This window comes from Marmota marmota, unplaced genomic scaffold (genome assembly GCF_001458135.2).
Source record: "Marmota marmota marmota unplaced genomic scaffold, marMar, whole genome shotgun sequence".
Lineage (NCBI taxonomy): Eukaryota > Metazoa > Chordata > Mammalia > Rodentia > Sciuridae > Marmota > Marmota marmota.
The window spans coordinates 13,756,114-13,828,202 of NW_025999869.1; the positions used below are offsets into that span (position 1 = coordinate 13,756,114).

Below are 72,089 nucleotides of genomic sequence, written 5' to 3' on the forward strand. Positions count from 1 at the left end.
TTCAGACTCAAGGAGCAGCAGAAACAACCACAGGCCAGACAACATTTCCTAAAGCAGTTCCCCTACCTTTATCGATACCAGATGTAGTAAGGACAGCTTTGCATTGTGCCTATTGACTATCCGAGCAATTCTGCAGGGACAGCATGTGAAATCTGGCATTTTGCAGAATCTCAGATACAGGCCCAGTGGTGATGTGGCTAAGGTCATTAGCCAAGGAGGCTCAGCCACTCCCTAGCCTCTGCATCCGGACATGGTGTAGAGTTCTTCACTTAAAACTACAGTTACCTGTTAAGTGAGAAGATGTAGCATTGTAGGGGGAGAGGGATAAGGAGCAAAAGGTTAAAAACAAATACAACTGATCAAGCCAGCTGTGCTTGTGAGAGAAGGGAAGCACATGTGGCATGTTACAAAAGAGACTGGAATTTTTGTTTGTTCTGGGGATGAACCTAGGGGCACTTTACCACTGAGGCTGGGCTTGAACTTGAGATCCTCCTGCCTCAGCTTTCTCAATTCTGGGATTACAGGTTTGTGCCACTGTATCTGGCGCAAAAAAACATTTTTCAAAACAGGCACTGAATAAAGCACAAGAATCTGAAGAATTCTGCATATTGATGGTTGCCACATTGAGACCATGTCTTGTTCCAGTTCCAATAGACCAAGTTTCCAGTGGAATGTAGGTGCTGGTGCTAAGAGTATGGCCATTCCCTTCTAGGAACTCACTGTCTACTTAGCATGGCAGTAGACAGGGAAACAACAGATCATAGTATTTATTTTATTTATTTTTTTAAAGAGAGAGAGAGAGAGAATTTTTTAATATTTTATTTTTTAGTTTTCGGTGGACACAACATCTTTGTATGTGGTGCTGAGGATTGAACCCAGCCGCACGCATGCCAGGTGAGCGCGCTACTGCTCGAGCCACATCCCCAGCCCCAGATCATAGTATTTTAAAGAATGTTTTATAGAGTCCTCAAAGCAATTCTAAAGGAGATCCAAAGTTATTTTGATTTATTGCAATACTGTATGAATAAGAATATATACCATGCTACAGTGTGATGACCTTAGGAGTAAACTCTGGAGGCTGAGGGTACAGCTCTGCGATAGAGCATGTGCTTAAGCACGTGTGAGGCCCTGGGTTCAGTCCCCAGCACCAGAAAAAGTGAACTCTGCTCTACCTTTTTTGGTTGGGCATCACAGAATGTTAAAATCATACATTTTAGCAGAATAGGCAAATATAGGCACCTTCTTCCCTATTTTTGCATTCTTTCACAACTTTTTTATGGTCAAGCATTTTCTTCTAGATTTCGGAAGCGGGTAGGTGCTGGACAAAAACCGCCTTGGCTTGAGCAAACTCACACCTATTGAGATCCCTTCCTTTTCTTTCCAGATGCACTGCCTGGCCCACTCCCTGGAAGCCTACAAGGTTGGCTTGGCCTGGCACTCTGTTAAGATTTCAGTGTGGTGGTGGAGGGAGCTTGCCTAAGAGCAAGGCCTCCACACCCTGAGGCAATGGCAGGCCCTGGCATCTCTTAACTAAGCAAACTGTCCATTTCCTGCTCATTGGAGGTAGGGATGGTCTTTCAGTAGTCTCCACCATCTAGCTCCAAAGTCCTAGTAATCACAAAGCAATTCTCAAAATGCAGTTCAAGGTTCCCGAGGCATTCCTGAGACCCTCTCAGGTGCCCGTGGGGTCAAAACTATCTTTGTAATGTTGGGGGTTATGTGCTGTCTTCACTGTCAATCTGTCATGAGCATGAGGTAGACTTTTCCCACATGACATGTGATAGTATGACACACTGAGCACAGAAGCAGACGAGAGAATCCTGCTGGCTGTCAGTCAAGAGGCTTGCACAAGTGCAAGATGTCATTACTTCTCACTAAAACATGCTTCGGAAGATATTTTTAATATTTTTCATGTTAACACAAAATGTTATTTTTCGAGGAATTAACTAAATATTTTAAAATTATTTTAATTTGTAGTTGTAGAATTCAGAACACATTAAAATAGATAGAATTCACAAAATGGAAAGTACTGTTTAAATGTTTTCCCTTTCTTTTGCTGTCCTGGGAACTGAATCCAGGACCTAGTGCATGCTAGAAACACACTCTACCACTGAACTACCACCTTAGCCCTTCAATTTTTCAAGATTGTGAAGGAGTCTACATCCCCTCCTGCCCTGTCTACAGCATCCTGTACTGGGGCTTCTGCAGCCAGCAGGATCCACCTGCACAGTCCTTGGTGCATGCCACTTACAGAGTCCCCACATGAACCTATACGTCCCTCCTGTGCACTCAAATAAGAGTGTGAAAACTTTTCCCCAGCACCAACAGATGACTAGGAAAATCATCTCTCCTGCAAACCTTTGGTGTCACATGTCTGAAAGAATATGGTTTAGTTCTGGGATCTGCACACGGCCATTCCTGAATGAAGCTATTTTAAATTGAAATTACAATGAAGGCTTGGTCAAAACCACTGATTTCATAATCATCTGCACAAACCTGAAGGGGCCCAAGACAGCTCCTGAGGTGGAACTTCTGAATTCTAGTTCATAGGATGGTCATCTCTTCAAGATAAATCTTCAAGGCAGCAACTATAACTTTGGCAGATTTGTGGAATTTGGAATCAGCCATGCTGCCTGAAACCAACACTACTGCCCAAAGCCAGTGGACTTTAGCTGTTGAGAAGGGGACAAAATCACAACCCAGTCCAGACCACCAAAGAAAGCTTTTTATTATTACAGAGGAAACCAGGGAATCCTGGAGACCCTGCACAGCAGCCAGGAGCTGTGTGATCAGGGAGGGGCAGCAGACTCCAGGGACCCCGAGGAGGCTGTCAATCACATCCAGGCAGTCTCCCAGACCACAGGTCTGCTAGGCTAGTGGGTTTGTGTGGCTCAGGGAAGTCAGCCTTGCCAAGCAGACTTCCTCCTGGACAAAGGACAGTCAGAACCAGGGACAACAGCTGCACAGACACCACCTTAAAATGAAATTAAATGAGGCTCATTGCATTAGAAGTACCTTCCACTCTGACCATGAAACAAGAGTGAAGAGGTGGCTCTAGGCTCTACTGGTAGCCTTTTGGACTAGCTTAGATTAAGATGCTTTTGAAAATTAAATATTGGCAGGGCCTTGCCCCTTGCGAACAGCAAGCAGCACACAATTTCCAAGTCAGGTTTTAAAGCTATTGTTATCTTTGTTATCTATTATTATTTGGATTCTGAACAAAATTGATGGAGTAGGAGCCAGTAGAGGAATCTTGTTTGATCTGGAAATTTTCTGTGGAGAGCCCAAAAGGTCGGAGAACCAAGTTCCCAAGATCTTTTAGTTTACCTGCAATGGAAAAGCAAAAACACAAATAAATACAGGAGCCAAGAGAAGTGGGACGATACCAACAGATCTTGCCTTCCTGACTGATCATAAAATACATAGTACCTCTGTGCAGTTAAAGAAATGCCTGCTTTTAAATAATATGAGAACTTCTAGGCCAGTTCTACTTTGAAGGCTGTGGTGCCCATCTGAGTGAGGCAGTCTTGCTGGTTTCCTCCTGGGAGATCAGAGGTTCGTGTCACACTGGCCAGAACTACCCAAGGACACAGGCTTCCAGGATGCATGCTGGGAAATCAGCTGCTGCTCCCAGTGCAGTGGGGTGAAGGCACCCCAAGCCTTGCCTGCTGGTGGTGTGCCCAGAGGTCCCTCCACATGTGGCCTCTCCAAGCAGAAGCAGACAGTAAATTTCATTTAACTCAACAGATTTCTACTGAGCCTGCATTTGAACTCAAAACCCCCATTTTTCTAAGCACATCTTTAGCTTCTGCACAAGTACGGCATTTCTTGGGAAATGAGACCTTGTTCATCTGCCCAGTGCTCCAGGGTCTTCTTCCCACCTGGGTGATCTTGGGTCATGAAACCAAAACCGAGACACGTGATTCAACCAAGGATTCTTATGCTGTCTTATGATATAAAAAAAGGACCATGAGAAAAAGAAGAAAGGGGGCTATGTAGTTTGTATATCAGGACATTCCAGAGATGGATGGGGATCTGTGGGGCAGTGGGAGGATTATTTAAAATTAGGAGTGTTCTTAGAAAGTCCTGGTTGGGATGGTGAATAAAAAGTTGCAATTCTTCCTAAACTGTTATAAATTTTTTTGCAGATCTGTTTTCAAAGGAGGTTAGAATAGGGGTAGATGAGGAGAGACGCCTCTAACCTTTAGAGGCACAGGCTCCTTGCCACTCTCCGGTTAGCAGCTTTTGTCACTCTTTGCGTACACCCCCCCATCCTTAGAGTAAAGCCCAGGAAAATATTTAAAGACGCAGGACCTTTATTTTTATTCTCACTCCCCGGCCCCCGCACTGGGGGCTGAACCTCATGTGCATACTAGGCAACACTCTACCACTGAGCTAAATCTCATTTCTGGTCTTTAAATCTGAAAAGTCTTCCTAGTAACTCATCACAGAAGCGAACTGAGTTCGGAGAAAGATCAGCCATTATTGTAGAAAACTTCTGGAGCCTAGGAAGGCCATTTTCTACCAGGCAGGCTTCCCAAACTTAATCCTGTGGCACACATGGGCTGCTGGTTTAAGAGAATCCTCAGCAAAAGCCTGGGGTGGCCTATAGACAGGAGCAGCACAGAGGCCAGGAGCACAGCCTCAGGTAACGGGCAAGGGATCACAACAAGCAAAGACAAGCCTGGCATCCTGAAGGAAACCTGTTAGCAATGCAATCCCAGAATTTGCCAGTTTGGCTGGGCCTGGTGGTGCACATCAGTAATCCCAGTGGTTCAGGAGGCTGAGGCAGGAGGACTGCAAGTTCAAAGCCAGCCTCAGTAACTTAGTGAGGTTCTAAGCAACTTAGCAAGAGGCTGGGGATGTGGCTCTATGGTTAAGCACCACTGGGTTCAATGCTTAGTTTAAAAAAAAAAAAAAAAAAGTCCACCCCAAAACCATTTAAAGAAACCCAGTAAACTGGGTGTGATGGCACACACTTTATTTCCAGCTACTCAGTAGGCAGAGGCAGGAGGATCAAAAATTTAAGGCCAGGTTGGGCAATGTGGTGAGACTCTGTCTGAAAGTGCTTGGGTACAGCACTTGCTTAACATGTGTGAGGCCCTGGGTTCAATTCCTAGTGCCACGAAAAACAAAAAACCCAACAACAGTAAAATATCCCCTCTGCAACAGCAACCACCCTTGGCTCTGTGACATGGAGCAAATGACGTGAGAGTGTCAAGAGTTACAATAGACTTCCCAGGAGGGGAAGCTCCATCTTGGAGAAGCCTGTTCAAAGTCCACCTTGGACTGTCTGGACATGGGCCATTCCCTCGATGGAGGGACCACTGCAAGCTCATCTCCCATTCCAGAAAAACAATTTACATTATAAGCTGTGTATCTTTTTTGGTGTCTACTGTGTAAGGCACAAGTGTCTAAAGAAAAAAAGTAATTCCTGGCTTCTGAGATGCCCAAAGTCTAGTGGGGAGAGACACAAAAAACTGAGGGGTGCCCAAAGGAGGCACTCACACAACCTGCTGCAAAGTGAGGAAGCCCTGCCAGGAGAGGCCACGAGCCACCGGGCTCTGAAGGCTGGCGACCAAGTCCAGGATAAAGGCTTGCTTCTAGGTCCACAGTGCAGTGTCCCCTGGAAGCAGTGGCTTGGCTCAGGCTGGTCTACACTAAAGAAATGTTCCCTTTGAGTACACAGAGACTGTTCCTAGCTAAGAGTCCACGTGTTCAAACAGCAGGTGGAGGGCAAATCTTCTTTCCTAGTTCCTCACTTTGCCCGCTAGCTGAAGGGCCTGTCTGCACAAGGAACCTTTCAACTTTCAGTATGGTTGATTCTATAGCCATGAAAACATGCTCCTCCAAATGCAGGGGACACAGCGGCTACTCTAAAATCCATCAGCACCTCATGCTAAGGTTGTCCTCCCACAGGCTGCCCAGGCCTGGTAGGGACCAGGGACTCCTCCGACGGACACAACGCTGGCTCCCTGATGGCCTTGCTGAAACTGAGGTGCAGACTCTGCCCTTCCCCCTCCACGGGGTCTGGGGGCTCTCCCAGCCTCCTCCCACTGCAGCCCCATCTCCCTCACAGGTGTGTCACCAACAAGCTCCTGTCCTTCTGATTTTATCTCGACTTCTGTTTTTTCGGAGGAGCTAGCCTAACACACAGCATCAGTCTTTCCCTTCTAGTCCAGTATGGCCGCCTCTTCACATCCCACAATTAGTCTCACCTACTCTCACTCCCAGAACAGAACGTGAAATGGGACATTCCGCTTGCTAAATGACACAAGGTATGCAAAGTGCCTGGCAGACAGAGACACTTAAGAGACACAGGATGACACAGTCTCCACAGGAGAAAAGACCTGAGTTCACCTGACTTGAATTAATCCATCCAATGACACCATGTGTGCACGTGGCTCTGTGCTGCGTGTCGTGGGGAGATAAAGATGCCTGAGATGGCCTGCGCAGCCCAGCTTGATGGGGAGAAGACACAGACATACACATAACGCAAGTTCGTCCATGGTTCAGCTATTAAGTGCTAGGAGACTTGAGAAGAGGAAGATGCCTTCCAGCTTAGGCAGGGAAAGAATGAGACAATGGAAGTCTTATCCCATCTTTGTGTGAGAGTTTGATGGTAACCAGGCGCCAAAGGGCAGGCGAGATGCAACCACCTGAGATGGGCAGGCAGGAGGGAGGCCCATCCTGCCGGGCTCTCCTGAGCCAGGCCAGGTGGCCTAGGGTTCTCACACCCCAGGAGGCCAATGACAGCTTGAAAATGGAGTTTTCAAAGTTAATAATCCTATGGTGAAATGAAGAATGGCCCAGAAAGGGAGGGCCTGGGGTGGTTCTAGCCGTCACAAAGTTAGGGCAGCATCATGGAAAAGAAGGCATTTATTTACAGACAAACATTTCTAGCATGCTGGATGGGAAGATTCTGAAACCAGAGTGTGGCCAGTGGAACAAATGGACAGAGCAAAACTGTACAGCAGAATCAACAAAGTGCTGATGTCTGAAAAACTCACGGATGCCTTGATGAAAGAAGGGAAGCAGCAGCCGTGAAAGCCACGCTCATACCATCATGCACAAAATTTCCTGCCTGCTGTTCAGAAACAGGCTAAGTGCTCAGAGACAAGAGCAGTTGCCATGTACCCCCAATAGGATCATTTATGACAGCAGCCTGTCTGCATAAGTCTCACTGGCTATCAAATTCTGTGCCTCCCCTCTGGACAGCAATGAGTTAGGTGTCTTTGTTACTACTTGTAGCAATTCTGACACCTTTACTCAGCCACAGTATGTCAGCATGTGCCTATTAGGGTCAGACTTCTGCTCACGGCAAAGTGAAGAGTCCATAACTGTTTGTGCTCACAAGATTGTTTAGGACCAGAGACCACTGCTTGCCACTGGTTCTGATCAGTACGAAATTTCTCTCCCTCCAAACACCATTATATGATAACTGATTCATTATGTATCATTTCTTTTTGGAGATACTGACTGTGCAAGAGGCAGTTTATCCTGAGGATATGCCATTTATTTTCATCTCCTTAAGACTACTGGGTTTGGGTATAATGGAATAGTTCCTGTGCAACTTTCTCCTTTTCTGAAGAACATACCTGCATACAAATGAATGCTCACACTGCACTTCCTTTGATAAGGCAGGAAACCATGGCATGCAGCTAACTCCTGCTTTCCTCGAGCCAAAGGCAAATCAGGAGAACACAGCACAAAGATAGAACTCCCACCCAATTCAAATTCTTTTATTAGCTTGGCTCTAGGGTATAAGTGGAGGCTGACATCAGCCTTACCAAGAACTGTCAAGGAAGCAGGAGCTTCTCTCTTGAGAAGAGAAACCCACAGCAACTAGGAAATGGAAAACAAAAAAACAAACAAACAAAAAAAACCAGGGCACTGAAAATCGACTGATTATTTCCTACTGGGGGAACAAAGACAGCAACTACAAGAAACTGGGAGAGATTCACGTGGCCACAGTGCAAAATACTTACAGTAGATATAGAGTCTGTAACGAAGAACACTAAGCAGAGTACCCTGAGGAGAAACAGGAAAGGGGAAAAAAAGCCCAGCCTTCCATCCCCACACCTACGGCTCTAGCAGCTTCAAGATGGACGTAACAATTTAGTTTGCTTTGTGATCCTTAGGGAGCTGACTCTAGGACCTTCTACTACTTGAGGAGAGACATGTAAAGCACTAGGATACCCAGAAAAAGGTCTTGTATCCTTGCAATGATAACGAACAATTATTTCAATCTCTATATGTAGTTCTCAAGTGTGGCACTCATACAAGATGGTATTTTTCCCAGTGCTGGGGACTGAATTCAGGTACTCACACATGCCGGGCAAGAGCTCAACTAAGGGGCTATATCCCCAGATCAAGAGGGTATTCTCAATTCAGTTTGTACATATGCTCTCATTAGGTTGCTAGTGGCCAGGACCAAACAACTGGACAAGTTCAGCAATCAGGACACCAGAAATATGATCCAAGAAGGTGGAAGGAGGTGATGGCATGAGTGGAAAACGTGGGCTGGAATATGAACTAGGCCCAAGAGTGTGCCAGACTGGACAGGGCTTGGAAGCAGTAACATGTGTTAGTGAAAGGAAGGTGGGCTTACCAGCAATGCCCTCCTTGCCTTTGTGTCTTTGAGGGTGTAAATGAGTTTCATGTAGCTGCTTCAAGTGTTCAAGCTGGGGAGAGGTACCTGATAGCCCTTGGTTAAGGAAGGAGGGGCAGCATCATGAAATGGCTAAATACAAGCTGTCCATGCTATTGGGAAATATCCCAATGTCAGGCCCAGCATCAAAGGAAGCTTCGTATCCCCTGCACGCTCAGCAAATGGCAATGACCTTCAGCGAGCTGGCTCTTTTCCTTCAATGGTAACTGGTCCAAACAGACACCAAAACTGACACCTGGCAAGCAATAGCTTGCAGAGAAAGTTGTCTGAGTTCTTAAGTCTAGTGAACAGAAGAGCACACTTTCTAAAATGTCTGCTTTCTATTTTTTCTCTTCTGCTGCTGCAGCACGAGGAAGGGAAGATAAAAAGCAGTGACTGACCTGTTTCTGCTCAGGGGGTGACTCTGAGCTGAGCTGGACCACCTCCTGACCTCAACACTGTGTGGCCATGCCTTACTCTGGCCTTCATCCCTCAACGGAACTGCCTCTACACCATCCTCCCTTACCCTGAAACTTGAGTGTGCATCAGAACATGTGAAGGGTTGCCAAAACAGACTGCTAGGCCCCGTCCCTCATTTCTGATTTAACAGGTCTATGGTAGGCCCCAAATTGTGCTGATCATTATTATTTATATCTCCAATACTGGGGATTGGAACTAGTCCTCTACCACTGAGCCATACACTAGCCTTTTTTTCTTGAGACAGAGTCTTGCTAATTTGCAGAAGTTGGCTTTAAAATTTTGATTTTTCTGCCATTACAGGTATGCCCTCTGCCCCTGACAAAATTGTGCATTTGGGGGGGCGGGGTGTAGTACTGGGGATTGAATTCAGGGGCACTTGACCACTGAGCCACATCCCCAGCCCTATTTTGTATTTTATTTTGGGACAGGGCCTCACTGAGTTGCTTAGAGCCTCGTTTTTGCTGAGGTGGTGAACTCACGATCCTCTTGCCTTAACCTCCCGAGCTGCTGGAATTACAGGTGTACACCACCGCACCTGGCAAAAACTGTGCATTTTTGACCACTTGAGTGATAATGATCTGGGTACATTTTGGGAACCAGCTCCAAAAGATAACCTGCTTTTATAGTTAGTGACTAGAATATTGATGAGAAGCCTGATTGAAAGACTGACCTATCCATCTCCAACTGTAACACCTATTTTTAGTGATTAGAGAGAAAATCACTTTAGCAGAGATTTCCTCTTACACTGTGTAAAAAGCTAAGCCCATGGATCCTATGTGACTTTTGCGAGAAGGTAGACGACTTGATGACTCAGAATAAAGGAAATCAAGAAGAATCACAAACATATACATATAGTACTTCACAATTCCACTTGCTTGACAGATTTCTAGGCTGGGTTGGCATACAGGACAAACAAATCTGCAATGTCAATGACAATGTCTCTGCCCCACACTCTTTTCTACTTGTGATCAAAGCTAACCACAGACCCATGTTAGCATCGTCATTTGGTCTCCAAGCACACACCACTTACACTCCCAGTGTAACTGCCAACAAGGCTGCTGTCCCTGCGTGTGGAAGTGGCCCTGAGGCGCTCCCCCTGCGGGTCACCCAGGTATGTGTGAAGTACTCCCAAATGCCGAGTAGCAGTGCTAGGAGCTCGGCCTTCGTGTCCTACAGTTGAGCCTTAAGGACCGGGAAAGTATCTGGTCACTCACTTACATTTTAATTTTATTTTTATTTATTAATTAATTTTTTTTTTTAGTTATAGATGGGCACAATACCTTTATGTGGTGCTGAGGATTGATCCCAGTGCTTCATGTGTGTGAGGTGAGTGCTCTACCACTGAGCTCCAGCCCCTCACTTACATTTTTAAGTGTTTACTATTTATACATATATGTGAGCAATTTTTTTAACATTGTAAAATTAAAACAAAAAAATGAAGACATAGATACTCATAAAGGCTCTGCCTTCAAATCCTTTTGTTTTTCAAATTCACCTAATTGTAAATGCTACACAGGATCCCCCCTTATCTGCAGGGGATACTTTTAAGACCCTCAGTGGATGCCTGAAATCTCAGATTCCTACATGTATTTCTTGTACATATATACCTGCGATAAAGTTTAATTTACAAATTATACATAGTAAGAAATTAAAAGCATAAAACAATCCTAATAATACACTGTAATAAACGTTATATGAAAGTAGTCTCTATTTCTGAAATTATCAATTAATATTTTTAGACCAGGGAAACAAAAACTGAGGAAAGCAAAACCTTGGATAAGACAGGACTACTGCACATTTGGATCTAAACATTCATGCAAATAAAATGCCATCTTTCTATATTGTACTTTCACATAAGCTTTTCTTTCTCTCTCTTTTTTTATTTTTATTTTTTGGTGCTGTGACTGAACCCAGGGGCACTTTACAACTGAGCCACTTCCCCAGGTCTTGCTAAATTGCCCAGCACAACTTTGAACTGGGGATCTTCCTGCCTTATCCTCCTTGGCAGCTGAGATTACATGTGTGCACCTATGGGCCCAGCCTTGCTCACAATGTCTCAGAATGTCTAAGCAAGAGATATTAATCTGTGCTCAGACAGTCTAACCTCCAGGGATTTCACAGCACATGATTCAGTCATCTCTTCTATCACAAGGAGAAAGAACACCAAAAAGATTCTGTGGGTTGAAATTCCACAATGAAATAATTTCTCTCTTCCAGGTTATCTTTGGTGGGTTAACAAAGTGGAAGCAACACTTTATCCACAATCCTTACATTTACTAACAAGAGAGTCTAGTCATTCAAACTACTGATGTGTAACACATTATTTATCAACCAAGTTATGCTGCTTAAGTCTTCATTATAGAAGAAACGAGTACAGAATTAAATTTGAGCACCTGTTTTATTTGCAGAACTGGGGATTGAACCCAGGGCTACACATGCTAGGCAAGCAGTTTATCACTGAAGAACACCTCCTAACCCAATTAGAGTACTTCACAGAGGTAATGATACAAGAAAAAGCCAAAGTCATGAGGATAGGAAACTTTTGCTAATTAGAATTTATAGTGACCATGACAGATGGGAGTTTTGATTCCATCTGGGACTAACAATGGGCAGGAAGATTCAGTTTGTATAGTCCCTTTATGGTTTTGGATTGGCTCAGAAAAATGGACCTAAGGCATTTCTGTTTTGCTTAACAGAAATGTCTATTCCAAGTCCACTACTGCCATTTAAAAAGTCATCTTTCAGCCCAAGATTCAGTTCAGCTAAACACATTTTTTTCTGATTAAAATAGAGCATCATTGTTAAGTAGACTAGGCGAGAAAATATTTTTTTCCTCCTTTGAAAAAAGTACCTCTAAAGTAATTTTTTATGCTCAAAGACGGTGTCAAGTTTAATAAAATATGTAAATTAGGTAAATAGCCTTTTTTGGAAAACCTGGGGATGGTTCCAGAAATACCCTAAATCTGAAGGAGCTTTCCTTGGAGTCTTGAATCTACCTGGCAGGGGCCAGAAGGCTCTGGGTGGACTAGGTTAAAAGCTTTCTCTAAATCAATTCTGCTGTTAGAGTGATCCTTTGGGAAATCTGTGCTCATTCTCTGGATATTGATGCCAAGTCATTAATGGCCAGGCTCAGTGTATTTTAAATTATTTTTCCTCTAGCCCATGTGACTGCAATATATTAAATGCAATTCATGAAAGAGATTTAGAATATATTTATATAAGAACAAACAGCAGATCTTGCACAGGGAAATATCAGATAGGTTTAACAAATGTAAGGTCTTGGTTTAGGAAGCCCCAATCCTCTTAGTCAAGCCGGAGAGGTTCTCTGATTCCAACTGTAAATGCTTTGACAAATAAGGGAAGTAACTAAATAACGGGTCAAATGTGTCCATTTATCCGACTCTCAACACCACTCTTTTTTCCTTTACTATTTACGCACAATTCCTGCCCTCTCATGTCTTCTCAAACATTAAAGCTGTCTTTTTTTTTTTTTTTTTTGGCACTGCTGGGGATTGAACTCACGGCCTCACACATGTTAAGCAAGCCACTTCCCCAGCCCCTTCACTGCTGTTTTTGAAACAAAAATTCCCTTGATTCTGACATTATTGACTGTATTCCAATGAAGGGGTGATTACTCAATGAAGAAACTTAATTGTTTTTATGAAATTAATATGGGAAACAGAGGCTGGTGGTGTTCCATGTTGGGAGCTAGATTATGTTTGCATTCTTGAGGGAAGAAAATTTTTCAAGAAAAACAAAATGGAAATTTGGTTTCTGAAAATGCTGGTATCCTTTCTAAACCATGATGCTCTTTTTGGAGTCAAAAATGGCTAAGAAGTCAAGAGAGAGTAAGAGTAAGAAAGCAAACTTACCTAACATTTCTTCTTTTAGTCTTTCATTACGTTCTTCAATTTGCTTAGGTAATCTCTGAGGAAAAAAAAAGAAACAAGAGTTGGTGAAAAATCCTTTGGCTTCAATGCAATTCCTATCAAAATCCCAATGACATTCCTTGCAGAAATAGAAAAAGCAATCATGAAATTCATATGGAAAAATAAGAGACCCAGAATAGCTAAAGTAATTCTAAGCAGGAAGAGTGAAATTGGTGGTATCGTGATTCCAGATTTTAAACTATACTATAGAGCAATAGTAACAAAAACAGCATGGTACTGGCACCAAAATAGGCTGGTAGACCAATGGTACAAAATAGAGGACACAGAGACAAATCCACAAAATTACAACTATCTTATATTAGACAAAGGTGCTAAAACCATGCAATGGAGAAAGGATAGCATCTTCAACAAGTGGTGCTGGGAAAACTGGAAATCCATATGCAACAAAATGAAATTGAATCCCTTTCTCTCACCATGCACAAAAGTCAACTCAAAATGGATCAAGGAGCTAGGAATCAGACCAGAGACTCTGCGTCTAATAGAAGATAAAGTTGGCCCTAATCTTCATCACGTGGGGGCAGGCCCCAAATTTCTTAATAAGACACCTATCGCACAAGAGTTAAAACCAAGAATCAACAAATGGGACGAATTCAAACTAAAAAGTTTTTTCTCAGCAAGAGAAATAATATATGAGGTGAATAGGGAGCCTACATCCTGGGAACAAATTTTTACCCCCCAAACATCAGATAGAGCTCTAATCTCTAGAGTATACAAAGAACTCAAAAAGTTAAACAACAAAAAAGCAAATAACCCAATCAACAAATGGGCCAAGGACTTGAACAGAAACTTCTCAGAAGAGGATATACAATCAATCAACAAATACATGAAAAAATGCTCACCATCTCTAGCTGTCAGAGAAATGCAAATTAAAACTATTCTAAGATACCATCTCACTCCAATAAGAATGGCAGCCATTATGAAGTCAAATAACAATAAGTGCTGGCGAGGATGTGGGGAAAAGGGTACACTTGTACATTGCTGGTGGGACTGCAAATTGGTGCAGCCAATTTGGAAAGCAGTATGGAGATTCCTTGGAAAGCTGGGAATGGAACCACCATTTGACCCAGCTATTCCCCTTCTTGGACTATACCCAAAAGACCTAAAAAGAGCATGCTACAGGGACACAGCCACATCAATGTTTATAGCAGCACAATTCCCAATAGCTAGAGTGTGGAACCAACCTAGATGCCCTTCAATAGATGAATGGATTAAAAAATGTGGCATTTATACACAATGGAATATTACTCAGCACTAAAAGATAACAAGATCATGGCATTTGCAGGCAAATGGATGGCGTTGGAGCAGATTATGCTGAGTGAAGTTAGCCAATCCCTAAAAAACAAATGCTGAATGTCTTCTCTGGTATAAGAAGACTACCTCTAAATAGGGAAGAGAGGTGGGAGGGAAAAAGAGGGAGAAGGGGAGTTACATGGAAGATGGAAGGAGAACCTCATTATTATACAGAATACATATATGATGTTGTAATGACAAAAAGAAAAAAAAGTGTGTCACATTAGATTGGATAGAGAGAAAGGATGGGACAGGAGGGGGGGAGTAAGGAGAATAGGAAGGGCAGCAGAATAGAATTGACAATTTGATTGATGTATGTTCATTCCATATATGTATTATATGTCAAAATTCATTCTGCTGCATTGTATGACTAAAAATAAATAAATAAATACAATTTTTAAAAAAAGAAAAATCCTTTGGCTTTATTTTGAATTTGGAAACACTTAAAATCCTAATATGAAAATGAGATCAGGTTAAATACATATATATGATCCTATTAAGTAAAGGAAAAAAAAAAACAAAACCTAAATGTTTGTTTGTGGGTGAGCTATACACAGTTTTATCTGTTTCACTGTTATATTCCTTAACAGAGTGCCTAGACCAAAGAAGGACTGCAATTACAATTTGGTGATTAAATATATATAGCAAATAACTTACTGAAACACATTAGATGTCTATGGTGGTATAATCAGTGATGGGATTATGGTTGATAGCTATATCCTCTTTACCCAGTATTGGGGACTGCTTGATCATTCCCTAATCCCTTTTTATTTTGAGACAGAGTCTTGCTAAGTTGCCCAGCACAGCTAGAAACCTGTGATCCTCCTGCCTTAGTCTCCCAAATAGCTAGGATTATAGGTGTGTACTACACTTGGTTTGTAACTTTCAAATTTTATTTTTTTTCTGATTTGTATCTTCTAATTTGGAGTTCCTTTTTTATACAATCACAACCTGATTTCTTAAAAAAGGATTAAATCAATCTTAAATGTCCTTAAATCATCACTTAGCTCAGGGTTTCTCAATCCTGGCACTATTAATATTTTAGACTGAACAATTCTTCATTATGGAGGAACATTCTGATCATTGTGGGATGTTTAACAGCATCTGGGCCTCTTCCCACTAGATGCCTCCAAGTCATGAAATCAGAATGTCTCCAGAGTAGTCAAATATCCCCTGAAACCAAAACTGCCCTAGCTGAGGACCACTGATCTGGATTAGAATTTTTTTTTTTTTTTGGTGGAGGTACTGGGACTGAACCCAGGGTACTTTACCACTAAGCCACATCCTTATCCCTTTATGTTTTTTATTTTGAGACAGAGTCTCCCTCCCTAAGTTGTTTAGGGCATTGCTAAGTTGCTGAAGTTGGCCTTGAATTTGAAATCCTCCTGCCACCCTGATCTGCTAGATTAGAATCTTTCATTGCCACATTTAGTCCTGTAATTGGTCCCAAGTATTTTGCGGGCTATAACTCATTTACAAAAAATTCAGAATAAATTCTTTCCACATATAAAACTACCATAAGACTTAAAACTAACTTGACAAATAAAAAGGCTACCAAGAACTTAGCTAAGATTTTAAGAACTTTTTTCCTTTTCATTTCACATTTAAATTAATCCTGTCGTCATTCAGAGATTTATTAACAAGTCTGAGAAAGTTAGATTAAAATTAGTTCCAAACTGCTTATGTATCCAAACCAGTCTATCTCCTGACAGCCACCTTTACACAAATATTTGTTATTATAGAAATAATTCACCTCAAATTTTAAAAAACGAAAAATCACCTAACAGATCAATGCAGGGTTATTAGTGAACATTTCTCAGGTTTGCTCTGTGGAAGAAAGTGGGAAATACTGTGCAGCAAGGGTTCAAATGCCCTTGAGGGAGAGGGGCAGAGAGAAAATGTAAATGAGACGAGAGGCAGTTCACAGTAAGAGGGAGGTGGGAGGCCAGCAGGGGAACCGGAAAGCTCCAGTGGAGCGTCAGTGTGTAGGAGTTCAGGAGTCCAGATATCCACATCTTCCAATTTTTAAGGAGTCAGACCTAGATTTTTATATAGTAAAATCTGTCCAAGTTTACATGTTGGCAAGTGGCTTCAATTGAAAAAGTTTTGTGGGTTGTTTTAAATAAAACACACCTTGGGGGCTGGGACTGTAGCTCAGTGATAGAGAGCTTGCCTAGCATGCGTGAGACACTGAGTTTGATACTCAGCACCACATAAAAATAAATAAATAAAATAAAGATACTGCATCCATTTACAACTAAAAAAAATTAAACAAACAAACAACCCCCCCTCCCCCGTCCACTATCTTCAATTTCTACTGCATAGTGTCGACTCAGGATTCATCCAAATGGTTCTCTGAAAAGCCTGGCACTGATGATATTGTTTAATTTCTTAAAGTCAGTGTTTCTCAAACTTATTTGAACATCCATTATTTCTTGAGTAATGACACAAACATCTAAGTCTGTGGCACATACTCTGAAATTTAAGAATTAGAAGCAGAAGGATGGTCAGTGCCAAGGACAGAAATAACAGCCATTTCAAGAAAGATTAGGAGGTTTGTTTAGAATATATTCACCTGGGCGTATGATGACAGAACAGAAACTTGGTGACTGAATTAAGAAAAGTACTTAAGAATCACTTTGGCCTACTCTGTATAAATACAGTGGACAAGAAGAGTTCCCTAGTGCAACAATGAAATGCATTTCTTGTCAACCCTAGAGATTAAAGGTTTACATGTGCCACTGTTATAATGGAGATTAAATGGCACAGGGTCACAGTGGGTAAATGGCCGTTACTTCACAGATCTATGTCTCATATATTTTAATAAGCACAGAAATGGAATTTAGTCATGTCAGAAAGGATTAAGACTCGCTGAGTGCCAAACAAAAGGACTAGAAGAAAAAGCGTATTTAAAAATTTAGGTTTTACCATACAAGCTTCTCTTGCTTGATGTATTGATGGATCTTTTTCCAATATAGATTTATAGTCTTCCAGGGCTTCATCTAGCTTGTCTGTCTTCTCATACAACTCCGCTCTCCTCAAAATTGCCCTGATGTAGCTGGGGTTCAGCTTAATTGCTATAAAACAAGACAAAACAAAAAACTTAGTTGTTATCACAAAGAAAAAAGGGCTACATGAAATTCATTTACCAGGCATCCTCTAAGTAATTAAAGTCATTTGTTAAAGTCCATACATACTTAAGGTTTGTAAATTTGTTCTATAAAGGACAAAATCGTAAAAATTTTAGGTTCTGTGGACCAGACAATTGTAGTTGCAACTACTTAACTGTGCTAGTGTAACACAAAAGTATAGGCAATACGTAAACAGATAAAGGTGGCTGTGTTCCAATAAAACTTTACTTACAGACACTGAAATCTGAGTTTCACATATAAAATAATATTTTTTTATTTAATTAGCAATTATTTTAAAATGTAGAAATCTTTCTTAACTTGTGGGCTGTACAGGCTGGACTGACTTATGGCTTTAGTTTGCCAAACCTAGGTCTATAATCCAAGTCCTGTTATGTGCCTACGTCTGGTGGCAGACTATCCTTTTATTTTTTCTAGTCCTTGACTATTAAATCCTCACTGTTCTTTCATACTACTTTTCCAGTACCTTTGGGTCATGAGTGCACAATCTTGTCCTCTATGCAGGAACAACTGCCCTAATAACCCTTTGCTGTTTTGGTTCAAGTACACTGCATTTCTCCTATTCCCTTCTGAGTTGTTTCTTCTTTCAGAAAGCAATGTCTTATCTCTAAAACTTTTCCTCTTCATAAAATGTGGACTTCATTTTCATTCATTTGTGCTTTTAGCAAATATTTATACAGTACCTAAATCTTTGTGTCTAATTTAGTAAAACTTGGGCTACCACAGTAAACAAGAAAAAGGCCTTGTTCTTATGAGGCTTTATGCTGTCCTTGTACAGCAAGAGCAGGCCGTCACACACGGGAATGACTTCATGCAGTCATAGTGCTTTAATGAAGGAAAAACAAGGTAACAGAGACACAAGTGAAGAGGTAACTTCAGAGAGTGGTCAGAGAATGCAAAGAGGGACTTTCTGAGGAAGGCCAACTACCTGAAAGAAGAGGAGGAATGTACCATAGAGGAAGTAACATGAATGAAATTCCTTAAACAAGAATAATACTGGCATGTCAGTGAACAGTGTGGAGGTTGGAGGAGAGATAAGAGTGAACACACAGGCCAGGTCCATACCTTGGAAGGCCTCTGGGCCAGGGAAGAGTTTGGACTTTTTTCTCTAGGTGTGATAAGAAGTCACTAGAAGGGTTTCTAATAAGTGTAAACCATAATCTAATTAATATATATATATATTATTTTATTTCATTTTTTGGTGACACAGGGAATTGAACCCAGGGAGCACTTTACCAATGAGCCACGCCTCCAGCCATTTTTAATTAATTTATTTTTGAGACAGTGTCTCAGTAAATTGCCTGGCCTGGTCTCAAACTTGTGATCCCATTGCCTCAGCCTCCTGAGTGGCCTGAATTTCAGGTGTGCACCCCCATGCCTAGGCTGATATACATTTTTTTCAAGGACTGCTTCAGCTGTAGACTGGGGGACAGGGGTGAAAGCAGTGTAACTAGATGGGAGGCTACTATAGTGACCCAGATGAGACACGTTGTTGGCTTGGTCTAAGGCGGAACAGTGGAGCTTGAAAGAGGTGGCCAGATTAAGTATATGCTTTTGAATTTCAGCCCACAGGACTCATGGAATGGAATGAAAGAGAACATTCAGGGATGACTCCACAAAAGTTTCAGCTTAAGTAAATAAATGTATGGCAATGTCATTTATTAGAATAGAAAACAACTAACTGAAAATCTTGAAGAGTAAGGGTGAATGGGCATCTTCAATCTGAAATGCCTACCAGACATCCAGGAAGAAACAATAGCTTTGCAATGGGACACAGGTCTCCAGATCACAGAGAAGAGTCAGAGCTAAAGATGTAAACTTTAGCATACAGAGAGTAGGTATTCATTAGTTTCATAGTTTTAATTTATTAATTCTGCTTTTATCTTTATTAAGACATTCCTTTTGGTTCCCTTAATTCTACTTTTTTGCTCTAATTTCTTGAGTTGAATAATTTATATATTTTAACCATTTTAATTTTATTTTTAAGTTGACAAAATTACATACATTTAGGTGTGCATGATGTTTTGAAGTACGTATACATTATGGAATGGAATCATTGAGTTAATTTATACAGACCATCTAAAGCTTCAGAATTAGATAAGTTCAAATAGGGAAAAAATATATGCAGAAAAAGCTAAATAAGGCTTCCAAAATGTTGAGGTAACAGAGAAGGCAGCGCGCAGAGAAGAGTAAGAATGAAGAACCAAAGAAGCAGAAGAAAAAAAAAAAGGACAGAGAATGAATACAGTGTGTGTGGTATCATTGGATTTAGGGGGAAATTTCCTAAAAAAAAGACAGGAAGGTATGAAAAATGGTACTAAATGCTTCTGGGATGGAGTAATACTGGAGAGGATAGAGAAGTGATCACTGGAGTGAGCGAGATGCAACTGTTGCTGACCTTCACAGGAGCCATGTCTTCAGGGGCATGGACAAAGAAGAAGCCCTGTGGAAGTGAGAGGAGGGGAGAACAAACAGGAGGAGACATGTGGAGCCAGGGAGTACAGACGGTTCTTTTAATGAGGAAGATCAGAGAAATATACAGAAGCTAGAGAGGGAGATGGGATCAGCAAAAGGTTTTCAGGAAGAACCCAAATCTCTTAACATTTCAACTCTACAGGCTGTCCTGCCAGCCTCCTCTTAGTCTGGTACACTATACCCTTTTATAATATTCCTAGTCACGATTATCACACTATCCACAGGAAAAACACTCCAATGGTCCTCTACTCCACCTTTCATAGAATGGAATTCCTCAATTTACACATTAGGTCAGATACCTCAACCTATGCAACTGCTAGACTGCTTCTGATTATGTATACGTGCAATGAAGAGAAGGAATTTTTCCTATTGCCACTGTATATCTCTAAAACTAGTATCAGTATAATGTGATTTTCCTTGTTAATCTATACAGAGAATAACCTTAAACCTCATTTATGTCAACACTGAAAACCTTAGGGTGACTAGTACTAGAAACTGTTCCTTATGTAGTACAGAGCTCTAAGACGACCTCAGAAATAAGCTGTTAATGGGCTGGAGATGTGGCTCGAGCTANTTTTTTTTTTTTTTTTTTTTTTTTTTTGGACTACCTGGTTTCAGAGAAAGGAGCTCTGAAGATCAACAGCTTGTTCCTGAACTTTTCAAATTCAAACACCTCATACAGAGGAAATACATTAAATACCGTTTTTTCCCCAACAAAATAGTATATTCAGAGTTAGTTCCAGTTCAAGACAGTAATAGATCAGAAGTAGCTTGCTAGATTTTACTGTAGTAATAATTTCATTTAGATACTACAAAACAATCGAAAAGTTAAGAAGTGAATAGAGATTGCTTAATTAAAAACAAACAAACAAAAACCAGATAAGGGAATTCATGCTTTGTGTGGAAGGGGAACCAGATAACATAAAAGCTTCTTTTCAACTGTAATTCTCTCAGAAAATATTTTTTTAAAAATTAGTAGAAAAGCTGAAAAATATATATTTGGAAAAATAAAAAAACCAACCTAACAAACCCCATATACACAAACAAAACACCCCCCAAAATAGCAGTGATCCTATATCTAAAGGTTTCTTTATAAAAGTTGGTGGGAAGTAAAGACCTTAATGGAACTCAGATATATAGCAAAGGCTTGATTCATTTTATAGACTCTAAAAGAACAATTGGCAAATTCTCCTGATCTGTGATCCCTGTGGGGTTTTTAAGGACCCCACACATACTAGATAAGTGCTCTAAGATTGAGTTCCATCCACAGCCCTGGAGAAGTCGGTTTGGAAGGATGATTATATCAAAAGTCACTGTCTGCTACAATCAGAAAATGCCCCTCATGGGGTTGCACACCTGTAATCCCAGTGGCTCAGGAGGTTGAGACAGATTTCAAGTTCAAGGCTAGCTTCAACAACTTACTGAGGCTCTAAGCAACTTAGTGAGACCCATCTCAGTTCTCAAACTAAAAAATAAAAAGGACTGGGGCTGGGGGCTGGGGTTGTGGCTCAGAGGTAGAGTGCTTGCCTAGCAGTGCGAGGCCCTGGGTTCGATCCTCAGCACCACATAAAAATAAATAAAATAAAGGTATTGTGTCCAACTACAACTTAAAAAAAAAAAGGACTGGGGATGTAGCTCAATGGTTAATCCTTGGTATTAGGGTTGAAGGGGGTAGTGGGGAGAAAGCACCCTCACTGTGCTTTGCGCTCCCTCCATAAACACACAGATCCAAATGCCCTAATAACAGCTAAGACCTTCAGTTTGAACTTCTAAGGAAAACAATTCAGAGATCACACAAAGTAAATTGTTTCACAAATGAGTTCCATTGCCAAGGTAGCTTTTAATTTTTCATCATATAGTTTCTAACACAGAAGAAATGGACTAAATTATCTACTTGAAAGTGTGCTTACCCTATGATGACTACTATTACGTAAACTATAAAGCTGCTTCTTTAAAAGCCCCAGCAGCAGAGTACATAAGGTACAAGTGTACAACTGCCCCAAAGCCCCTTTATTTGTGGGTCTAGCTGAGGTAACACTCTTGTGTACTAGTAGGTAGTAAGACAAAAGATGTACCTTTGCTGCAGTCATTGATGGCCATGTCCTTCTTGTCCTAAAAGGAAACACAACATTAATATGCATTACTCTAGTTTTATCTTAACGGTTCAAAGTCCTTTGGTATGATCCGATCATAATAACTGCTATGGAGAAACGGAATGTTTTTCAAAGCAATCACGTGAAAACAGCTATGCTACCTTCACTGGGATTACAGGGGTCTGCCACTGTGCCCAGGTTCCAGCTATGTTTAAAAACTGTTAGATGTAGGTTTTGACACATGGCAGTATATGTTAATGAACACTGTTTTAAACTTTAAATAATTTTTTTGGCTGGGGATGTAGTTCTGTAGTAGAGCACTTCCCTAATATTTGTGAGGCCCTGGTTTAATCCCCAATACTGCACCCCCCCAAAAAAGTCTTATTTTTTGTTTTCTTAATACAAATTGTTGGTGTATATTCTATAAAATGTCTTCTCCCATGCCACATAAGCCACATGAAACACTTCAAAAGTACTTCACCTTGGAGATGGAATTCATCTATATACATGTGCAGGCTTAAAAAACAAACAACTTTCTGCAGGTCTAAGCATTTAAGTGTACTCTCTTCCCTACCCCAAGGCCTTTCAAAACAAAATACCAAAAAACCTGGTTAATCAAATTGACTTTGGTGGAGACACTAGAAAATTTCAGGCCATATCAAAGAGAAAGTGACAGTAAATACCTGATCTAAAGGAAAAAACAAACAAAAAGCCACTTTACCCAATCCTGAGCCAGCTTCATGAGTTGTATAAAGTATGTTAAATAGCCTATCCAATCCACTGTGGATATAAGTAGCCACAGTTAAACAAGCAGAATTTTTAAAAAATTCTCACCATTTTCAACCTAGCCATACTAATTATGTTGACTAAATAGGAAAACTAGACAAAATCAGCAATAAATCTCATTATTTGTACCAACACAATATAAAACAAATATATTTTCACTCTCATTTATTCCACACTCACCCTATTATACCAGGTTCTCAATTCTTTTGAAATAAAAAAACTTTATGAAACTTTCTCTGACACATACTTTGGATTTTTTAAAAATATTTTTTAGTTATAGATGGACACAATATCTTTATTTTGTTTATTTATTTTTATGTGGTGCTGAGGATCGAACTCAGTGCCTCACATGTACGAGGCAGGCGTTCTGCCACTGAGCCACAACCCTAGCCCCATACTTTGGATTTAAGGGTAACTTTCATCCCAACTGTTGGACACTTCTCCCAGTGTCCATTATTTGAATAGAAAAATCAGTCTCGGGAATAAGCATCTTTATATCTAGAGGTTTAACCAGTGTTCCCCTGTGCCTTTAAATCTTTATCTAGAATTCCAGAGGCCTAAAATAAGTAGCTGTAGCTATTCTGAGAAATGCACTACTTGGCTCCTTGCTTCATTAACCTGCCCTAGTTTAGTGGAAACTTCGTCAGCCTTTCTTCCATGAAAGTATTCACTCAGCTACTTTAATATGGAATGTTAATGGTAGTGTGACTCAAGTTCTCCCAAAATATTTTTCTATCTTCCCCGTGCCCTTTACATAAGGGAAATACATGGGCAGGATGGGCAGGAAAAGAGAAATAGCAACTTTAAGCCCTTATGTTTTTTTTTTTTTAGATAAACTGCCTTTCAAAATACTGTAAGACCATGTGCTTCTTTAAAAGAAAAGGTCAAAGATCCATACCTGCTTCATCCTTGCAGCAGCTCTATTTGAAAACAGAATTGATCTGTCTTTCTGGAAGCAGGATGGGCACATCTGAAGGGCTCGACTATAAGAACTTTCAGCTTCTATATAATCTGAGAATAATAAGAGAGGTCATTATGATTTTATTCATGATACTATTGCATTCTGTAGGACCTCAAAATGTATAGCTTCCCATTTATAAGACAAAGGTTTTAAATAAAAAGATAGTCTATTAAGTTTTGGGCAGTAAATTTCATTCCCCCCTTTCTTCTCTCTGTAAAGAAACAGTGCTTCTTTGTGCCAATCTCACAAGGCATAAGCTTGGTGAACTGACAGCTGAACATGCTGTCAGTGAAGAGCACTCAATGCTCAAGAGTAGTAGCATACCTTAGATGTTCACTTTCATTTGGTTCAGCAATTTAGAAAGGAATGTTCAAAGGCGGTTAAGGAACTGGACAGATCAAAGAGATTAAAGTCTGGGATCCATGATTTGGGATGAAAAAAAAGTTTTACAGCTAGGGTACAGCTCAGTGGTAGAATGCTTGTCTGGCATGTGCAAGGGCCTGAGTTTCATCCCCAGCCCAGCACCACACCCCTACCCCTCCACAACCAAAAGTATATAATTTTTTCAAGAAAGCTATTGTGCTTTCATGAAGATAATTTGGCTAAAACTATATGCATGAAATGTTGGGGTTTTTTTTGTTGTTGTTTGTTTGTTTGTTTTGATACTGGGGATTGAACCTGGAGTGCTTAATCACTGAGCCACTTCCCCAGACTTTTTTACTTTGAGCCTCAGTCTCTCTAAGTTGCTTAGGGCCTTGCTAAGTTGCTGAGGCTGGCTTTAAACTTGCTATCCTCCTGCCACAGCCTCCTGAGTTTCTGCTCTATCACACTCTGCTGCATAAAATGTTTGGAGAGTTTTTTTTTTTTTTTTTTGCAGTGCTGGGGACCTAACTCAGCCTTGCACATGCGAGATAAGCACTCTCCCACTGAGCTACATCCTCAGCCTGTGAAGAGACATTTTATAAAGACCTAAAACTGTAAAAAAACATTATTTAACTTTAAAAGAGAAATTTTAATTAAATGTATGTGTTCATTGTTACATGCAGAATTATGGTAAAGATACTAAGAACAAGTTGTCTATTCATTCCTGTCCCAGGTTTGAAATATTTAATACTAACATACAACCCAGGAGTGATGGTACACGCCTGTAATTGCGGCTACTTGGCAAGGTGAGGCAGGAGGATCACGGATTTGAGGCCAGTCTCTATAAGGTAGCAAGATCCTGTCTCAAAATAAAATAAAAAGGGCTGGGGATATAGCTCAGTGGTAGAGAACTTGTCTGGTATGCACTAGGGCCTCTTTTCAAGCCCCAGGACTGCTCCCCCACCAAAAGAAACCACACAAAAAGCTATGTTTTCAAAATTAGAACCATTACTTCTATTAGAAAAAAAAAAAAAAAGTCATGACTGCTAAAACCAAGATATAAGAAAATAATTAAACCTAAAAATAACTAGGGGAAAATTATGTTAACACTCCTAGACTTCTAAAGCATATATACTTTGACATGGTACAGAAAGTTATTATAAGATTGAATTCACCAAATTATCAGAATGTACCCTAACTTTATTCCTAAGCAAATGGAGAAAATGCATAAGGACATGAAGAACCTCTCTCTACTTAAGGCATCTATTAAGGTTTGAATATAGTTTGTTCCTTAACAGTTTCATGTGTTGGGAGCTCAGTTTTCAATGTGGTGAAGTTGGGGACCTTTAAGAGGCAGGGTTTACTGCAAGGTCCTCAGATCACTGGAGGCACTGCCCTGGGAGGGGAATACTGGTCATCTGGATAGTGTGCTCAAGACAGCCAATTGTTATAACAGTCTGAGATTTTCCTCAGTCTCTCTCTGGCTTCCTTTTGAGATGTAATCCTTTCCTCTTGCATGTGTTCCTACCATTTGCAATAGGGCCTTTAACTAAGCAGGCAATACATTTGTTGGGCTTTGTAGTGAGTGAGAATTGGGGACTCTGATTTTACACAATGCATTAAGGTAGTGAGGTAGTGTTCTCTAAAGCAGTAGCTGAGCTTCACCCTTGACTTTAGAATTAATAGATTATATTAGACTACAGAAAAGAAAAACTGCTCATGCCAAAAGATACACAGTAACTGATCACTGCCAAATGAGAATGACTTGGAGCTGGTTAAAAAAAAAAAAAAAAATCTAGGTGCTGGGAAATGACACCACATCGTGAGCAACTAAGACTTGCTAGTTGTTTCCAAATGTTCTTTGGTTTATCTTCATGAACTCTGAAACAGGATGAGTCAAGATGGCCAGACATCAGTGTTAGAACAGTTATCTTACCTCCTTTCTTAAACTGCTCATTTCCCTCCTCCTTTAGTCTAGTGCTCTCCTCTCTCCTTTTCTGGAAAAGATCATAGAATTATTACACAATTTCTTAACAATATTATAATGAATAAAAAGGGTTTCTATATACACAAGTATATTTAATGGGTAGCAAGTTGACTTTTGAGAACTGGGTCAGTTTTACCCAAATCCCAAACAGTGACAAGAGAAAAACACATGACTAATCATCAACTGCATTTTCATGTTTGAAATAAAAGGTAGGTGTTGTTGGCCTGTCCTTTGCTTTCTATGCTTCTGTCTTTTGCATGGAATGGCAGTTCAAGTATCAGCTAATTTTTATTCACTCAAAAATGAAACTAAACAACCTGCACCCTGATTTGCATACTAGTATAAATTCAAATTCTGGCTCTATACTTAAATTGCACAACCAGTTTCAGAATCTTTCTGAGCTTTAGTTTCTTCATTTAAAACAATAAAACTTTAATAGTGTTGACTTAATGTTTAGTGGGTTTAAGTGATTATGTATGGAAAGCTTCCAACACAGTGGCAATAAGTATAAATTACTATTTTTCTGTAAAATAAGCAATTTATTACTCATTTAGCAAGAATTGTGGGTTATGTCATGAAGGAAACAGAGTATCCTGAAAGAGTACATTACAGAGGACAAGTCATACCCACAGGGTTGGGCATTATGCTGTTAGCAGCTGATACAGGAAAATTTAAAGAAACCTAGATAAGTAACTCTCTCTTTTCTTAGCTTGTTTTAACAACTCAGAAACTCATACAGACGGCCAACCACACATCAAACATAAAGCAGAGCCAATGTCACCCTGTGGAGCAAAGTAACACATCTGAGCTGGTATGTACTTCTTCCAGGATCACCTTAATGTGGCTGGCACAAGCCAAACTGGCAGAAGCACCTGTAGGCCTGCTGCCCACCTTGGACAATGCCTTTTCTTTTTCTATATATATATATTAGTTGTAGGTGAACACAATACCTTTATTTTATTTTTATGCAGTGCCGAGAACCAAACCTAGTAACTCATGCATGCTAGGCAAGCACTCTACCACTGAGCCACAACCCCAGCCCCTTTTCTTTCATTTTAAAAAGAAAGTCCCGTAAAATCTCTTCCTTCATTCCTAAAGCTTCTGATTAAATAAAAACTCTAAAGGGAAGAAATATAGTTAGCAGGCTACTTAACACCCAGAAGCCTAAAACCTAAATAATGGTACTCAAGATTAGAAACCAAATGAAAAATATTTCTTCTCTGGAGACCTTGTTAATGCTTTTGTGTGTGTGTGTTTTGGAATTGGAGATTAAGCCCAAGGGCACATTACCACTGAGCTACATTGCTCATCCTGTTTTATGTTGAGACAGGGTATTGCTAAATTGCTGAGACTGGCCTTGACCTTGTGATTCTCCTGCCTCAGTCTCCCGAGTCACAGGAATATAGACCTGTGTCACCATGCCTGGTTTGTTAATAGATTATTGATGAGACCAGGGTGCTTCTCAAATTTCTTATTATAACCTGGGTAAAACAGAAGACTTATGAATCTAGTAAAGAAACTAAAACGTAGGTATAACTGAATCTACTTCTTTTGGTATCTACCATATGTCTCACACAGCAAATATAATGATAATCTATTTTAAGAAATATATAAAGGGCTATTCTAAGGGAATATAGAAAAAATAAAATGGGTGGTAGTAGTGATAAAAAATACAACAGTATGGCCATATTTACCTAGTACTAACTATAAGAGAGGTACCTGGACTAAAATGTTCTCTATTGCATTGGTTAGGGGTTTTGCATGCACGTAAAAGATAATTTTAAACAAAAAAATTTAGAGGCAATTTTACTGGAAAGTTATGTGGGGCTCACAGAATCAATGGGAAGCTTAAAGAATAGGCTTAAGAAGGCAGGGAGAACTCAAGGAAGCTCTGCTCAGATAAGAAAAAGAAAGCATGTCCTTTTGTGAGTCTGGACAGGTCAGTGCTGTCATAGTAGCAAATAAATTATGTCTATTCCCTTTACTTTGCCTCATTTGATCCAGATTTAAGATTTCAGTCAGAAGCATCCAATAAACCTCACTCAGGTACATGGCTTGGCTGTCAGAAGATGGAGCAACTGCCCTGGGCTATGCCACCCCACAAGATTACACAGAAGTATTCCTCCAAATTGGAAGTAGGGGGTTGAATGCTAAAGAACCAAGAAAACCCCATAAGAAATGAATTAAAAGTTATTTTAAAGCAGAAATTCTTTAGAGAAGGGCAATTCACCAAGTTACTATAGCTTAATGTACATTGTTAAAAATTTTCAATTTCCTATGCTTTAATTCTAATCTCAAACTCTTCTCTGTTCTACTATGTTCTTCAAAGCTCATCAAGATCCTGTCTCTCAATAAAAATGGGCTAGGGAAGTAGCTCAGTGGTAGAGTAGTTGCCTAGCATATGTGAGCCGCTGGGTTTATCCCCAGCACCACACAAACACAGAGAGACAGACTGATCATTTGGTAAATTTATAACATTAGGTTTCTAATTGACAAAGATGAAATGAAGGTACACCCAGAAAGGGCCGGCCTGAGCAAAGCTCACATTTCCTTATAATTTTAGGAGAACTAAAAGTTGGAAAACCAAAGAGAAGGGTTTTAGAACATAATTTTGAGGTCAATTATTCTAAGGAAGGCATCTTATTGTTTTGACTGATAAATCACAACCCAAAGGCCTAGTAAGCAGTACACAAAGGAAAAGTTTCTGCTTCCCCCTCCACAGACTGTGTAAACTGAGGATTAATGCAATTATCAATAACATGCTGAGTATCTCCTTGGAAACAGCTAAAAATAGCACTTTGGAGGAGAAGGAACTATCTCCCAGCTGTGCCAAGAGACTGACTTGATCCCAATACAAAGACGGAGGTTTACTCTGCTGCCTGAACACACATTCTCCAACGGATAGCACGTACATTGTGTAATGTTACTGAAATCCAATGACAGATTTTATAGTGTACACAGGTCTTAGCAGGCTAAGTGCCAGAATCTTCACTCACATGTTAGCTGGTAGTGCTGATATTCTGCAGCCCTAGGAGGTACAAATCTTTCTAGATTCTGTTCAATGAACAGAAGCTTCTAATGTGGTTAGGAGTCCTCTCACACGCCTCCATAATGCCTTTTAACGTGCTTCAAAGAGGCCTCATGGGAAACATCTGCTCTTGAATTATATTTCCATAGAAATGGGAACCAAAGAAAATGTACAAGGCTCTTTACTCAGTATTCCTCCCCTTCCCTGAAAACTTGGTGGGAAACAGTGACATTATTCTATATTGTAATATCATCACAAGAACTGCCAAGGAAAACCAGATACATACAGTGTCCTCAATGAAGGAAGTTTATTTCAACAGTTCAAACTACAAACTTTCCACCTTGGTAGTAGAAATTCAGCACAATCTACACCACTAGATACTTAACCACTTATAATCTGCTGTCACATACTTTAGCTCATTTGCTTTTTCAAGACAATTCTGAGAGGTAAACACTGAGATCCTTTTATAATGAGAAAAATAAAGATTCAAAAATCTCTTGTTCTTCATACATCAAACTTCTATTTTCTCCTTCCACATCTCCAAACCAAATTTTACTAGTTTTCAAAGTCTAGCACAAATCATATCTGCTCCTCAGAGTTACTTTCCCCACATGATCTTTCTTTAAATGAAGAATGCACATATGATCTCTGAATCTGGAATTTAATTCTGCTTAATAGGTTATTTAAAATGCTTCCCCCCCCCCAAAAGTCTCAAATGTTAACTTGAATGCATAAATTATTTCATAAAGTATAGGATGTTGTACAGGACTTTGATGGGGGTGAAGGAGGCTTTTGTGATGGCCCTCTTTCTACCCCACCCATTTCCTATGGGCCCTTTTAGATAACACTCCAAGTACTCAATCCCTCATGGTTTCCTGTCCAAGCTTCTCCCAATCCACTTTTAGGCCCTCCATGGGCCTTTTACTTGGTCTGTCCCACTAAAAGTGAATTTTGCTGCAGGTGAATGTACTATTCCAGGTGTCATGTTCTCTTACGACACCTGCCTTAGAGAGTAGGAACTGGCCATCACTCCAAGGAATCTTGGATTCTTTTAGTATGAAATGGTATTTAGAAACTGAGATGTGGGTACAAGGGTGCTGTTACTAGCACTTACTGTTACTACTTTTAGGCCTTAACAGTAAAGAAACCTGGCGGTGTGTGTGTGTGTGTGTGTGGGGGGGGTGTAATAGAGCTACACACACACACACACACACACACAAATTTTACTAGTACAACATCCTATACTTTATGAAAATACACACACACACACATTTTAAATTTTTTAAGTTGTAGATGGACACAATACCTTTATTTTATTTATTTTTTTATGTGGTGCTAAGGATTAAACCCAGTGCGTCACACATGCTAGGTAAGCACTCTACCACTGAGTCACTTCCCCAGCCCCGGAAACACATCTTAAAAAAAGAAAAAGAAGAAGAAAAAAACAAAAACAAAAACCATGACTCCAAATAATATATATATATAAAAGTGAAATCCAATAATAAAGGATTTTTCTTCATCTTCCCAACAGCGAAAATTCTGTTCTCCAGACTAACAATACACATGCTCTCCAACTTATAAAGAGGTTGTGTTTGGATAAATCCATTGTAAACTGAAAATACCCTAACTGAAAATGCATTTAATACACCTAACCTACCAGATATAACAGCCTAGCAGCACAGTGTTCTGTACTGTTGGTTTACTACAGTAATGGTGGTGCTCACTGGGAGCTGCAATTGGCTGCCACTGTCCAGCATCAAACTGCATATTTCTAGCCCAGGAAAAGGTCAAAATTCAAAATTTGAACTACTATATGGTTTCTACTGAATGTATATCACTTTTACATCATTGTAAACTACAAAAACAGTAGCTGGAACATAAGTTGGAGACTGTACATTTACTCATCTGCTCTGTCCTAAATTACTATACAAATACCAGTACCAACAATAAACCTACAATGAAGAGTGCAAAATTTCTCTACATTTTTCTACTACTAAGGGTGCATGGTCAAAAGGGTATACTATGTCCCCTTACTGAGTTTGTTATCGTTGTGCTAATTTGTTTTGACTGATTTTGTATGTGTGTGGGGGTACTAGGGTTTGAATCCAGGGACTTGCACATGCCAGGTAAGTGCTCTAACAGCTGAGCTACAACCTCAGCCCTGGAATTGATCTTTTTTTTTTTTAATATTTATTTTTTTAGTTGTAGTTGGACACAATATCTTTAATTAGTTAACTTATTTTTATGTGGTGCTAAGGATCAAACTCAGGCCCTTGCCCATGTTAGGTGAGCACTCTACTGCTAAGCCACAACCCCAGCCCCCTGGAATTGATCTTAAGCTTCATTTTTTTCTCATCCTTTCTAATTTTTTGAATATGTAAAATATTTACAAATTTCAAAATTCAATGTGAGGGGAACTTCAGATGTGGTAAACTGAGGAGTTTGCCAAATCCTCTTCCCTAAAAGTAACTAAAAAGGTGGCCAAAAAAAAAAAAAAAAATCAACCATTTTAGTCCCCCAGATATTGACAAAAGGCTTATAGCAAAGTAATAGTTATTCATGAAAAACTAGTAATTTCCAGGAAAGAACTGTGGAAATTTGTGGTATACTTGCCTCATCATTCAACATGGTATCTCTAACAGAGTAAGGTTGGCTATAAATAACTATCAATTTCCCTGCTGGAGGAAGATGACTTGATCCAGAGCAGGAGAAATAATCCATTTCCGATAGTGATGTCTGTCTTAAAGAGCAACCTTAGTGGCAAGCAAATGGGGAGCTTTACAACTTTGATTAGTGTGAGGTTGCAGTCCTGGCTGAAGCAAGCAATGGATCCCCAGGCCCTAGCTAGCAATTTAAGAGGGAGATACAGAAGAGATATTCAAGAGGCACTTGACAGGTTCTCTAAATACACCTGACTGACTGGAGATGGAGTGTGTATTTGGGAAGACTAGAGAGTGTCAATGCTACTCACATATTCTTAGGAGCCTGTGTATGTACAATAAAATGACACAAGAGGGTCCAGCTAGGACAGCCAAGTAGAAGCTAGGGCACACTTGAAGACTGCCTGAACCTTGAGTGAGCTTCTGATTCCATACACAGATTTGCTAACAATGGGTGGAAGCCTTATTGGTTTAGGGCGTTGAACATGATCTCTGGCCAGAAATTGGCTGACCACTGGAACAACCCCAAGGAAGTCAGATGTAAAATCAAACTAACAAAAACAAAAACAAAATCCAACTGAGCAAAGTCTTCAGTGGGGCCACATAACACAGGGGAAATTATTAAACAAATAAAATAGCAATAAAAATAACTGGGGGCAAGAGAAGAAAGTCAATCCAGACTTGCTGTAATATTACCTAAAATGTTTCATTGCAACAAAGAATTATAAAAGATGCCAAGAGACAGGAAAGCTTACACCCAAATTAGAAAAAAAAAAAAAAAAGTCATTAAAAACTGTCCCATTATGGGGATATAGTTCAGTGGTAGAGAGTTTACCGTGTGTGTGTGTGTGTGTGTGTGTGTGTGTGTGTGTGTGTGACTGTGGGTTTGATTCCCACTACTGAGGGGAAGAAAAAAAGCCAAACCAACCTATTCCTCAGGGGCAGCCAGAGCAGCTCTGTCTGTGGCCAGAGTGCATGCTTATCATGCACAATGCCCCAGGTTTCACTCTCAGTATTAACCAACACAAAAAAGGACTTAGTACCCTCAGATATTAGATATAGCAAAGACTTGAAGATAGCTGTAAATGAAAATATTTAAAGGATTAAAGAAAACTGTTTAAAGACTTACAGTCCTGAAGACTTAGTTAACATAATAATGATTAATAAAGAAATAAATTATTATCTTTAATTTTTATGGTGCTGGGGATCAAACCCAAGGCCTCGCACATGCTAAGCATGCACTCTACTACTGAGCTTTGGCTCCAGGGTGGCAATTATTTAAAAAGAAAAAGAAAACAAAAAGTTAAAAAAAAATTCAATAACTGAAATGGAAAATTCACAGAGGGACTCAATAGAGATCTGGACTTGTAAATGGAAGAATAAGTAAATCTGAATTTAGATCAATAGAAATTTTATAAGCTGAAGAACAGAAAAAAAAGATCGAGGAAAAATGAACAGAGCCCTCACAATATGTGATGGAAGTCCTGAAGGACAGAAACTCTGAAATACTTAAAGATATAAAGCCTGAAAACTTCAAAATTCTAATGAAACACTCTAAAGATCCAAGAAGCTTAGCAAACCCCAAGGAGGATAAAGAGCCAAATCTAGAAACACCAGAGCCGAACTACTGAAAGGTAAAAGAGAAAACGTGAAAGCAGCAAGAAAAAAATGGTATAAGGAAACAATGAAATTGCTAATTTCTAATTTACCATCCGAAACAACAGTGGCTAAGGCAGTGCAACAACCTATTTAAAATGGTAAAAGAAAAAACTTACCAAACCCAAATTGTATTTTAGCAAAACTATACCTCAAAATGAAGGCAAAAATAAATGTATTCACATGTAAATCAATTTTGAAACAATTACTGCTCCCAAGCCTGCCTCCCAAGACATACTAAATGATGTCCTTCAGGCTGAATGGAAATGACACCACATGGTAACTCAAAAACCACAGGAAGAGTACCAGAAATAGTTAAGGTTTTTCTTTTCTCTTAATTGTTTAAAAGACAAAAGATATATGCAAATAGTAATTGGGTTCATAACATACATTACTATAATGCATATGAGAATGGTAGTATAAGGCAGGGAGAAGGAAATGAAGCTATAATAAAGCAAAGTTTCTATATTTTACTGTAATTAGGTAGCATTAAACTAAATTACACTGTAAAAAGACACACTGGGGGGATACTAGGGATTGAAAAGAGGGTGCTATACCACTGAGTTACATCCCCAGCCCCTTTTATTTTTTGACAGAGTCTCACTAAGTTGCTGAGATTGGCCTTGAACTTGTGATCCTCCTGCTTCAGCCTCCAGAGTTGCTGGCTTTATAGGCCTGCAACACTTTGTTCTGCTGTAAGATACACATCATAATTACTACTGTAAGACACATATTATAATTGCTACCCTTGCAAAAATAGCTAAGAAGTAAACAAAGTTAGGGCTGGGGGTTGTAGCTATGTGGTGAAGCACTTGCCTCCCATGTGAAAGAATTTAGGTTCAATCCATGGCACAAAAACAAAAACAGATCAAGGCCCTAAGCCTAAGATCTGTAAATAGATCTGTAAGAAATACTTTAATATAGGCTTTTGGCACCTTTGTTAGGATTAGATGACTGTATCTGTATAGGTTTGTCTCTATCTTCTATTCCATTAGTCTTCATGTCTGCTTTTATGCCAATATCATGCATTTTTGTTACTATAGCTCTGTAGTAAAATTTGAGATTTGGTATTGAAATATCATCTCACCTAAGAGTAGCAAGTAAGAGAAATGTAAGTAACAATAAATGCCAGGAAGGTATGGGAGAAAGAAATACTTAAATGTTGTTGGTGAGACTACAATGCAAATTACTACAACCACTGTGGAAATTGGCATGGAGATTCTGTAAAAGACTAGAAATGGAACCATCCTACGATCCAACTATTTCACTTACATGTATAAATAAAGCACAGTGAATCCCACTTTTATGTATAATGTACCAATTAAAAAACAGAAAGGAGACCAGCAGAGTAAAAACAGGTGGTTTGGGGAGGGAAGGCGGAAAGAAAGGGGAAGTACTGGGGAATTAAATAGAGTTATTTATGTGCATGTGTGAATGTCACAATGAACCCCAACATTATGTACAATTTCAATATACTATTAAAAAACAAAAATAAATACACTTCAGACTCAAAAATAAATATATTGAAAGCAAAAGGATGGAAAAAAATATATTCCTTAAAAGTAGAGACAAAAAGAAAAAAAAAGACATTTCATAAAGGTAAAAAGTCAATTCAGGAAAATATGAGTTAAAAATGTAAGCCAGGCATGGCAATGCATGCCTACAATCCCAGTGGCTTGTTAGGCTGAGGCAGGAGAATCACAAGTTCAAAGCTAGCCTCAGCAACTCAGCAAGGCCCTAAGCAACTTAGTGAGACACTATCTCAAAATATAAAAAAATTAAAAAAAATTAAAAAGGGCTGTGCATCTGGCTCAGTGGTCAAGCGCCCCTCGGTTCAATTTCTGATATTAAAAAAAAGTCATAAATGTATACATAGAGTCACAAAATATATAAAGGAAAAACTAACGATTTAAAGAAGAAACAGACAATTCAACATTAATTGCTAGAGATTTCATACCCTATGCATAGCGTAACATATTGTTTGAAAATGTACAACCACATAAATAATATTCAGATTAAATGAGAAAGAGAACAGTGCCAGGATATCAGAAGCTTCCCTCATGCCCCTTTCACATCATCCTGTCCCAGCAGCCCTGCCAACCACAGAATTTTTTCTCATAAATTAACTTGAAGGATAGTGACTGAGGTTGTCATACTTCTTAAAAAACTGCAGAATTCACATACACTTGCAACCTTGAGGGAAACATACATTTAACGATGACTTTTAAGATTTTAGAAGTCCCAAATCCTACTGTATTTTATGGCCCATGCTCACATTTAATTTTGATTTAATACCGATAGTTAACATTTTTGTGTGTAGTCACTTTATACTTATAACTTTTTAGACAGGAACTATTATCATCCTGCTTAACACAAGTTAAATGGTGGAGCTAGGACAGACCTAACATTTTAAAGTTCATGTTCTTAAGCATAAGACCATAACTGTCTTTCACAGGTGTGGAAATATAGAATTATTTGCAGGAAGTAGAAACTGAAAAACTGCTTGCAGAAATTGACATGGAACTTACATGTTTCATGGTCCTAAAGAAAAAGTCACTCCTAATCTTTCTATGAAGAATTAAGTTACTTCTCTCTTCTATTAAATTAGTAAAATGGATTCCCTTTTTACACTTTGCAGATGGACCAATTCATTTTGAAAGTGTTTAAAATCTATTCTTTGCCTCACAAATTTAGGGATGTTCAGTATTTATTTAATGCTATATTCCAGGGAATGATTTTCTTGGGTCAGCCAAAGGGTAAGAGGATTTTATGTAATGTAGGAAGCCATACTTTCCTCCTTCCCACCCTCACTGGAGAAAGAACCAGAGTTGGGGCTGGGTTCTATCACTGAGCTACATCCTCAGTCCTTTTGATTTTGAGACAGGGTCTGGCTAAGTTGCCCAAATTGCCTCAAACTTACAACTCTCCTGCCTCAGGCCCCCAAATAGCTGGGATTACAGGTGTATAAGCCACCCAGCCTGTTGCAAATAACATTTTTTTTTTCCTTTTGGTACTCAGGGTTAAATCCAGAGGTACATTCCTACTGAGCCACATCCCTACCCCTTTTTATTTTTTATTTCGAGACAGAATCTCACTGAGTTACTGAAGGCCTTGCTAGATTGCTGAGGCTGGCCTCGAGTCTGCGATCTTCCTGTCAGCCTCCCAAGATGTTGAGATTACAGATGTGTGCCACCACCCAACTGCAAAAAACATTTTTTTTAAAAACTTTTAAATTTTTTATTTGTTTAAAAAACATCTTAACAGTATGTTTCTACACTTTTTAAACTAAGCAAATTCTTCAGTTATTTAAAAAGTCCATCACCACTCAAATCTCTGAATGGTATCATAATCTATATGAAGTTCTTTGTTTTGATAAATGATGTCATTTTAAACTAAATTCTAAATGAAAGTCTAACAAACATTAGAAGGTAAACATTTGGAAAAGGATACAAATTTCATCTTAGCTGCTATTAAAATGTACCTACATCACTGAGGCAAAGATAGACTTTTAAAAATGGTTCTACAACAATGGTAGCCATTTGGAAAAAGATAAAATGAGACCAACGGGCCATAGCACATATAAGAATAAACTCCAAATGGATTGGAGATATAAATGTAAAGAGTGAAACCATAAAAGAAGAAATGGATGATTCCTCTTTAACTTCAGCATGAGGATGGCTTTCTAACAAAATTCAAAGGCAACACAAGAAAAGATTAATAAATCTGACTACAGAAAAACTAAAACAATGTATTTGACTAACAAAGCAAAACGAGGCAATACATTCACTATAATTAAAGCCCAAGACAAATGACACTAAACAAGTATTTGTATATCAGTACTTATGGCAGTATTAATCACAATGGACAAAAGGCAGAAGCAACTCAGTGTCCATGGATAAACAAAATGGAATATTATTCAACCTTAAAAAGTAATGAAACTTATACTGCTATAACACAAACAAATCTTGAAAACATCACACTTAGTGCAACAGGACAGACACAAAAGGTCAGTGGATGATTCCACTTAAATGAAGGACTTAGAGCAGTCAAAGTCATAGAAATAACATAGGAAAGTGGTTACAGGAAGGGTGTACAGAAAGGGTGCAATTGGGAGTTATTGTTTAATTGACATGGGATTTTGCTTCAGAAAAATGAAACAGTTCTGGAGCTGGAGAGTGGTGATGGTTATATGATGATGAGAATGTACTTAACACCACTGAACCGTACACTTATAAAAAAATGCTTTACCTCACTATAATTAAAAAACACAAATTAATACTAATATAATTTCTTTATCAGAATGACAAAAATTAAAGGTGTGACAAGGACTGGGGCTGTAGCTCAGTGGTAGAGCAGTCACCTAGCAAGTGTAAGGTACTGGGTTCGATCCTCAGCACCACATAAAAATAAATAAATAAAATATACGTAATGTGTCCATCTACAACTAAAAATTAAAAAAAAAAAAAGGTATGACTACACATACCATTGGAGAGGCTGTGAAGCTGCGGGGAAGCAGGTTGCCTCACACACTACTAGTAGGGATATAAACTGGCACAACCCTTCTGGATGGGGATGTGACACTTCCTAAAAAAAAAAAAAAAAATCACACATGCACTTATCTTTTGACCCCGCAATCTCATTTCTTTAGGAATCTGCCCTGATGATATATCGCCAACAATATGAACCTATATATGCAAGGCTATTTGCTGCAGCAATCTTTATAATTGTAAAATACTAGAAATAATCTAAATTCTCATGCACAGGAGTGGTGGAATTCCTGATGCTATGGCCATAGAATGAAATATTATTCAGCTGGAAAAAAGAATGCATATTTCTATGAACTGATATGATCATTTCTAGAATATATTCCTAAGTAAAAAAATGTGAAACACAATATCTAAAATATGCTAACCTTTAAATATGAAAGGAAATATAAGAAAATATACATGTATTTGCCCATTTTCATAGAAGAATTAAAGGAATGATAGATCAAAAATTAACAAGACTGCTACCTAAAGGAAGTGAATGAAAAAGGGTGGGGAATAGGCATAAGCCAGCAGTGATGAAGGACAGAAGCTTCTTTGAGGATATTTTTTTGTAAATTCTGATTAGAAGAATCACAGTTGTTTCATATACTCAAAAATTAATAATTAAATCAATAAGGGTACTAAAATAGAACATAAACAGTAACAAATGAATCTAACTATATTATACTGATGTGCGTGTGGACTGCAGACGTGCACTACCCTGCCCAGCAATGTTAGATTTGCACATCATTACCTTATATAACAGCCAGCATGTACAGAGTACTTGCTATATGTCACACATTGTGTTAAAAGCTCTATATGGATTAATTCATTAAAACATTAGAAGCAACATGAAGTTTAGTTAATAGGAAATACACACAGAGAGATAGAGAGAGAGAGAGAGAGAAAGAGAGAGAGAGAGAGAAACTCAAGGTAGAGAACTTCAACTTCAACTGATTTTAAATCTTGGTATAACCTGGCAAAAATCTGAGAGAGTACTTTCCTATCTGCTTCTCAAGGAACAACCACTCCCCAACAGGGACTCTCCATAATGCAGTATTGGCTCCACGCGATTTAATTTAGGTCAGCATTCACAAGATTAACTTGTATTAGGGAGACCTGGAGCTTACAAACATATAAGCCATTTATCATTATTACATAAAAAGTTGCATTAAATGCATTTAAAATAATTTCTGAATTAAGTAATCCCATAGTGAGCACATGTTTAACAGACAAATGGAGGGCCTCATATCACCATGTATGAGGTGGTAGGCCTGCCTCATACCACCAAGTTCATTTCTGTACTATACATTTATTGGTAGCTCTCTGCTTCCCCCTGCAGCTTTCTAAAGTAATTGCTACAAAATAAAACAAGCATCTACCCAGAGATCAATCACATCTGGGTAAAAGGAAGAGTAAAAAAAGTTACATACTTGCTCAAGTGCTGGAAAGTGGAAGCAAATGCAACAGAACTTTCTGCTAGTCCCATCCAGGTGAAATGACAAAGCCACCATGTGGAATGCAAGCACTGAAAGGGCTTAGGGGCACTGGTGCTACAAATTATTCTGAAGGGAATTCTTTTACCATAAAAAAGCAAGAGCTACCATTTTTGTTTTCTTCGAAAGTGGACATTATGTGCTTTACAAATAGAGATCCATTTGTCTTTCCGCAAGTCAATTTTACAGGTCCTCTAGGGAGTCACAAGGAGGATCTTTGACTCTAAGCTATGGATAGAACCTTACACTTATTAAGTCTTATCCTTCTGGGAAAGCAAAACAAAACAAAAAATAAATGACTGCTCTATGAGGAATTAATCTTGGAAATATTTCTGTTTCTTCACACACAATATTGTATTTTCCAAAACTCAGTTTAATAGAAATAAATTACCTACTTCAGTACTCCTTAAATTCTGCCCAACAAATCATTTTTAGACCACGAGAGGGTAAAAGGAAAACCAATTTGGAAAGTCATTCTTCTGATGTTGAGTGCAGTCAATGTGCTGGTTAAGTAGCTCACTCATCTGGCTCTATGTGGCTCTCTGCTTTCTGAAGAACTTGGACATAGTCCTCCCAATATCAAAATTACCTGGGATACTTGCTAACAAAGCATATGTCTGGCTGCTACCTCAGAGGTCTGCAGTGTCAAATACTTCTCAGGGCTTTGCAGAGTTATAAGTTTCCTGTGATTCTTCAGCACCATAAACATTGAGAACCACTGACCTACACAAAGTAATCTTTTTTTTCTCTCCATTTTTTTTTGTTTTAATTAGTTATACATGACAGTACAATGATTTTGACATATCATACATTTGAATCAGATGGGATATAATCTTTCTTAGTAAACAAAGCAAATACTGACTGCCACTCAACATTTATTTATTTTTGCACAGTTTAGGGATTGAACCTAGGGGTGCTCCACCATGAGCTATATCCCCAACCCTTTTTATTCTTCACTGTGGGTTAGGGTCTCACTAAGTTGCTCGCAATCCTCCTGCTCCTGAGTTGCTGACATTACAGGTAAGCTTCACTTTAACCTTTCTACCAGCAAATGATGTAAATATATCCTATTAACTTCCAAATAGTTTAGAACAAGCACCTCTTGTGTTTTAAATTCAGGTCCAAAATCTAAAGTTTCTTATAGTTCTTAAGTTCTAGATCTTTGTGGTTGATGTTGTTTGGGAGTGGTACTAGATATTGAACCCAGAGGTTTTCTACCACTGAACCACATCCCCAGCCCTTTTTAATTCTATATTTTGAGACAGGGCTTCAAACTGTTGATCCTCCTCCCTCAGTTTCCCGAGGGGCTGGCTAAACTTTAGGATTTGATTCAATCACTTGCTGAGGGCACTTATCAAACCCAATAGTGGTTATTTTAAGAAATTAATTAAAATGAAAACTTTAGTTCAAAAGGAAGCCCATTGGAAATGAAAGAGAAGAGAAACATCAAAATCATAAAGGGCTTGCTCATGAAGTTATTACCAGGAATATGCAGGCCACTGCGGAAAAAGTTAATGGAAAATATTCTGGAAGCAAGAGTATTTAACTGAAGACATGTCCCACAGTTCCAACAACATTGGTAAGATTATGAAAATGATATAAAAAGGTGATAAAAACATGGGTATCAAATGATTAAGTAAAGCTGTGCATGCCTATAATCCCCGTTGCTTCAGAGGCTGATGTTGGGAGGATCTTCAGTTTGAAGCCCAGCCTTGCAAGACCCTGTCTTAAAAAAAAAAAGGATTAGGGGCTGGGGATGTGGCTCAAGTGGTAGCGCGCTCGCCTGTCATGCGTGCGGCCCGGGTTCGATCCTCAGCACCACATACAAACAAAGATGTTGTGTCTGCCAATAACTAACTAAATAAATAAATATTAAAAAAAAAAAGGATTAAGTAATGTGGAATCTAAGAAAAATGAGTGGAATGGGAGAAAAGACTGAAATGTAATGGTTCTGAGTTAAAGACAAAGAATAATCCTTTACCACTGTAACCCTACAGTTACCGAAGCCAAGGAACCATCCATATTTTTCACTTCATTCAACTGAATCCCATAATATGTCAACTCTACATCCAAAATACATGCTGAAATTATTAACTTCTTTTCAGATCCACAGTTCAAGCTACTATCATCTTGGCCTGGGGTACTGCATTAGGCCTAATTGGTTCCAAATGCTCACTCATAACCTTCTTCAATCCCTCCATTCTCTGAAGAAGAACCACAATGTTCTTAAGTTGGGCACGCTGGTGGGGGCCTGTAGTCCCAGCTACTTGAGTAGCTGCCTTTTCTCTGGCTTTAAAATCACCCACGTTTCCTACTGCCCTTGAAATAAACTTCATATTTCTTACCATGACATAAGCATGAAGTGCTCCACAGTTAGACCCTTGCTCACTTCATTACCCCACTCTCTTCCTTAAATCACTATAATCTAGCCATTGGTCCTTTCTTTCCTTGAACATGCCAAGAGCACACCTAGCTGGTTGCTACTTTACAGCCTTTATACTAACTGCTACATTTGTCTGGAAGATCCCTCAGATTATCACACACTTGACTCCCTGCCACCCCCCGCTTCCAAGTCTCTGCTGAAATGCCACCTTCCCAGAGGATAACCTGACCAGCCAATGTAAAGCAGTCTTATTCCATTCAAGCTGCTACAACAAAATACCACAGACTAGGTAATTGATAAATAATAGAAGTTTATTTTTCACATTTTTAAAGGCTGTGAATTCCAAGATCCAGGCACAAGAAGATGCCTTCTTGACAAGTTCTCACATGGATAAAGGGATGAACCACAATACCCTCACATGGCAAAAGGAGACAGGAAAGGTCAAATGAGCTCCTTAAAGCCCTTCTATAAGGATACTAATCCCATTTATGTATGCAGCCCTCATGACCTAATCATGATCTAACAGGCCCATCTCTTTTTTTCTTTTCCTTTTTTGAGGTACTAGGGATTCAACCCAGGGGTGTTATACCACTGAGTTACATCTTCAGCCCTTTTTATCATTTTTATTTTGAGGCAGGGTCTTGCTAATCACTCAGGCTGGCCTAGAACTTGTGGTCCTCCTGCTTGAGTCTCCCAAGTAGCTGGGATTTCAGACATGTCCACCACATCTAGCCGAGGCCCCCAAACTCAATATTAGGATCAAGGGTCAACAGAATTTTGGAAGGGCAGAAACATTCAGACCACAGTCCCATCCTTTCAATTCCCACCCCTGTATCACTTCATCTTAACCTCACTCCCGGCTTTGGTAATTCCCAGCTGGAATAAACCTAAGAAAGAACTGAAACTACTGCATCCCTAGGACCTAAAACAATGCCTGGCATGTGGAAGAAGTGCACGTCTTTCTTGAATAAATGAGTGAAATAAAAATCTCTACCTTATAAGGCCAATTATCAGTCCTCACAGGGAAGAAAATGATAGTATTTATTCAATAGCCATTTAATGAAGGCTCCAATGACAGTGGTCCTCAAACTTCATGTGAATTACCCAGGAAATTTATACATGAAGCCTAAGAAACTATATTATGACAAATACCCCATAAAAGGTGATTTTCTTTGATCAATACCACAACACTGCAGTATGCTACAGGCCTTTCTTAATACTGTAAGCATCTGTTATGGTCTGAATGCGTCCCTCCAAAAGTCATGTTGAAACCTAATCCCCACTTCAGTGATATTCAAAGATGGGGCCATTGAGAAGTATGGATAAGTGATAGTTCTACCTTCATGAGTGGGATTGGTGCCCTTAAAAGAGCTGCCTTGTCCCTTTTGTCATGGGAAAACAAAGAAGGCACCATCTATGAGAAACAGATCTCACCAGACACAGAATCTGTGTCTTGAACTTGGACCTCCCAGCCGCCAACTGTTTGCAGTAAATTTCTATGGTTTATAAAGTAGTTGGTCTGAAGACTTTGTTATGGCAGTCCAAACAGACTAAGACAGCATCTTTATGTCATATTATAATTATTATAGCAATAGTTTTCATCTGCTGCCTAATCTGTTCTTCACCTCAGCCAATCCTTTCACTATCACTACTTTGCTTATCTAGTACATTTAAAAATGTTAGCTAAAATCCCATTTCGGTGGGCAGTCATGCCTACATTTAGGTTTTCACAAACATTTAAGATTTGCTGCAGTACTGTGTGTACTGTTCTCTCTCAATAAAAAATTTTGCCTGTTTTTTTTTTTTTTTTTTTAAACCAAATCTTAACTGCCTTCCTCTTCCATTACTCTTTGATTTATAAATTCTGTTAAGAAGTCACACTCCACTGAAGCAGAAATTATCTTCTTAACCACAGGACAAGTTAGCTTGATTAACAGACCATGTTTACTGATACTTGACTATGCCCAAAGAGAAACTTTGTATGACGAGTATCACTTATCAAAAATGTTTTAATCACTTTCTCAGATTTTGGAATATTTGCATAGACTTTACTGGTTGAACATCCCTAATCTGAAAATGCAGAATTTTTTGAGCATTGACATGACACTCAGTTTCAGATTTAAGTCTGACCCTCAGGGTGCATGCCTATAATCCTATCGTTTGAGGTCTTACGGCTGAGGCATGAGGATTGCCAAGTTTGAGGCCGGTCTCTGCCTCAAAAATAAAAAATTTAAAAAATGAGCTTAGGATATAGCTCATGGTAAAATACTCCAGGTTCAATCCTCAGTACTGCAAATAAATACATAAATTAATTAAATAACCTAAAATAAATAAAAAGGGCTAGGGATGTAACTCAGTGGTAGAGCCTCCTTAGGTTAGCCCCCCCACCAAAAAAAAGAAAAAAAGAAAGCTTCAGAGTGTGGATTTTCAGATCAAGGATATACAACCTGCAGAGACAGAGAGAGAGAGAGAGAGAGTGTGTGTGTGTGTGTGTGTGTTTGTGTGTATTCCATACAGGGCAGCATTTATTTCCTAAAGGACCAAAGAGGTTATTTCACATGGTGTTGGTAGAACATACACTTTGGTTGTAAAGAATCAATTATTATTTCTTTATATTCTCAAAATAAAATAGCATTTTTGTTGTTAATGATTATATGTGTAATTTGTACTTACTGTAAAAAAGCAAATATTACAAAAATACGTTAAATACAAGTGAAAATTTGCTAATCATCAAATCCCTCAAAGCTACTTCCTCCTTATACTTTAGTGTATATCCTTTAATACTTTCATATATAAACATATTTTCATATAGGTTTTTAACTTAGGATGTATCAGCACTGTTGTATGACCTGCTCAATGCATTTAGCATTACAAGTATCCTTCCGTGTCAATACCTATTATTTAGTTTTCTCCCTCCACCACCTTTTTTTCCAGTGCAAAGATCAAACCCAGTGCCTCAGGCACAATAGGCAAATGCACTACTGTGAGCTACATCTCCTATTCCTTATCTTTTTTAACAACCGAATTCTATAAACATGAAAAAATTTTTTTAAATGATACTCTGGGAAAAACAGTTTCTCTCCTACTATATATTCTCATGATACTTCTGACGCCAAATGTGAGGATTCTTCCACACCAAGCAGTTTTCTAGCAGACCACAAGGGGGTGTCCTATAATTTCTATAATTTAATTCAGAGTCCACAGGCTAAAAACTTGGTTTACTAGACTGTCTTAGTTCAGACACCAAACAGAAGTTTTAAGTTGTATCCTGTGCTTCTAATGACCAGTTCATACTACCCACCACCTAGTGTTTGATTATTTACTAAGATGGTTCACAAAACTCAGAAACACTTTACTTCCATTTACCAGTTTTTTATAAAAAAATATTACAAAGGATACATATGAACAGTCAGGTGCACATGGTATGTCTGAAATGCATGTGGTAAAGTCTGGGAGGAGAGGGGCTGAACATCTATGTCCTCTGTAAGCACCACCTTCGTAGTACCTATGGGGTCAGCAACCTGGACGCTTATCAAATCTCATTCAAAAATTTTTATAGAGCTTAATCTCCAGCACCTGCCTCTTCTCCTTTTCTGAAGTTTGGTTGGTGGGGCTAAAAAGGTCCATTCCTCTAATCCCTCTGTCTTTTGGGTGACTAACCCCATCTTGAGCCAATCATCTAGATATTCATCCTAAATTACCTAATTAGCATAAAATCATGTGTTATCAAAAGGCACTCATCATAAACAACCATTAGGAAATTCCAAGGGTTTTAGGGGTCAGTGATGGGAACCAGAGACAAAGACCAAATACAACTACAAATACCCTCTATTCAACATTTTCTAGCTTTCCAAGTTATATATGATGCTGCAATACATCTTTATATCTGTACATACATTTCTACACATTTCTAATGATTTCCTTAAAATAAATGTCTAGAAGAGAATCAGGGGTTTAAAGGTGTGCTGTCCAAAATGGTATATACGAGCCACATGACTATGTAAATAAATGTAAAATAAAGTTAAATTTAATGTCTCATCTGAATCAGTGACACTGTAAGTGATAAGCAGCCAGATGTAGCCAGTGGCTACCATATTGGAGAGTACAGTTATAAAACACTGCTATCATTTCATAACGTTCTATTAACAGCCCTGGTCTAAAGAAGTGTTCATATTAATAAATAAATATATGTACTTTTTCGGTACTAGGAATTGAACTTGATTGCTTTTAACCACTGAGCTACATCCCCAGCCCTTTTTAATTTTGACAGAGGGTCTCACTAGGTTGCCTTGGCTGGCATTGAACTTATGATCCTCTTGCCTCAGAACCACTGTGCCTATGTTTATATTAAAAATTTGATATCTGTATCTCATAGAATTTATGTTGCAACTTAAATTCCCAATATTAGTACATGAATTTGTGTCATCTTCTCAACATCAGATCAATGTTTGATATGAGAGATGAGACACAGTGTTTTAATTTGCATTCTTAAATTATTAGTGAGGCTGAAAGTCCACATTTTTTTGGCCATTTGTGTTTCATTTGCTGTTGCTGTTGAACTACATGAGCTCTGTAAAATCAAGTGTAATATACTCCTATTCCAATGGGAGTAAATAAATGTAAAAACCAAACCGTATATGAAATGGAGATATTTCTTCATCTGTTTTGCTGATTGATGATGACATTTCACAGAGATATTTAACAAACTAGTATAAAAATAGCGCACGGACTATACCACAATTAGTTAAAGGCAGACTTCTGTCTCATAGGTTGTTTCCTTAGAGTTAATGGATTAAATTTCTAAAAATAACAGGACTCTCATTGCAGTATGTTATTGCTAAGATCTTCTTACAAATAGGTTATAAAAGCATTTAAGTTTATATAAAAAATGTAAAACACAAAATGTTCAAATTAAAAAAATGAATACATACATACATATTTCACACACCCAAATGAAAGTATAGAATAGGAAAAAAAATCACTTACGGGATAAGAATCAGAACAATGGTTCCCGAGTTGGTAGGAGAGGATTGACTAAAAAGTACACATAGGGAGCTTCAGATACGATGGAACTATTCTACATCTTGACAGAGCTATGAACTATAGAAGTGTACACATTCGTCAAAATTCATTAAATTTTACATATCAGAACTAATATACTTTCCCACTCCATTTAAATTAAATGCTAATTTTTAATGAGAAGAAAAACAGTTACAACTACTATGGAAATCAGCATGGAGGTTCTTCAAAAGCCTAGGAATGAAACCACCATATGACCCAGCTATACCACTCCTTGGTATTCATCCTAAAGAATTATTAAAGTCACAATACTATAATGATACAAACATATTCATGTTTATAGCAGCACAATAGCCAAACTATGGAACCAGCCTAGGTGTCCATCAACGGATGAATGGATAAAGAAAATGTGTTATAAATACACAATGGAGTTGTAGTCAGTCAAAAAGAAAATGAAATTTTGCAGGAAAATGTCATTTGCAGAAAATGGATGGAACTTGAGAGCATTAGGTTAAGCAAAATATACAAATTTAGAAGGTCAAGGGTCACATTTTCTCACATATGGAAGCTAGAGAGGAAAAAGGAAAAAGAGAGATGGGGAGGGGACTCATGAAAATTGAAGGGTGATCCATCAAGTAAAGGAACTGGGGGGAGGGAGGAGGGAAAGGAAAGGGAAAATACTGGAGAATGATACTGGCCAAATTATACTGCTATATATTGTGGGCATGTATGAATATGTGACAACAGATCCCATCATTATGTACAAATACAAGGTACCAATTTTAAAAAGTGGGGGGAAAAAAGCAACAAAAAAGAGGAAACAAAGTGAAAAGCTGTATACTACTTAAAATATTAAGTTTATAAATAATTTATAAACAACTATCTTAAAAATATGTATAAAGCTCGGTTTGGGGGTCTGTGGCTATGGCTCAACAGTAGTGCACTTGCCTGGCAAGTGTGAGGCACTGGGTTCAATTCTCAGCACCACATATAAATAAATAAAATAAAGGTCTATCAACAACTTAAAAAAAAAAAAAACACTACAAAACTAGTAAAACTTTCCATTTGGAAGAATTCATTAAAAAAAAAAAAAAAAAAAGCTGGGTGGGGTGGCTTACACCTGCAATCCCAAATAAGAAGGCTAAGACAGGAGGATCATAAGTTAAAAGCTAGCCTCAGCAACTTAGCAAAACACTGTCTCAAAACAAAAAACAAAAAGGGCTGGAGATGGTAGTGCAGTAGTAAAGAGCCCCTGTGTTAAATCTCTAGTACCAGTAAACAAACAAACAAATAAATAAAATTGTAGAACCTTAAGAGTATGAGATGATGGGAGCCAAATCACTCAACTGTCAAATCTAGATGGCACTAGAAAATTCACTATCATGCCAGGGCAACATATATTAAAGTGTCAAAATAGCATTGCTAACTTCAGAAGAAAAAAAAATTTAATCAATGCTTCTACAAAGCCTATATCAATGCTTTCTGGAAAATCTACTTTCTGGGAAAGCATTTCTCTAATGCTGGGCTTAATTTTATTTTCTGAGACATATGTGTTGAGGTAGTTGTTGAACTTTGTTCATTTTTGCCTTATAAGCCTCCTCTTTTGGTTGTACACATTTGCTCAAAAGCTAACACTTTCACGTTAAAACCAACTGATTTGATAATGGAAAGTGTCTAAGGAAAGAAACAGAGAAGAATGCTTCTCCCCATCCGGCGCTGCCCACCCACCCCCTATGTTACAATGCACATTTATTATCTCTACCCATTTCCAACTTATCATTTTACTCGAACCTGTTCAGTGAGCAAGCTCTGGAGCAGCATAAACTATAATCTCATTCAAGTTCTTTGTAGACATGCTCAGATATTATGGTAACTTTTCAGACAAGTTTGCCTGTGAGATCAGAGAGGAGGATATGTGGAGGACACCAAGACTTTTGTTCCCAAAAGATCAAGTTTACTCAGTAAAGAATATGGCCCAGGGAAGGAAAGAAGCAGAACCATGTACATTTAGCTAATGTATCTACTTTAAAGGAAGATCATTATTTTTGTTATTAAATTTATATTATACTTTGGAATTTGAATCAAACAGATTTGGGTTTGAGAATCAGTTCTGCCACTTATTAAGTGTATGATCCTGGGGAAGTTATTTTACCACTGTAAATTTTGTTTCCTGTTGGGGAATAGTAATATTTCAAAGGTATGTGGTACAGATTAAATTAAAACACAAGTGGCCAGGCATGGGAATGCAAACCTGTAATCGAAGGGACCGAGAAAGCTGAGGTAGGAGGATCACAAGTTTGAGGTCAGCCTCAGGAACTTAGCGAGACACTGCCTCAAAATAAAAAAAATAAAAAGGAGTAGGGATAGAGCTCAGTGGTAAAGCAGCACTGGGCTCAATCCCCAGTACCAAAAACAAACAAACAAACAAACAAAAAACCCTGAGAAACATTTTCAGTACAATGGCTGGCACACTGAAGGTGTTCAACAAATGATAGCTACTACCATAACAATGTTGTTCCCTGAGATCTAGTCACTGTCCTCTAGAATCAAAATACAACCAAGATTTTCAGGCAGTCGTATTTTCCTAGAGAGGAGGAGAATGATCAACATAAGGATATCATAAACAAAAAATATTCACTACAGAAATGTAAGCAGCCAACCTTAGAAAAGAGCATAAAAAAGCTAAAATATGTGCATACATGGTAGAAAATAATACTAGAAAACAGAATCCTGAAGTAAGAAATAAGGAACTGCAAGTTTGAAGGGGGAAAAAAAAGGAATTTTCTTTGCTAAGTAAACACATACGATGCATCTTTACTATGCTACTGATTTATTTCATATCTATTACTACTGAAGTAATAAGGACACAAAAGGGCAAGACATCCTTTACACACATGGAGTGGTCTATTTTACAGTAACAACCTCATTTACTCTTTTTATTCTGGTACTGGGATTGAATCCAGGGATACTCTACTGCTGAGCTATATCCTCAGATCTTTAATTTATTTTGAGACAGAGTTTTGCTATGTTGCTGAGGCTGGCCTTGGACTTACTATCCTCTTGCTTCAGACTCCCAAGTTGCTAGGATGAAAGGTTGTTACTATCATTTCCAGCTACATTTACTCATTTTTAAAAAGCAGTTTGAGCCAAGTATGTAAAATCAACAGATATTTACCTGTTTCTCTTCATCTGGCATGTTTTTTTCCAGTTCTATTAGGTATTCTTCATCTAGTTCAGAGGAATTCACACCATCATCAGCTTTGCTCTCAGCCTTATCCATTCCTGGTTCCTCCTCCTCGAATGAGGCACTGCAGTCATGAAAATACTCCTCTTCTCCCTGGTCATCCTGGGGATGGGCCTTGTCATCCTTCGGCAGCTTGCTCTGGGAATGCTCATCTTTGGGATCAGGAACTGCAGGGCTTGCACTCTCTGCTTCTTGGGGATCTGTAACCTTCAAACCATTGAACAGATCCTCTGGAACCTTACAGTTCTCTGACTTCTCCTCCATGCTGAATTCAGAGAGGGAGGGAGGCTGAAACTCTGGGAAAGAAAATGCTTCTGTTATGTAATGATGTTTATATTCTAAAATATAATAATTCTGCCTTTCACACTTAAACAAACCTTTGCAACAAACCCCAAAACACATCCAAACTTCCTTTCATTGTTCCTTTCACATTATTCAAAAGTAGATTATGGTGGCCTATCTGTAATCCCACCAATTTGGGAGGCTGAGGCAGGTGGATGGAAAGTTCAAGACCAGCCTCAGCAATTTAGTGAGACCCTCTGCAACTTAGCAAGACCTTATCTCAAAATAAAAAAAAAAAAAAAATAGAAAGAACTGGGGCTAGAGCTCAGTGGTAACTCTCCCCCCTACAAAAAAGTTAACATGAACTTAAATAATGCCAAATATTATTTTAACTGAATTACTTTTCCTTGTCAAATTTGGTATCAGAACTACTTATAAGCACCAAGAGACCAAACTCCCCACTCCCACTCTGGCAACACCCCTGCAAGTTGGGAATCCAACCCTAAGGCCTCACTGCTAATGAGGACATGCTCAGCTCCTAACAAGAGATGGATATTAAGGTGACTCTCCCACGTTCCCCGCTGGCATTTTGCAGGCGTAGTTTAAAAAAAAAAAAAAAAAAAGAAGTAGCTATAACATTGGCAAGAAAAACGAAGGCCCAGGACCTGGCTTGCTACCAGTGAACTACATTCCCATCCCTTTTTATTGAGACAGGGTTTCATTAAGTTGCTGAGGCTAGCCTAGAACTTAACGATCTTCTGCCTCAGCATCCCAAGTGTAAGGCCTTCATTTTTATTCAGCGAATGAGAAAGACACGAATAAGAAACCACGGTCTGTCTTTGCCAGCAACACTACCAGAATCCCAAGAATAAGCGTCTGGTGGAGCTAAAATGGAATCCGTGCCCAAACCACGATCAGTAACCAAAATGCACGTGATAAGCACACCTAGCTAATACTAGGAAGCGAGACTAGGAGCAGCGGGTCCTTAAGAGGATCCTCGTAGGCATCAAAATCAGGCTCTTAGAGGGGTAGTTCTCAACCCTCACTGCGTAATGACACTCGGAATGATTTAGAAGTCTTTTCTCCAGACCCTGCTTAGATTCTGATTTCTTGGTATGGAGTCGCGCCGGGGTGTCTGAGTTTAAAAAATGTTAAAAGTATACTAGGTGCAGCCACTGAAGAACCACTGCTCTAGAAGCTGAGTCAGACCGTCAGGAGTCCCGCCCTCTGGTCGCAGCAAAAATCACGCCAATGACCCTCGTGTCGCGACAAAGAGTCCGAATCCACCCCAGCTCGTTCCACGAAAACTTAATTAAAACACCAAGATAAGTAAAAGACAGATTTCGCCTCCAGAGCCAAGTCCTGTTTCTCCCCGCTCCCAGGTCAAGCAGAAGAACGCAGATTTCAGGGTTATGAAAGTGCCACCCTGCCCTGCCCACCAGATTATCCCCTAGCCCCGTTTCGCACCGTCACGCCGCCAGACCCACCAGCTACTCACAGCCTCACAGATCCTCCGCACTCTACCTAGCCAGTCTCCGAGACCTTCTACTTCCGCTCAGTCAGGTGCACTTCCGTCGGCGCCGACCAATGGCGTCGCCCTTAGCAAAGTATTCTGGGAAATGTAGTGGCAGCTTCTTGGGGGAAAGGTGTTAAGTCACTGCGTGACTTCATATTACGGACCAAAAGTATGAAAGGCGGCTGCCATCTTGGGTTACGGAAAAACTCCAAGTTATTCTTAGCAGGAAAGAGGAAAAAATTTTAGAAAGAAAAAATCTGACCAGGCGTGGTGGCTAACGCTTGTACTTATAGCTGCTTGGGAGGCTGAAGCAGTTCAAAGCCAGCCTCAGCAAAAAGCCAGGCGCTAAGCAACTCAGTGAGACCCTGTCTCTAAATAAAATACAAAATAAGGCTGGGGGTGTGGCTCAGTGGTACAGTGCTCCTGAGTTCAATCCCGGGTACTTGCCTCCACCCAAGAAAAAAATCTGTCCCCCATTCAAACCAGCCTCAGCAATTTAGAAAGGCCCTATGCAATGTGGGAGACCTTGTCTCAAAACAGATTTTAAAAAAGGGCTGGGGATTCTATCCCTAGTACCGAAAAAAAAAAAAAAAAGTCCTTGTTTATTTTACTCTTTCAATGTATAGAAGAATCTGGAAACAAACCTTATAGGAAGTTTTCTCCCCAATGCCTTTCAAAGGGTCCATTGCGAGGTAACAGTTTTCATGATGATGCTAGGTTGTAATTTTCGTTTTTCACATTAATTTTCTTTTGAATGTACAGTGTAGCTTTCCAGAGGCTGTGTGTCATGGGATAGTACAACAGATCAAATGCAAAGGAGACATGAGATTCTAGTTGTCCTCTATTAGCCAAAGATTTCTCAGAATTTAAAACAATGCCACTCTTCTCACTGGATATTTTTTTTTAAGTCATTATTTAAAAATATAAACATTACCTATAAAATATTATTTATGTTAGTATATAATGGGTGTATTCTTACCATAAATGACTAAATAAATAAATATTTAAATTTTTCAAATATAATTTTAATATGGTAAATATTAATAGGTATAACCGGCCTGGCGAGGTGGTGCATACCTGTAATTCTAGGGACTCAGGAGTCTGAGGCCGGAGGATGGCGAGTTTATAGCCAGCCCCAGCAAAAGCCAGGTGCCAGCAACTCAGTATTTTACAGAAAACACAAAAAAGGTCTGAGGATGTGGTGCAGTGGTCAAGTGAGCCTGGATTTGATCCCCAGTACCACCCACCCGTCCCCCCCCCCCCCAAAAAAAACAAAACCCAAAACAGAAGAAGATACCCAAGAAAGGTCAAAAAAAGAAAGTCTTTCATGTCCACTATTATGGGTGGACATGTTTTAAGTACTTTTTGTCATCCTAGTATACTTAAAATTTCATTGTATGTAGGTCCCCCCCCCCTTGGAATTCATTAATTGTTTGCTTTGGACATTTGGAAAGATCTTTAATAAAATTGATTTTACTTTTGAAAAAAAAATACTATTGCTTTTAATTTTTCCCAGTTCCGATCTTCGAATTGAGATTTGAGATAGGAGACACAATCAAGAGTTAACATTCTACAAATTTAAATTTCTAATTTTCTGTTTTCCCTTAGATTAGCATGACCAATAGAAAATAATACGAGCCACACATGTAATTTAAAAACTTCTAGTAGCAGCATTAAAAATAAGTAAAAGAAGTTAAATTAATTTAATAACATTATTAAATAAAATTTGTAACACTTTATTTAAACACGTGTAAATAATATAAAATTATTATTATTATCATTATTTTTTAGTATTAGGGATTCAACCCAGGGCTACTTTACCGCTGAGCTATAGCCTTTCTTATGTTCTATCTTAAGACAGTGTCTCTCTAAATTGCTGAGGCTGGCCTTGAACTTGCAATCCTCTTGCTTCAGTCACACATGTAGCTGGGATTACAGGCATATGTCACCATGCCTGGGATTATTACAAAAATTATTAACAAGTTATTTTATGGGTTTTTTTTATTTATACTAAGTCCTTGAGATAATGTATTTTATTGTTATGGTATATCTCAATTTGAACATAAAATTTTCATAAAAATACTTGAGTTTGTATTCGTATTTAATGAAATTTGCAGTTAAAAAAGTAGATTCATGGAAACAAAATTTTTTTAACTATACTTCCCAATAACTTAAACTTTAGATTTTAAATTTAATGAATAAAAATTACATAAAATGAGAAACTCAACACCTTGGTTGAATTAAGTAAATTTCGAATGTGCAGTTGTCCCAAATGGCTATTGGCTGCTCCTGACTCATTCACGAGAGGTTTAGATTTTCCAGAACAACAAATATTCATAGACAATTTGTGTGTGTGTTGGGGGGCAGTACTGGAGACTGGACCCAGGAGTTTTTTTTTAAACTCTATTTTATTTTGACACAAGTTCTTGATAAATTGCCAAGGTTGGCCAAGAACTTCTGATCCTCTTTATAATGCCTCCTGGGTGGCTGGAATTATAGGCATGCACCACCATGATTGGCTCATAGAGAACCTACACGTGGCAGGGGCTGTGCTCATTATTTTACATTAAAATTTTTTTTCTTTTGGTTAGACAGCATGACTTTATTTTATTTGTTTATTTTTATGTGGTGCTGAGGATCAAACAGGTGCAAGGCAAGTGCTCTGCCACTTAGCTATACCCCCTACCCTATTTTACATTTTTATTTATTTTTATTTTTATTTTTTTTTTAGAGAGAGAATTTTAATATTTATTTTTTAGTTTTCGGCGGACACAACATCTTTGTTTGTATGTGGTGCTGAGGATCAAACCCGGGCCTCACGCATGCCAGGTGAGCGCGCTACCACTTGAGCCACATCCCCAGCCCTATTTTACATTTTTAATTGTAGGTAATCCTTAAAATAACTTTAGTCTCCTTATTTATTTATGAATGTATTTATTTAGTACTGGGGATTGAACCTAGGGGTGCTTTACCACTGAGCTATAGCCATAGTTGTTTTTCCTTTTCTTTTTAAAATTTGAGACAGGGTTTAAGTTGCTGAAGGCCTTGCTAAATAGCTGAGGCTGGCCTTGAACTTGTGAACCTCCTGCCTCAGTGTTGAGGGCCACAGCCAAGTCGGGATGACGCATGGCATTTTTGCCAGAAGTAGTGGTTGAGAGATGATGCCAGCGAGCCATTAAGATGATGACTTTTGAGTTCTTTCGGAGTTCCAGTTGAGTTCCCGTTGAGCTCTTGCGGGGATTCCTGAAGAGTTCGAATTGGTTGGGGAAGTGCCGGAGGAGGGATTTCTGGTTGTGGTTCCTGGAGGAGCCGCGTGGCGTTTGGGAGAGTTCCCGGGGAGCGTGTGTGGAGTGTGCTGGTGGAGTTCAGAAATAAAGTTTGTTCCTGCTTGAGTGGCTCGTGATTTGTGCCCAGCCAGACTGCGGCACCTCAGCCTCCTGAGTTGCTGAGACTACAGGGACACACCACTGCACCTGGCATGATTCATGTTTTTGAAGTTTGGTTATGGTGTGGTGAATGGATTATAAAAAAAACAAGGGTGAGGCCTGGGGCTGTAGCTCAGTGGTAGAGCACTTGGCTAGCATGTGTGAGGCACTGGGTTGGAGTCTCAGCACCACATAAAAATAGATAAATAAAATAAAGTCATTATGTCCATCTACAACTAAAAATTTTTTAAAAATTAACATTAAAATAAAAAGAGAAGGGTGAAAGTAAAGAAGCTAAAACTGGGCACGGTGGTTCATGTCTGAGAGCCCAGCTACTCAGGAGGCTTAACAGGAAAAGCCCAGGTCAAGGCCAGCCTGAGCAATTTATGGAGACTATGTCTCAAATAAAAATAAAAAGGGCTGGGGCTGTAGCTCAGCAGTAAAGTATCTTTGTATCACAATTTCCAGTATCACAAAAAGGAAAATAAACACTTGAATCATGTATAATTCTTAATCTTTTTTGTGTGTGTGGTGCTGGGGATTGAACTCAGGACCTTGTGCATATGGGGCAAGCACTCTACCTACTGAGCTATATCTCCAGCCCATAATTCTTAATCATTTTTATTGACACCCCGCCCCCATGAAAATGAAACCTGGAATTCCTTACCAAGGCCATAGGGCCCATGTATCTGGTCCTACCTCATTCTCTGACATCAACAGGTACCACTTTCTCATTTTTACACTGTGCTGCTCTCTGATCCTAAAACACAACAATTCTTTTCCCATCTCCAAGCCTTTGTGCTCCATGTTCCCTCTGTGGGATGCCATTAACAACCCTCCACTGCTTGCTCATTCTCATTCTTCAGGCCTTCCCTCAAGGCCACTGCAGGAGCTGACTCTATTATGTTACCTCCTGTATTGCCTTCCTGTCATTCATCACTATCTGGAATAGTCTTGACTAACTATTTACTTGATTATTATAACTCCCTCTACCAGACTAGCATTTCACAAGGATAGAGAGATCTTGTCTGTCTTATTTGCTGTGAAATCTCTCAATTTCTTTATTTTTACCTGCCTGGCATAATCTAGGCACTTACATATTTGTTTTATAAATGGATGAGACAGATGAGAAGACTGAGGCTCAGGAAGGTTAAAAACTTTCTCCAAGGGTCAAACAGCTAGAACAGAGCAGGGAATGAATGCCTGATCTACCCACAGAATGTATATTCTAAAGGATGAAGAGGCTGGTCAGATATATTATTTCAGAGAGAAGTGGCTTTGAAGATGATTTATATCTATAAAATGTAAATGTGGATGTATATCTGGCAGGAAAACGCTGCAGTTTTTAGCATCAGGAAAATGACTCAGCCTGGTTAATAAAGTCTTTATTGCTCGGGATGGATGGATGAAGGAAACATATGTAATGGAGACTGACAGTCTTGCAGGAAGTCATCCAGAAGGAGGCCAAAACAAGCATCCTGCTCCCATTTGCCCAATTGCCTGATCCCCTTTTGCCCTCAACCTTTTGCATTTGGTCAAGGGAGGATTCAGTGCCTCAGTCACAAATGGGATGCCTTCCCCGGGACACATCCACTGGACCAAACAATTTATTCTAAGTTATATTTCCAACCCTCTCTTCATTATATTAAACACTGATGCTCATTTCAAAGCACAAAGCATTGTGCTCATGATGTACAAACCACTGCAAGTCCAGGCAGGAGGCCAATTTGTGCCCAGTGGGTGACAAGGTCAGGAATCTGAAGAAGGGGACATTTTCTTAGCACCAACTGGATGCCAAGCACAGCGCTGAATACTTTCAATTGTCCTTGTCCTTGCTGAATCCTCCCAGCTCCCCTCCAAGGGGGAGGAAACCATTTCAGCCCAGAAAGGAGACTCATCATCCTCTGTTTAGGTCAGAGCAGAGGTAGTGGACATCCGGGGAGGTGAGCGGTCTACGGATTTCTCAGCAGGAAGCTGAGTCCAGGATTGAGATTTCAGATTGCTTATATACTCAGCCTTACGTTTTTTTTTTAAGTTTTTTTTAAACTTAATTTTATTAGTTCACTTTTTTTTTTAAAAAAAATATGGTCCTAAGGATTGAACCCAGTGCCTCATATGTGCTAGGCAAGCGCTCTACCACTGAGTTACAACCCCAGCTCTCAGGCTTACATTTTAAAGAGGATGCCTGTGATTATCTCTGTCCCCAACTCCCATTATTCTATTTTACGGACCTCTGACATGGATCATGGCTTTTTTTTTTTCAGTTGTAGATGGGTACAATACTTTTTTATTTTGTTTATTTATGAAGTGCTGAGGATCAATCAAACCCAGTGCCCCACACATGTGAGACAAGTGCTCTATCACTGAGCCACAACCCCCACCCATGAATCATGGCACTTTTAAGTATTTTCAATTATTTCTTTCTTCCTCCTCCTCCTCCTCCCCCTCCTTCTCTCCCTTTTCCTCCTCCTCCTCCTCTTCCTCCTCCTCCTCCTCTTCCTCCTCTTTCAGTGCTGGGGATGAAACCCAGGGCCTTGAGCATGCTAGGCAAGCGCTCTAACACCAAGCTGCACCCCCTGCTCTCTTTTACTAATTTCTTGTATGACTTTTCTGGTAAAGAGAAAGTATAACAAAGTTTTAGAGGAAGTGTTGGAAAACTTTTTGTGAAGGGCCAGAAACAGACTGTTGTAGGCTTTGTGGGCCCTATGGTTTCTGATGCAGCTGCTCATCTGCTGTTGGTTATGAGAAAGTAGCCTAGGTATCACAATAATAAATGAGAACAACTGTGTGCCAATAAAACTTTATATACAAAACACAGGCACCAGGCTGGACTTGGGCTGTGGGCTATAGTTTGTTGACCCCTGTTTTAGAGCACAATTATGGCATCAGACTGGCCAAGATTGTGTCTCAGATCAACCCTGACTAGTCCTATTACTTTGACAAGTTCTTTAGCTTCAATGTTTTAGATCCTATAGCTATGTACAGAGACTATAACTGTATTTTCCTCCTAGGGCTACACAGAACCTGTCTTAAAAATTGTAATCTTTGCAACCTTATCCTTTACATGTCTTGAGGTAGGGGCCACATCAGCTGTCTACTTGGTGCCTGGCACAGTGCCTTGGAAAAGGCAGGCAGTCAGGGCTGGGTGTGGTGGCACAACTGTAATATTATCTACTAAAGAGGCTGAGGCAGGACAGTGTATTAAACCCAGGAGTTTGAGGCCAGCCTGGGTAACACAGCAAGACCTTGTCTCCAAAAAAAGTAAGTAGTCAAGAAATATTGTTAACAAATCAGTACATAGATGCATCATTTCTTTTTAGCCCCCAAATAAGAAAACCAGGGTTTGTTTTATGTTGATTAAAAAAATGTATATACAGGCTTTTCTTTTTTAGATGCATAGAAATTTCTCCAAGCCTAACTTTTAGCTGGATTATTTATATGACTCAGAATTCAACTGTGTTAGCTAGCTGTCAATTAATGTAACAAAATTCCTTAGATAATCAACTTATAAAGAAGAAAAGTTTATTTTGGCTTATAGTGAAGGAGGTTGGTTGGTCTCATGGCTTTTGGACCTATGGCGAGGCAGAACTTTATGATAGGATTGCATGATGGAGAAAGCTGCTCACCTTTCGGTATTTGGGAAACAAAGAGACAAGAAGGGCCTGAGATTCAATATCCCCTTCAAGGGCACCCCCCATGACCCAACTTCCTCCCACTAGGCCCAACCTCTTAAAGATTCTAACATCTCCTAATAGCACCACGTGCTCTGGACCAAGCCTATAATAGATGAGCCTCTGGGGACATTTCAGTCCCAACATCGACATTGACATTGCATCTACATCAGACTAAAATTTTTTTGAAGCCAGAAAAAAGGTCAGCTTTCATTGTGCAAACCAAACATATCATTGGGGAAGCTGATCAAAACGCCACCTTCTTTAAGAACCATCTGTTTGACTTCACAGTACCCTGTGACTTTGAGTACAAGACCATGAAAGCACTCAATAGCACTTCTAAGATGATTTGAGGCCATGCCTTAAATATAATTGAACATATAAAATATTTGTGGAGCTTTCTTTTGTATTTTAAAACATTATTTACGTCCATTTTAATAGACTTCATGGATGAGTGAATATTTAATAAGTAGTTACAGATATTTTAAAGGCACAGGTTAGGAAGGAGACAATCCAACTTTTTCGATTTTACTGTCCTGTGTGCAATTATCCCTATGTTTAGAGATTGTAGACAAAATGACCATGATTAATCTGTGGTTTTTCTTTTTCTTTTTTTAAACCATGGTATATTCATCAAGTGTTTCAAAGAAGCTAAGATCTTTGAAGCTCTGGGACCCACTGGTGAAATCTCTGTCTATCCCCTCGTGTTCTTTAGTATTTCAATCTAAGTGTTCTGCTATAGTTTGGATGTCAATCATTCCCCAAAGGTCCATGTGGTAGAAGTTTGCTCCCCAGGTAGTGCTATTGGGAGGTGGTGGAGCCTTTAAGAGGTGGAACCTAGTGTACCAGGGTCTCCAGGTTAGAGGGGCATTCCTTGAAGGGGATAGTGGGACCTCAACCCCTCCCTCTTTCTTTCACTTCCTTTCTACCAGGTGAGTGGTTTATTCCACTGTGCACTCCCCATCTTGTGCTGCCCTGCCACAAGCCCCAAAGAAATGGCCATGTGATCAAAGACTGAGACCCCTAAAGCGATGATCCAAAATAAACCTTTCCTCTTTATAAGTTGATTATCTCAGATAGTCTTTACAGCAATGGGAAACTGACTACACATGTACTTATGGTACATTTTGCTTTTTATTCATTCATTCATTCTTTCTTTATTTGTGGTGCTGGGGATTGAACCCAGGGCCTTGTGCTCGCGAGGCAAACACTCTACCAACTGAGCTATATCCCCAGCCTCCATTTTGACCTTTACTATTGAATTTTACACTAGTTTGATTCCAATGTGGCACTAGAAAACATATGGTTGGAGCAGGACCACTTATGTGGAAATGATAGAAAATCCTCAGCATCTCTGGGAAACACATCTAGAGTTGAATCAGTTAATAAGACTCAGTCCTGTCTTAGTGCTGCTGGGGCTGACCCTGTGTAATGAATATGCATCAGCTCTGCACCTGCATGTCCTTTACATTAGATGACTTTGGTGCCTCTTTTAGATCTGTGCCAGAAAAAGCAAGTATTATTGCCATAATACCTAGGAAAAGACTGAGGAACTCAAGAGCTGAAGGGACTTGTTCCGGATGATAGCTAGTGGGAGAGTTTCATTAATATCGAGAGGGACAAAGAGACATCAATCCAAGAATTCTTCCTCTCATTTGCTCCATGCCATGGACTCCTTTGGTGGAATGCTGAAATATATGGACCCCCCTCTCAGAAAAATGCTTTTAAATGCATTCAACACAATACATAGGGTTATGAAGGAGATAAGTTATATTGAGGTACAATTACTGAAATCTTAACAAAATTTGGAACATACACATTTTTTATTAATACATTAAATATAACCTTGTCCAATGACTGCAATACTTTTGAAGTTGTGATACATGTAAATGATGTCTGATTCAACTACAATATGCTGTAAAATGCCTATGATTCTTTTGCTGAAGAAGTCACAGGTTCTGCTAAAATTACTGTGGTCTGCTCCCTACAGTCAGAGTACAAAGAAATGCTAAATTTCAATTAGAGGTGATTGAACATAAGCAAAATGTTTTCCTATCCAAATTCATGACCATCCTTCCTGAATTTTATCTGTGGTCCCTATGGGTCTGGAGAACTCAAGTAAAGAACACTTTATTGAGTCCAGTCCCTTGTAAAACAGACGGGAAGATGAGGGCTAGAGAGGAATAGGATTGGCTTAGACCCCTCAGCTGTGTAATAGTGGGATTGAGCTAGAACCCAGGGGCTGGCAATACCTTCCCTGCAGCAGGGATAGATGAAGAATGAATATGATCCTACGTGTAGATGCAGTGACACAGTAGCCATGACAGAAAACAGGACCACGTGACATGGCAGAAACAAAGAGATGAGATGTGCTAGAGTCTCCATGGAAGGGGCAACCCCAGCTGAAAGTGCCTTCTGCCGGGACCCTTTCCTCTTCCTTCCTGGAGGAGGACATCATGGCCACATTCTGAAGAAAGTACAGGCAAATACTAGAAGGGACATAGGCCCCTCCTGACGAGATGGATTAACCACTGCTATGGTTTGAATGTGGTGAAAACTGTTTCCAAACTCATATGTTAATAGCATTTGGGGGATGAAGCCTTGGGGAGGTAATTAGGATTAGATGAAGTCATGAAGTCAGGTAGGGGGTGGGGTGGGGACCTATGATGACATTAATTGAACTAGCACACTTAACTAGCACTCTTGCCCGGTCCTGCCATGTGATGCCCTCTGCCATGTTATATGCAGCATGAAGGCCTCACCAGATGTTGAACAGGTGCTGCTGTCAGTTCTTAGGCTTCTCAGCCTCCAGAGCCATAAGCCAAGTAAACTTCTATTCATAAATTACCCAATCTCAGGTATTTTATTCTAGTAACACAAAACAAACCAACACAGTCTATCTTGGACTGCCCGCCTTTAGAATTCCCAAGTGAGTGAGAGGGAAAAAGTCTCCTGACTTATTCTCTGCATGGTGACTTGTGTTCTGTTCTGTGCAGCCAAACTCACTCCCTGATAGACAGCTCTTCCTAGCTGGGTGACCTCCCTTCTCTGAGCCATGGGTTCCTCATCTGTAAGAGCTCTGTTTATGATTTTCTTGTGAAGATTAGAGGATACTGAAGACTTTTACTGCTTGGAACAGTAAAAGGCAGACGTTATTAATAAATAATATTATTTATTACTATTTTGCTGAATTGTAGTTCAGTGCTTTCCCTACCATACTGACTATAGCTTGAAACGCCATAGACAGACTCACAGTCCCATCAGCACCCGCCCCGACCCCAAGCTCAGCTCCTCTCTCTTCAGCTCTGCCTTGCAGGCCTCAGATTCAGCCTTGACAAAGTGCTTGTCACGTCCCACAGAAAGGAACAGTTTATGAAATGCTGACAGAGGCCAAACACCTAATAATTAGTGGCTAGCAACCACAGACATGGAGGCAATTAGGAGGTTTGTAAAAATTCAGGGGACTAACGCAACTCCTCATTTATTCCTCAAATTTCTTGCATAAGCTCCAAAGATATTATTTGTGTCAGGAGTGCAGACTTTATAGGAAGAATGTGGGATAAGAAGTGACAAAGAGGCTGTGGGGGGCTGTGAGGAACCTTCGAACACCAAACCCCTTCCTGTTCCAGTGGCCACTCTGCTGGGCCTTCTACCATCAGAGCAGGATTCATATGGGTCATGTAGGGCGTCCAGAAGGCCATAGGCCTTAGTAGGGGGTCAAAGGAGGTGCTGGTCAGCTTTTTGTTACTTCAACAAAATACTGGATATGATTAACTTAAAAAGAGGAAAGGTGTATTATGGCTCATAGTTTTGGAGTTTCAGTCAGTGGTTTGTTGGCCTCCTTGCTTTGGGCCTGTGGCAAGGCAAGACATCATGGCATCAACTCATAGTGAAGGCAAGTGCTCACTGTATGGCATTGGGAAGGAAAGAGAGAGAGAGAGAGAGAGAGAGAGAGAGAGAGAGAGAGAGAACCAATATGGGGCAGGGGTCCTAATGTCCCCTTCAAGAGTAAGCCCCAATAACCTAACTTCCTTCCACAAGGCCCCACCTACTAAAGGTTCCAGGAGCTGTGAACAGTCCTTTAGCATATGGGGGACACTTATCTAATCCAGAGTGAAGGGTAAAGATGGCATGAGTTTTCCAAAGACACACCTGGCCTACAGTCATGTTCAAGGCTGATGCTGTTTCTCTACCTGGTCCTTTTCTTTCCTCGACACCACATCCTTTAGCACTGACGGTTTGGGGACCATGTTAGGATACTAATGTTGCCAAAGGAGGCTTTCGTGGACAGGGACCCTAGAAAAGTGGCACACAGCTCTCTATACTCAGGCCTGCTTGGGTCCCTGGTGACAATTTGACATCCCTTTAATTAAAATCCTTTTATCATCATCCTTTTTTATTAAAATAATACCATTTTTAAAATTCAAGAACAGAATTATCTTGGACCCCTAGTAGCATGTCAACAGGCATGGAACTAGTTAACAGGAACGGACTCGATGGAAATGAGACCAATAGACTTTTCCACTAATTGAGGCCAGTGATGTCTTAGCTTCTCTTACAGATCCTCTGTCTACCTGCACCCTACCCCAGGTATCTTAATCCAATTGTCGACATTAAGATTGGGGGCTCTCAAGGACATCTGGTACATTTGGAAGACACTTGGAACATCCTCAAATTTTTATTTTCTTATCTGAGGCTTTTCCAAGGGCTAAAGCTCTGTGAATTGCTTTTGTCATTTCAGCCCTTTAGATCTTTAGACCTCAGATTTGGAAATGGACTTCTCAGTAATCAGGGCTTCTGGAATATGATGAGAAGAAACCTGAGTACTTCAGGTCATCTCTTTTTGGGAGGATAACTAGCACCAGCAGTGTGAGCAGAACTCATGAAGGCTAATTTCTAGACGTTTCCTTCATCCTGGAAGGTGAGGTGAGATTTGGGAGGCTATGGAATTGACTGGGCATGCTCATTCCTGTCTGTCCCTTCCCCTCTTAGGCCTTCTGTGATGGAGGCACCTCTGAGTCCCCAGTTACTCTCAGGGTCAGCACAAAAGGTCTTGGACCAGAAGCTTCTCCTGTCTCCTCAGTTTTAATATCCAAACCGCAGGCCTCCCTGACTATGCCTGTTGCTCCACTACAGTAACAAAGTGTCAGGGCTGGGGGTGGATGGGGACAGGACAATCTGAGCCTTAGCCAAAACTTTGCCCACAGTCTATAATTTCTAAAGATTTGATGGCTGAATCTCCTTCCAGTTCTCCAAAAGTAACCTCATGTACTATTTTCCAAACAGTAATTAGTGTATCTACATCATGCCTGTTGCCATTTCTGCAGTCTTCTATTATTTCAATTTTAAAATAATCTCATCACTTTTTCACTCAATAAAATTTTAAGAGGAAAATTTTATGTCATCTGCACCGTTGAAATACTGGTGCCACTGGCTCTAAAGCGACGTTCCTCAGCAAAAGTAAATAAAAAGGGAACAGAACCATTTTTAAATTTGAACTCGGAGACCTTGAACTCTGAGGTCACCTGTCTAAATTTTTGAGACGGAGATTGGGTTATCTATTTACCTAAAAGAAAAAGAAAGAAAGCTAGAAGGAGAGAAGAGCAAGAGTTGGAGGGGTGTTTAGGTGTCAATGAGCTGCAGGCTGCGTGTCCTTGGGCCCTCCTGGTTCTTCTTCTTTTCTCACTTGTAGTTCTCAAGAACAACTTCAGAGTGTGCTGGTAACACAGCATCCCGAGATAAGGAGGAACTGGCTAGAACATCCTGGACTCTGTTCCAGTCTTTCCTAGAAACAGGATGTTCTTCAACACTGTAGCCCAGTTTGCCATATGCCCCCCCGCCCCCAGGTATAGCACTCAGGGTGGGCTGCTTTGGAAGGATCTCTCTGCTGCGTGCAAGTGGAGCTGCATGCAGTTGGGTCTCCTGAACCGGAGCTCTTTGTGAATCCTAGACTTCTGTGTCCTTTGTGGCCTACTTGTAAGTAGCAAATCCACTTTCTGTAACTCGGTGCATATGTGAGTGTTCTGTTGGAGCAAGGAATCAGTATAGGGTGACCCTGCATGAATGTGGGAAGTAGGGTGCTCTTATAGCTTGGTTATGAGGTATCCCCTGAAAACTCATGTGTGAGACAATGCAAAAATGATCAGAGTTGAAACGATTAGATTAAAAGAGATGTAAACTAATAAGTACTAGTCCAGTGATAAGGACTGTGTGGTACTGGAAGCAGGTAGGGTGTGGCTGGAGGAAGTGGGTCACTGGGGGTATGTCTTTGGGGTTTATATTTTGTCCCTGGGGAGCAGAGCTCTCTCTCTCTTTTCTGAGGCCATGTCCTGAACTGCTTTCCTCTGCCATGATGTCCTGCCTCACCTTGGGCCCAGATGGAGCCAGCCATCTATAGATTGAGACCTCTGAAATAATGAGCCCCAAATAAATTTTTCTTCCTCTATGATTGTTCCTGTCAAGTCTTTTGGTCATAGCAATGAAAAAAAAAACAACTGACTAAAACAGGTTCTGAGGGGGAAGTGAGGACAGATTAACTTGAAAATAGTGTGTAATAGTAAAATACACAACATCATATTTGTCATTAGTTATATCTAGCACATTTATGATATTGTGCAATCATCACCATTTTCAAATTCCAGAACATTCCATCACCTCCAAAGGAAACCCTGTACTTTTAAACAGTCACTTTCCATTTCTCCCTAGCTTTGGCAACCACGAATCTTTCTGTCTCTATGAATTTGCTCTGGACATGTCACATAAATGAGATCTTTCACAGTTTATGTTTGCCTTTGTTCAAGATTCAACTATGTTGTGGCATGTATCAGTATTTTATTATGCTTTATGACTGAACAATATTCCATTTATGGATGTACTGGATTTTGTTTAACTGTTTGTAGACTGACAGTCATTTTGAGTTGTTTCTACCTTTTAGGTCTTGGGAACACTGTGGCTATGAACCTTTGCATGCCAATTATTATTATCCAAGCCATAACAGGCCCCTAGTTTCCACATTCATGCCCCTGTACTGATTCCTAGATTGGACAGAACACTCTCATATGCACTGAGTTATAGGAAGTGGGTTTATTACGTACAGATAGGCAATAAAGGACACAGAAATCCAGGATTCACAAGGAGCTAAGGCTCAGGAAACTGCCAGGGCAGGAGACCCAATTATTGTCTGAGTACATGTTTTCAGTTCTTTTCTGTATATACCTAGGACTGGGATTGTTGGGTCCAATGGTTATTATGTGTTTATATTATCAAGGAACTGCCAAAATTTTCCACAGTGGCCGCACCATTTTACATACCCACTAGCAGTGCATAAGGGTTTCAATTTCTTTGTATCATTGCCACACTTGATTTTATTTTTTAAAAGTTATAACTATCCCCATGAGGAGGACAAACTAACTTCTAACTCCTCTGATCTGCTCTCCACCTAGAAAACAGATGGATGTCCCTAAATTGTCCATATGTTCACATTTCCCACCTTTTTAACCCCAAGTTTTTAGGATAAAGACAAAAATACATCTATCTGCTTTTGCTGTGTATACAGGGCAGAAAGTGAGTGAGGGTTCAGAAGTTGTTTCCACCTAGAATTGTCATCTCCTTTCTCTGTTGAGTCCTCCCAATGAAAAACCATTACAATTTCTCCCTTCTCTGTTTCTTAGCTCAAAAACTTAGCTCTCTGTGTTTCTTAGCCTCAAATACAGGATTATCTCCTGATTTGTGTGTGTGTGTGTGTGTGTGTGTGTGTCTGCTGGGGATTAAACCCAGGGCCTTATGCATGCTAAGCACACTCTGTACCAATGAGTTACATCTCTAGTCCCCGGGTTTGCATTCTTTTTAAATTAAAAAGTTATTTATAGGGAAATAATAAAGCAGAACCATAAAATAATAATAATTATAATAATGTTATACTTTATCAAAATTAAATATGCCTACATTTCAAAAACACTATTAAGGAAATAAAAAAAAACTAGGCAAAACTTGGAGAAAGTATTTTCAGAACACATATGTGTTAAAAGAATTGCACTTAATATAAAAAGCTCTTATAGCTAAATAAGAAGGTAGAAATATCCAATAAAAATGAGCAAAAGACTTGCCAGGTATGGGAGAATGTGACTGTAATCCCAGTAACTCAAGAGGCTGAGGCAGGAGGATTGCAAGTTTGAGGCCATCCTCAGCAACTCAGGGAAGGCCTGAACAACTTAGCAAGACCCTGTCTCAAAATAAAAAAATTAAAAAGGGCTAGGAATGTAGTTCAGTGGTTAAGTGCCCCTGGGTTCAATCCCCAATATCAAAAGAAACAAACAAGCAAAAAGACTTCAACAGATACATCACCAAAAATGTACAGAGGACAAATAAACACATAAAAAGTCGTTTGACATTATTAGTCACCTGAAAAATACAAATTCAAGCCTCAGGAGGGCACCACCAGCCCATTAGAATGATTAAAATTAAAACAGATTAAAGCACCAGGGGTTGGTGAGGGTGCCAAGTGACTAGAAATCTCATGGCTTGGTAGGAATGCAAAATGATACAGCAACATTGGAAAACTGGCAGTTTTGTAAAAGTTGAACATAGACTAACCATACAACCCAGCAAGTCCTATTCCTAGGTATGAACTCAAGAGACCTTTATGCAAATGACTACAGCAGCTTGCAACCAATGCCTGCAACCAGCTGAATTAGTAAACAAATTGTAGTATATCCACACAATGGAATACTACTCATCAGCAAAAAGAAATGAATTATTAATATACACAACCACATAGATGAATCTCAAAAATATTATGTTAGATGGAAGAAGGCAGACACAGAGTCTTCATACTTACGAGTTCATTTATAAGATATTCGTGAGAGGTAAAACTATACAAAGGATCAGTGGTTGCCAGGCTCAGGGTGAGGGGGGCATTTGATGGCCTAGGAGCATGAGAGAAATTCTGGGAGTGAAGAACATGTTCTATATCTAGACTATAATATTGTTTATGTGGCCGAATACACTTGTCAAAACTTAAAGCAAACACTTAAAAAATGTGAATTATATTTTACATAGATTTTGTGCTGACATAACTGACTTGAAAACTTATTTGAAACTCAACAATAACAAAAAACAAATAATTTGATTGAAAGATGGACAAAGAAGCTGAGTGTGGTGGTGCATGCCTGTAATTCCAGCAGCTTGGGAGGCTGAGGCAGGAGAATCACAAGTTCAAATCCAGCCTCAGCAAATTAGTGAGGCCCTGTCTCAAAAACAAAATTTTTATATATATATATATATATATATATATATATATATATATATATGTATATATATACACACACACACATATATATATATACATGTATATATATATGCATATATGTGTATATATATACATGTATATATATATAAAATGAGCTGGGCTGGGGATATGGCTCAGTAGTTAAATGTCCCAGGGTTCAATCCCTGGTACAAACAAACAAAGAAATCAATAGCAAATCACAAATCCAATGAGATATCACCTCGCACCCATTAGAATGGTTTCTACTAAAAACAACAGAAAATGACTGGTATTGTCAGCATGTGGAGAAATGGAGAGCTGCACTCTTGGCTGGAACGTGAAATGGTGCAGCTGAAGTAGGATGACGAGGCTGGAAACCAAGGAATTGTCAGGAAGCAGGTTTATTAGCTGCAGCGATGGGCTGGTGGGGTGGGGCCGCAATCAATTGCTTTTGCTGAAATCAATCAGTCCCTCTGAACCTCTGCAGCTAATAAACCTGCCAATTCCTCAATGTCCAGCCTGGTCTGTCCTACTTCATTTTGGTGACCCAAATGGGACCAAGGAGGTAAAGACAGCTTTTCTGCCTCTCTTGTCTCTGGGGTGTGGCTTCCCCTTAGCCCACATAGGTGACTCTTTGACTGAAGGACGAAGGAAGGACTCACCCAGTGCCCTGGAGCACCATGGAACCCAGGAGAGGCAGGCACCAGGATTAGGGAACTTGGAGCACCGCCCAACTGAACAGACAGGACCCGGATCCATTAGTGGTCGCCCTCCCGACTTCCCCATAGAGGCCTGAGCAGGTGGAAGAGAGGCTTGATCAGCCTCTGTGGGTCCTGAGTACCCTCAAAAGGGGTTGGAGTGGGAAAGAACCTAGAGAGTTCCCCAGTAGTCTCTGTTCTGGTCAGCCAGCAGAGGGGAAACGTTGACTCCCTTTTTTGGCTTGGAGCCTGTGGAATTTGGGGGATTTGGGTGGTGTAGAGATTTTACTCTATGTTGGTGTGAAAGTGTGTCCTGACCCATGATTCCGTGGTACCTCATACAGTCAATGGCGGATTCCACCATCCAGGCAGAAAGCTCCAGGTCTGGGGTTGATACTGACCTGCAAGGCTAAGAGGACCCTAAATCCCGCCAAGGGGAACAGCCAGAGATGGCAGAAGGGAGTTTTGTCCTAAATGTGTGACGCCGATGTAGGATAAGGACATGGGAGGCACACAAAGTAAACTGAATTCCTTGAATCTCTTGGAATGTATGTTGAAAAATTTTAAGAAGGGTTTTAAGGGAGACTATGTGGTGAAACTCATCCCACAAAGGTTGCATACTGTCTGTGAATTAGAATGGCCCACCCTAGGTGTGGGCTGGCCATCAGAAGGATCTTTAGATGACAGAGTCATTGCTGAGGTCCTTTCAATAGTTGTTGGAATCCCTGGACACCCAGGCCAGTTTTCTTATATTGATTGTGTCAAGAGATAGTACAGAAACAGCCCCTTGGTTGAAAACCTGTCTAGATGGACAGTCCAAGCTGCTGTTAGATTGGAGCATAGCAGCCTCTAAGACCCAACAGAAGGCCGCTAAAAAGAGAAAACCCGACAAAGAAAAGACAGAAAAGGACCAGTTTTGCCCAGTGAGCCAGAAGAGAACTGACCACTTTACGTGGCGCTCTACCCAACCTTACAGAGACTGCCCCTCAGACCCCTCGTCCCCAGAGGCAACAGATGATGGTCCTTCAACACCAGCCACTCCTTCCTCCATGGTGTCCTCAGAGCCAGAGGTTTCCTCAGGACAAAAAACTCCTCTTCCACCCCTCGAGACCAAGATGAAAACCTGTCCTAAGACCAGAGCCACAACCCAGATGAGAGCTCTCCAGATGCCCCTACGAGAGGCTAGAGGGCCTGCCTGTGTTGACCAGGAAATAAATGTTCGAGGGGGACAATGCATTTATATGTATCAGGCTTTCGTCTCCACTGATCTTTTATATTGCAAAAATCCTATTCCCCCTACATGGAGAAGCCCCAGCCATGACTGATTTGATGCAATCCATTATGCAGACTCACCAGCCTACCTGGGTGGATTGCTGCCAGCTCCTTCTAACTCTATTCAATACAAAGCAGCACAGACAAATGACCTTAATAGCTTTAAAATGTCTAGAGGAACATGCTCCATGTGCACAAGGCAACATCCAAGCCTATGCCCAGGCCCAGGTCCCTGATACTGACCCAGAGTGGGGCCCCAACAAAGAGCAAGACCTCCAAAAGATAAAGAGATATCAAGTAGCCCTCATAAGAGGCCTAAAGAAGGAGGAAGGAAAACCCTAAACATGAACAGGATATCAGAAGTGCTCTGCTTCTGTGAACGACTGTGTGAGGCCTTGTGATTCTTCACTCCCTTTGATCCTGAGGCACCAGACAGCCAGTGAATGATCAATGCAGCCTTTGTGGGACAGCCCCAGAGTGACATTTGCAGAAAGCTACAAAAACTAGGGGGCTTTGCTGGGAAGAATGCCAGTGAGCTGATTGAAGTGGCCACCAGTGGTTCATCAGTCAAGACCAAGAGGCCAAGCAAGAAGCAGATCAGAAGATGAAGAAGATGAATTTCCTTGCAGCTGCCCTTACTGCAAGTCTAGGAGTCACCCAAAGTGGGGGTTCCACCAGAGCAGAGCCAAAGCAAATATCAAAATTGGGGCCAAATGCAAGGCCAGAGGAGGATCTGGTTAGAAGAACCACTTCACCCCAGGAATAAACTGAGACCAAACCAGTGCACCTACTGCCGTCTAGAGGGCCATTGGAAAGGTGAATGTCCCCAACTGAAGGAGGACAATTGGGCTGCTGCTACTCCTTCCCAGGATAAGAGAGGTGAAGTCATTCAAGGGCCATACCAACCCTACAAATGGGTCCCCCGTGATACTCAACACCACAAACACCTATCTGATGCCCCTGAGAAATCTGTGGGACTGGCAGCCATGGAAAATTATGATGAGGACTGGGACCAACTGGGCTCCATTCCTTTGGGCCCCCAGGAGCCTATGGTCTGAATAGGACCATAGGGAGCCAACCTATGGACTTTATGGTGGACACTGGAGCTCACCATTAGGTGGTGACCCAACCTGTGGGCCCACTTTCAAAGAAACAGACCACAATTGTAGAGGCCACAGGCAACAAAGCTCGTCATCCTTTCCTGTTGCCCCAGCATTGCAACTTAGCAGGCCACGACGAAGTGACCCATGAGTTCCTGTACATGCCAGATTGCCCAGTGCCATTGATGGGTTGGGACCTGCTGGGAAAACTCTGGGCCCAGATAACTTTTGATGCAAGAGGCCAGGCAGCCTTATCATTGGGAAAACCTGAAGCAAGAATTTTAATCCTCACAATTCCCCAGAAAGAGGAGTGGCATCTCTTCAGTCTAGTAAAGGCACCACAACAGGGACCAGAGCTTCTTTTCCAAGTACCAGAAGTTCGGGCAAAGGGCAATCCACTTGGCCTAGCCCAAAACATTCCCCCAGTGATGGTGGAATTAAAACTGGGAGCCATACTGGTACACCTGACACAATGTCATAGTCCTCATAAGGCACAACTTGGAATTCAAAAACTTTTGGACAGACTTTTGCAACATGGGATTCTCAGGCCTTGCCAATCACCATGGGATGCACCTCTTTTGCCTGTCCAGAAACCAAGAACTGGTGATTACTGGCCAGTCCAAGATTTACGTGCAGTGACTCAAGCCACAGTCACCTTACATCC

General features: G+C 39.9%; 1 protein-coding gene and 1 non-coding gene across 4 annotated transcripts; both read right to left on the minus strand.

The window, feature by feature from the left end:
- Positions 1-2,703: 2,703 nt before the first annotated feature.
- Ttc1 (tetratricopeptide repeat domain 1) lies at positions 2,704-52,075 on the minus strand. Of its 3 annotated transcripts, none has more exons than XM_048816217.1 (8): positions 51,966-52,075; positions 50,128-50,492; positions 26,134-26,194; positions 23,772-23,884; positions 22,070-22,106; positions 17,299-17,447; positions 13,003-13,057; positions 2,704-3,327 (listed from the first exon to the last, which is right to left on the minus strand). In XM_048816217.1, the coding sequence occupies exons 2-8, from the start codon at positions 50,458-50,460 to the stop codon at positions 3,194-3,196; spliced, it is 882 nt and encodes a 293-aa protein (XP_048672174.1). In that variant the 5' UTR covers positions 50,461-50,492; positions 51,966-52,075; the 3' UTR covers positions 2,704-3,193. The 3 variants fall into 3 exon arrangements, with proteins under 3 accessions (XP_048672174.1, XP_015348145.1, XP_048672178.1); XM_015492659.2 differs by having other exon boundaries at positions 51,946-52,071; XM_048816221.1 differs by having other exon boundaries at positions 51,977-52,063.
- An 8,176-nt stretch (positions 52,076-60,251) lies between these two features.
- Positions 60,252-60,325, minus strand: Trnaa-cgc. Its single transcript has one exon. It is a non-coding gene; the product is annotated as a tRNA-Ala (tRNA).
- Between the last annotated feature and the right edge of the window lie 11,764 nt (positions 60,326-72,089).

Coding starts and splice junctions, on each gene's coding strand:
- Ttc1 (XM_048816217.1), bottom strand. CDS start 50,460: ATGGAGGAGAAGTCAGAGAACTGTAAGGTTCCAGAGGATCTGTTCAAT. Junction 22,107..23,771: donor CTGCTGCAAGGATGAAGCAG/GTATGGATCTTT, acceptor GTTTCCTTTTAG/GACAAGAAGGACATGGCCAT. Junction 13,058..17,298: donor AAGCAAGAGAAGCTTGTATG/GTAAAACCTAAA, acceptor TTTTTTCCTCAG/AGATTACCTAAGCAAATTGA.